We start from the raw sequence: 72089 nt of genomic DNA, 5'->3' as shown, positions 1-72089 counted from the left end.
TGCCAAGACACATAGTAGTCAAACTGACAAAAATTAAAGACAGAGAAAAGTTATTAAAAGCAACAAGGAAAAACGACAAATAACATACAAGGGAACTCCCATCAGGTTAACAGCTGATTTCTCAGCAGAAACTCTGCAAGCCAGAAGGGAGTGGCATGATGTATTTGAAGTGATGAAAGGGAAGAACCTACAACAAAGAATACTCTACCCAGCAAGGATCTCATTCAGATTCGAAGGAGAAATCAAAAGCTTTCCAGACAAGCAGCAGCTAAGAGAATTCAGCACCACCAAACCAGCCTTACAACAAATGCTAAAGGAACTTCTCTAAGCAGGAAACATTAGAGAAGAAAAGGATCTACAAGAACAAAAACAAAATAATTAATAAAATGGTAATAGGAACATACATATTGATAATTACCTTGAATATAAATGGACTAAATGCACCAACCAAAAGACACAGACTGGCTGAATGGATACAAAAACAAGACCCATATATATGCTGTCTACAAGACATCCACTTCAGACCTAAGGACACATACAGACTGAAAGGGAGGGGATGGAAAAAGATATTCTATGCAAATGGAAGTCAAAAGAAAGCTGGAGTAGCAATCCTCATATCAGATGAAATAGACTTTAAAATAAAAAAATGTTACAAGAGACAAGAAAGGACATTACATAAAGATCAAGGGATCCATCCAAGAAGAGGAGATAACAATTATAAATATATATGCACCCAATATAGGAGCACCTCAATACATAAGGCAAATGCTAACAACTATGAAAGAGGAAATCGACTGTAACACAATAATAGTGGGGGACTTGAACACCCTACTTACACCAATGGATAGATCATCCACACAGAAAATTAATAAGGAAACACAAGCTTTAAAAGACACAATAAACCAGCTTGATTTAATAGATATCTATCACACATTACATCCAAAAACAGCAGATTACAAATTCTTCTCAAGTGCACATAGAACATTCTCCAAGATAGATCACATTTTGGGTCACAAATCAAGCCTTGGTAAATTTAAGAAAATTGAAATCATATCAAGTATCTTTTCCAACCACAACGCTATCAGATTAGAAATCAATTACAGAAAAAAAAGTGTAAAAAACATAAACACGTGGAGACTAAACAATATGCTAATAAATAACAAAGAGATCACTGAAGAAATCAAAAAGGAAATCAAAAATATCTAGAGACAAAGGACAATGAAAACACAATGATCCAAAACCTATGGGATGCAGCAAAGGCAGTTCTAAGAGGGCAGTTTATAGCAATACAATCCTACTTCAAGAAACAAGAAAAATCCCAAATAAACAATCTAACCTTACACCTAAAGAAACTCGAGAAAGAAGAGCAAACAAAACCTAAAGTTAGTATATGGAGAGAAATCATAAATATCAGAGCAGAAATAAATGAAATAGAAACAGAGAAAACAATAGCAAAAATCAGTAAAACTAAAAGCTGGTTCTTTGAGAAGATAAATAAAATTGATAAACCTCTAGCAAGACTCATCAAGAAAAAGAGGAAGAGGACCCAAATCAATAAAATTAGAAATGAAACAGGAGAAGTTACAACAGACACTGCCGAAATAAAAAGCATCATAAGAGACTACTACAAGCTACTATATGTCAATAAAATGGACAACCTGGATGAAATGGACAGATTCTTAGAAAGGTATAATCTTCCAAGACTGAATCAGGAAGACATAGAAAATATGAACAGACCAATCCCAAGTAATAAAATTGAAACTGTGATTAAAAATCTTCCAACAAACAAAAGTCCAGGACCAGATGGATTCACAGGTGAATTTTATCAAACATTCAGAGAAGAGCTAACACCCATCCTTCTCAAGCTCTTCCAAAAAATTGCAGAGGAAGGAACACTCCCAAATTCATTTTATGAGGCCACCATCACCCTGATGCCAAAACCAGACAAAGATACTACAAAAAATAGAAAATTACAGACCAATATTATTGATGAATTTAGATGCAAAAAACTTCAATAAAATACTAGCCAACAGAATCCAACAACACATTAAAAGGGTCATACACCAAGATCAAGTGGGATTTATCCCTGGAATGCAAGGATTCTTCAACATATGCAAATCAATCAATGTGATACACAATTAACAATTTGAAGGACAAAAATCACATGATCATCTCAATAGATGCAGAAAAAGCTTTTGACAAAATTCAACACCCATTTATGATAAAAACTTTCCAGAAGGTGGGCATAGAGGTAATCTACCTAAACATAAAAAAGCCATATATGACAAACCTACAACAAACATCATTCTCAAAGGCAAAAAACTGAAAGCATTCCCTCTAAGATCAGGAACAAGACAAGGATGTCCACTCTCACCAATACTATTCAACATAGTTTTGGAAGTCCTTGCCACAGCAATCAGAGAAGAAAAAGAAATAAAAGGAATCCAAATTGGAAAAAAAGTAAAACTGTCACTGTTTGCAGATGAATGATACTATACATGGAAAATCCTAAAGATGCCACCAGAAAACTACTTGAGTTAATCAATGAATTTGGAAAAGTTGCAGGATACAAAATTAACACACAGAAATCTCTTGCATTTCCATGCACCAACAATGAAAGATCAGAAAGAGAAATTAAGGAAACAATTCCATTCACCATTGCAACAAAAAGAATAAAATACCTAGGAATAAACCTAACCAAGGAGGTAAAAGACCTGTACTCAGAAAACTATGAGACACTAATGAAAGAAATCAAAGACAACACAAACAGAGAGATATACCATGTACTTGGATTGGAAGAATCAACATTGTGAAAATGACTATACTACCTAAAGCAATTTACAGATTCATTGCAATCCCTATTAAGTTACCAATAGCATTTTTCACAGAACTAGAACAAGAAATTTTACGATTTGTATGGAAATGCAAAAGACCCCAAATAGCCAAAGCAATCTTGAGAAGGAAAGACGGAGTTGGTGGAATCAGGCTTCCTGACTTCAAACTATACTACAAGGCTACAGTGATCAAGACAGTATGGTACTGACACAAAAACATAAATATAGATCACTGGAATACAATAGAGAGCCCAGAGATAAACTATGGTCAACTAATTTATGACAAAGGAGGCAAGGATATACAATGGAGAAAAGGCAGCCTCTTCCATAAGTGGTGCTGGGAAAACTGGACAGCTACATGTAAAAGAATGAAATTAGAACACTTCCTAACACCATACACAAAAATAAACTCCAAATGGATTCAAGACCTAAATGTAAGGCCAGACACTATAAAACTCCTAGAGGAAAACATAGGAAGAACACTCTTTGACATAAATCACAGTGAGATCTTTTTTGATCCACCCCCTAGAGTAATGGAAATAAAAACAAAAATAAATAAGTGGGACCTAATGAAACGTCAAAGTTTCTGCACAACAAAGGAAAGTATATGCAAGACGAAAAGACAACGCTCAGAATGGGAGAAAATATTTGCCAACGAATCAACAGACAAAGGACTAATCTCCAAAATATATGAACAGTTTATCCAGCTCAATATCAAAAAAACAAACAACCCAATCAAAAAAGTGGGCAGAAGACCCAAATAGGCATTTCTCCAAAGAAGACATATGGATGGCCAAGAGACACATGAAAAGCTGCTCAACATCACTAATTATTAGAGAAATGCAAATCAAAACGACAATGAGGTATCACCTCACACCAGTTAGAATGGGCATCATCAGAAAATCTACAAACAGTAAATGTGGAGAGGGTGTGGAGAAAAGGGAACGCTCTTGCACTGTTGGTGGGAATGTAAATTAATACAGCCACTATGGAGAACAGTATGGACGTTCCTTGCAAAACTAAAAATAGAGTTACCATATGACCCAGCAATCCCACTACTGGGCATATACCCAGAGAACACCATAATTCAAAAAGACACATGCACTCCAATGTTCATTGCAGCACTATTTACAATAGCCAGGACATGGAAGCAACCTAAATGTCCATCAACAGATGAATGGATAAAGAAGATGTGGTACATACATACAATGGAATATTATTCAGCTGTAAAAAGCAATGAAACTGGGACATTTGTAGAGATATGGATGGACCTAGAGACTGTCATACAGAGTGAAGTGAGTCAGAAAGAGAAAAACAAATATCGTATATTAACACATGTATGCAGACTATAGAAAAGTGTTACAAATCAACTGGTTTGCAAGGCAGAAATAGAGACCCAGATGTAGAGAACAAACATATGGACACCAAGTGGGGAAAGTGGGGAGGGTTGGGGGGGAATGAATTGGGAGATTGGGATTGCCATACATACATTACTAATAAGAAAAAAAAAAACCAAATTGTACACTCTAAATATATGCAGTTTATTGTATGTTAACTGTATCTCAATAAAAGTTCTTAAAAAAAAAAGACTATTAAGTCCATGTGTCCAAACTTTACAGTGAATAATCTTTGAAAGAATATAATTAGAAAATGTGCCTAACTCAAATAAGAAACAATGCAATATGAAAGATTAGTTATAGAAACAAAGTACTCCTCATTAATGCTTTGAGTTACATAAATTTGTCAGAACACAACTACAGTAAGTCCCCTACATATGAACCTTCAAGTTGCCATTTCAAAGATGTGACCATGTATTCACATGTCCAATCACATAAGTTAGTTCATGTATCTGGAGTACATGTCAAGTGCGTGTATGCTCTACAAGAGGTTGTACTTTTGTGTACTTTACTGCACAGTACTGTATAGAGTACAGTAGTACAGTATCTTTATTTCAAGCCCAAGATGTCTGAAGGCAAGCATAAAAGCAGCTGTGATGCAGCTGGTACTGCTAAGATGCACCAAGTGATAACGATGGAAACAAAAGTGAACATAATTGAGAAAGTGAAGTGAGGTGAAAAGACAGTGGATGTCGCTCGTTCTTATATCATGAATCATTCAACCATCGGCAACCATCCTGATTCTAAAAAACAAGGACAAGATCATGGAATATGTGAAGTGTGCTGTGCCTATGATGTCGACAATAATATCGAAGAAGGGTCGAAAAGCGATGGAGGAGATGGAGAAACTCCCAAGTGTGTGGATGCAGGATCAGCACCAGTGTCGAGTCCCGCTCAGCTTAATGCTGATTCAAGAGAGAGCTAAATGCCTTTATGAAGACTTGAAGGAGAAACACCGCAAAGAATCAGAGAATTCATCTGCTCAGGAATTTCCTGAAACACTTTGAGAAATTATTGATGAAGACGTATATTTACCCGAGCAGATTTTTAATGTGGAAAAGACAGGACTATACTGGAAGAGGATGCCAGACTGAAGTTACATCGGTAAGGAGGAAAGGTTGATGTCAGCCTATAAAGCAGCAAAGCATAGGCTAATTCTGTTGTTTGATGGCAATGATTCCGACAATATGAAGCTGTAGCCTCTCTTAGTTTATCTTTCAGAGAACCCAAGAGCCCTTAAAAACATAGCCAAGTGTTCTTTTCCTGTTGTGTGTAGAAGAGTAACACCAAAGCCTGGGTTACACAGGCCATTTTCCAGGACTAGTTTTTCCACCACTTTATCTCAGAGATAGAGAAATATTGCTTCTCTCTCGGAACAGAACTCATTCGTATGTGGGGGACTTACTTGTAGACCTTATTTATTATTGACATATTGTACATATATACAAACATGGAATTGAATCTGCAATTTTATTATTGAGAAGTCACTCATCCTCATTAACTTCACCTCAACAGCCTGCGGTGAAGTTTGAGAGCCTGCTGTCTATCTGGAAATACGCATTTGATCAGTTTTGTCTAGGTAAAGCAGATTGTTTCCCTACTGAGAGAAAACATTTTCTGCAGATACCTGTGCAATATTTACATGACTTATCTTAATCGGAAATGCCCTTTCCAATATGGTTGGTTCTTCTTGGCTCTGTTCTGGGAAGAAACATTCCTCAGGTAGGATCTTCCTCTGCCTTTTCCCAGACTCCCCTCCTGGTCTGGGCATATGTTCAGGTGAAAAGGACAATTGTTTAGTTTCTGTAAGTCTCCTATAGTTATTCAGCTCTTGAAATGCAAAACTCTCCTGTCATTTTCCCAGCCACCTAAACCTGCTAATCACTGCTTTCTAACTTGTGAGTTGGGTCTTCGTGGTATATCCCAAAGTTTTCATTTATCTGATCACATGACACCGATTTTCTCATGTTCCTTAGCTGAGTTTTTACTGCGGACATGGACGAGAGAGGAGGACAAATGGCTGGTGTGTATACACATGTATGTGTGTGCCAGTAGCTATGAAAATGACTCAGTGCAAAATTGTAAATGCTGTCAATCTTGCTTGCCTGAAATGTCTTACCCCTTTGTGGCATTTTCTGGGAACTAGATCCCTCGTTCCCCTTGGTTGTTTGGTTTTACCACATGATCACTGTCTCTAGGATAGCCCTCTTTGGATGACAGAGCTGCACACTTTTATAGATATACTTTTGCGTTTGTCTGTTTAGGAATTTTACTAACTGAAGCAGAACAGTAAGGAGATATTTGTACTAGGGAATTTCTTTCCTCAAACATGAAAATTTATTTGCATACGGTTGACTCAATGTGGATACGTGTTGTCTGAGAACAAAGATGTGGTCCAGGGTTTGAATGAACAGGAAGTCAAGTCTTCCATCCTCTCTGTTTCCTCTTGTATCCCAACAAGTTCATCAATGAAGTTCAATCTAACTAAAACTTTTACTGAGCCTATAGTTCTGTCCCCAAGGAGCTCAGTGTCAAAGGACTGGAAAAGACTAGGAAGCACTAGTATGAGCTACCCAGCAGGCATACAGAGACCTCCCCTAAGTGCAAAGAGTAGAAGGAAACTCCGCGCCATTTCCAGATTAGGTATTCAGGAGGAGAGGCAGCCAATTCTCTTCTTCACCTCCAAAGAATTGTGAGGACGTCAAGCACACAGGCTAGACAGAAGCATGAAGTTGAAAATTGCTCTCGGATGACACCAAAGTTAATATAACAGAGGAAAGACAGCACAGGTATGCATATCTGCCACCCAAGGAATTGTAAACCCTCATGAAAGTTTCATGGAGAGGGAGACTCTCGAGAGTTTGTATGTAAAAGCTCGGCATTTAAATACTTTCTATAGAAGAAAATGCAGTGCTAAAATGATTCTTCTCTGTGAAAAACATACTTCAAAAGTAAAATGCTAGGGCATATCAAAGATAGAAATAGAAGTCTGGATAATATTGAAGAACAGGGTCTATTCTTGAGATAATTTTGCAAAGTAGAGGCACCTGAAGAAGGTAGAAATCGTGGTAGTGGGTGTAGAGACAGAACAACAGTCATGGAGACAAGCAACTTACCACCGCTCTACATTAAAAAAGGAGGATAAGAGATAAAGAATTCAAGCCATAAACATTGACGGTGACTGAGAAATGTCAGCAGCAAAAGGGAGCCCCAACTAATTGTGTGGCAAAAGCCAACTGATAGATGCTCCCATGGAAGTGCCAGAATTTGTTGCCCTTTCTCATTCTCCCCCAGAGTTAACATCAAGTCTGCCTTTCCACCCATATCAGTCAGGGTCCAGTCAAGAGACAGAAGCACTCATGTTATTTTTATCAGGGCCAGCTCCATGGACAATGACCAATACACCTGTGCAGAGCCCCCTGCTCAAAAGCACTTGGACTTCAGTGCTCTGTTGTCACTACATTAAAATGCTTAATAATTTTATATTTGAATTTGTGTTTTATAAATGAAGTCCAAAGGGACAACAGAGCAAGTTCCAAGGACTTAGAGTATCAGCTCACACATGGTCCCACCTCCTGTTACCTCCCCAGACGGACTCCCATTCTGACTCCTCACTCTGCTGCCCCAGACCCTGACCAGCCTCTCTCTACCCAGCACCGCCCAGTGACTTTTCCCACCCTCCACTCCCAGCCTGGGCCTGGGCACAGGAGCCAAGAGGTCAGGGTTGCATACATGTATCCCACAGACTCAGGGAACAAGTTACGGTGGCAGCCATCCCCTCCCTAGGCTGGCGAGGCCTGTTTGCATGGAGTAAGCCTCTGACCCACCCCAATCTAGATACTGTGTTCCCAGTACTGAGGTTTAAAATTCCTTGAAGGCCACTCATCTGCCAGAGTGTGCCACATCTGTTCAAGGGCCAGAGAGAGGGGATGTCCAGGAGCCATCAGCCAGCCCTCTGTATGGCGGGGCTGGTCCTGGGCTCCTGTGAGTGTCTACATTCACCCTGAGTATCCCCAGGCCTGAAAGCCCTCCCTTAGCTGGCTCTCTGCCTAGAAATATCACCTCTTCCTCCTCCAGTCTTCCTGAGTGTCACTTGCATCAGTTCCTCTGGCCAGCTCAAGGCGCCCTCCAGGAATGAGCCACAAAATACAAATTGTGCAATGTTGGAGAGCCCATATTTTAATAAATGATCTGATATGTATAGTGAAAGTTGACATTGTACAATATAAAGATACATGGTAAAATTCATACTAACGTTTTCAAATTTGAATTGTATTTTTACTTAGAATGACATTAAATAGAATAAAAACAGCATGGGAAGTTGAGAAAGACAGAGAGAGACCAAAGAGGAAAGAAAAAAAAATTTGTATGTACTTTTTTTTCTTTTTTTTGGCTCAACACACTCTCTGAAAAAAGCTTCAAATCCAAGAGTTTTAATAAGTATAAATAATTGGAACTACTTTTACTCAACGACAGAGTTGGGATAGTTTTTCAACCTCTTTTATGATTATGTAATAGTTGTTCAGAACTTAAGAGATCCTGCATACTTATTAAGAATTACTACTATCAGAAACAAATATGTACTTTTAATGGCATTTTTAGCCTGCTTTTTGAACAAGGGGACCTGCATTTTCTTTCTGCACTAGTCCCCTGATTATGTAACTGGCCTTGATTTTAATAGAGAAAATTTAATATGAAGAATTGTTACCAAGGTATTAGAGAACTGAAAAGGCAACAAGGGAAATAAGACAAAAAAGGAAATAAGGTATGGAGGTAGCGACTGTGGGAGAGAGCTACCACCTTTATGGAGGGAGGAACACAGGGGAGAAGTTGAGATTATCAAAATGTAGCTTGGAGGAGAAGCCACACACAACAGAAACTCAGACCTCAGAAAAGTCAGCACTGCTCACCTGTTGCGGGACCTCATGACTGTTCAACACAACTTTCTGCAGTGGTGGAATGTTTTGTGCTCTCCACGTGAGCGGGCTGAACCCTTGAAATGTGCCTGAGAAACTGAATTTTAATTGTTTCTGATTTTAAGTTTACATTTCACATGTAGCTAGTTGCTACCATATTGGTTAACACAGTGCTAGAGCCTCTGAGTTCAGAGAAGAAATGCTGTGTCTCTGGGATGCAGACCTTGGAGGAAGATGCATTGGCCAACTAGTGCTGGTGGCCCTGGGGGCGGGTGGGGGGGGTGTGTGTTTTTGTGAGTGTTGAGAAAACTGGATAGTAAATCAACAGCTGCTACTGGAGTGAACAGCAGCTGCTGGGGTGAAGCAGCGTTGCTATGGCGATGCTGACACGCACAGGGAGTAACAGAAATGAAATCTCCTCCTCCTCTTGGAGTTTTCCAGTCTCCCTTTAGCGCCCTCTATTGGGAAGAGCCTGAGAGGGCAACAACTGGGAAAGCAGAAAGGAAGTGTGAATAAGATCACAAAGCAGAGCCTGGAAGGGTGGGCTGCTAACACACCAGCTCAGCATCTTCCATGGATTCTGACTTCTGGAACTTCTCTGATAAAACTCTGTTCCCTCTTCATGAATTCCTTCATGTACTCCTGCACCAGCCTCATCCCCAGCTCTGCATCTCCTCTCAGACTGCACCTGTTTCCAGTTGTGCCTTAATGGGCACTGACCTTGCTTAAATTTTAGATATGTCTCTGCTCAGTTCCCAGGATGTGACAAGGTGTGACAAGTAAAGAAAATGAAATAGCGACAAAACAATAGAAAAACGACTAAAACATGAATGAAGATCTTAGATGTAAAGGGGGAGGAAAGAAATAGTTGAGAGTTTAGCCTACAACTACGGAAACTTACTTTTCCATCTCTAACAGTATTTTCCTGAATAACCCAATCTTGATTCAGTACCCATAAATACAGTTTCTTGTAATTTTCAATACTGTAATTGCAGTTTACAACTCGAATATGTTCATTGCTAAAATGCACAAAGCAAAACAGAAGTTCCTTGGAAAATTTTTAAGTAATTGAAGAGCTAGCCCCAGAAACTAGGCCAATGTGATATTTTTTTTTTAACATTTTTTATTGGCGTATAGTTGCTTTACAAAGTTGTCAAAACTACAATGGGGTATCACCCCATATGGTATTGACAAACTATTTCCTACACTTGTGGAACTTGCAATATAGTAAGAAATTTAGAAATAAAAATAGAAAGGGATTTTAATTAGTAGAGACTTGACACTCTACAAAAGGCCAATATTTTAATTTGTCTGCCATCTTGCAGATTCAAAACTAGTCACTTGAAACAAACAAAAAAAAACCATGAGGAAGTCATGTACCTGAACTAAGAAATGCCTGCAACTGGCATTTTAACTTCGAAAATGTATTACTTCAACAGCATCTGCTTCTTAAAACCCTGTGAGATGATACTCAGGTTTGTTCTACTCCATGGTGTCAGTTCTCCTCTGAAACACATATCACTTCCTATCTTCAAAAGTCAACTATACGCACACATTACTTTCCTTTTCCAAAATGTGTCACACCACATGCTGCATCTCAAATGGTTAAATTAAACTCTGTTTCCTGTGTCAGACTGGAGAAGATAAGACAGTGCTCACTGGGAAAAAAAACTACCCTCCTGAGCCACATGTGTAACTTCTGTTGGTGTTGTGGGAACTGCACCAACATAGGAGATGAATCCAAGCCATGCCATTTCTTGAGACATTAGCTTTATTCTAATCCAGACATTCTACCGAGGGTCAAATATAGCAATCAATTTTTCAATGCATTTTTTCATGAAAGAATTCCTCAAAATAATATTTTATTACACCTTATTATTATTTCCAAAGATCTTATATAAATTAAAATCTAGGGTTATAAGTGAGATATCAATTAACATAAGAATCAATTTAATGGTAATTTAAATAGCTAACTGTTATAATTTTTGCATAATGAAGTGGCCTCTGGGCTTGAAGTCCTAATCATGTCTAATTAATTTAAAGGATGTTACTTTTTATTATCACTGAAATTTCTGACAGGTGATAAAACATTTAGGGTTGCCATCACAAACTTTTTACATCAGCTGTACTGTAATTTGGCAAGCTATACATCATCCCTCTGAAAATGACTATTTAGGGGAAAAAAAAACCTCAACTACATTTGTAAAGTTACAACATGAAACTGCTATTTTACCCATGTAAAGGAAAGCAATTCTATTCACTAAGTAATAAAAGAGTTGACATTTTATTTTCATGATCTCAGTAGTTATAATCAACCCTCATGGGAAATAATCAATTTCAAGTTTAGAAAATAATCTTCATAACCTCTTGAGTTTATATTGTACCTATATTGCCAAAAACATTAATATACTTTCCATTGTCAATATTCAAAAAAAAAAAAAGTCTTGCTCTTTTGAGGCTCAGGGAGCAAATAAATCTAACTGCAAACAGATTAGCTAAAGGGTGTGTCATTTCTTTACAATAGAACATTAAAATATTTACCTTTTAAATTAAAATATACTCAGTAATATAAAATACTTTGAAGAAAATTATTTTTCAAAGACTATGGCTTCTATGGTCATAGAAAAACCAAACCCAAGTCACACAAAGCAAATACATAAGTCTAAAGCAGATATAGGGTAACATATAATTCAAATAAAGATGGAAAGTGGAAGACTCCAGCCAGCATAATCCTAAGATCTGTACTACTGGACTGTTCTTTTAAAGGGGAAAGAAAATAATTATTTTAGAAATCCCTAAAAAAGATTTTATGTAAGATAAATAGTCAAAAAACACAGTGACGGCCTTCCTTGGCTGTCCAGTGGTTAAGACTCTGTGCTTCCACTGTAGGGGGCACAGGTTCCACTCCTGGTCGGGGAACTAAGATCCCACATGCCATGGGGATTGGCCAAAAAAAATCAACCAACCAAACAAACAAAAAACTGAAAAACAAAACAAAACAAAACAAAACAAAACAACACACATTGAGCACTAGAAAACTAAAACTAAACTAGAAAAATAGAATAAAGTGATTTAAAAAAAAAACAACAGCGTGAACAGTGAGTAGCTATAATCTGAAGGTCTGTCTGCTGGGCAGCACTTGTCAGGATGAGGGTAAAGGCTGGAGGAGGAGAGATAAAGAAAGCTGTGGATAAAGGCAGCATGGCAAAGTCATTGGGAACATGAACTTGGGCTCTGACTATGGGACCTTGGCAGGTTAGTCAACCTCTTTGTGTCCCTGCTTCTCTGTCTGTAAGAAGTAACTAATGATAGCACCTACTCAAGTGGTTGGTAGAAGAATTAAATAAATGTTTAAAGTAGTTGAGAAGAGTGTCAAGTACATAGTAAGTGCTTCATACATGTTTACTATAATAATATATCTTAGGTTAATCCTTTTACTGTAGCCTAAGAACTTCTGGAGCTCTCAGCTTGAGACCTGTAGTAAGAATACGCTCTAAAACTATAGAGACAACTCTTTTTTAACATCGGGGTCAAATATGATCTGTCAAGATTCAGTCTAAGTCTACTTTCATATTAGAAAGATAAAAGAAGTAACTTGTGATGGTAACAAAGCAAAAATCCTGGACTGCAAGTCACAAAGCTGCTGCTCTCTCTCCCACTTACTATTATTGTAAGCTTTAAGAGATACTAAAAAACAAACAAACAGGGTTTTAAAGTCAAAGTAGTTTGAATCCCATTGTCACCACTTGTGGTTATTTGACATTAGACAAGGTAATTACCTTTCTGATGTTCAGTTTCCTATTCCATAAAATGGGATGATAGTTCCTCATTTATACAGCTTTTGTGAATAATTCTCAACACAATATCCCAGGTAGCCACTACAATTCAACTGTATTTGTCAAGCTAAACAACTCCCCGACCAGGCCATGACCAGAACAGAGGGGACCAAAGTGGGGACTCAAAGTAGACAGTGGGGGTAAGACTAAAACCACATAGCTGGAAACCATCCTATCTCTCCTTCCCTGGGGCTTTATCCACATCCCTGTGACCTCCCAAACGCCTGAAGTTTGCGAGGTTGGGCACTGCACAACGTGACTGCTCAGCAGAAGGTGAAAGTAGGTACTAGAATCAGGACCAGGCTCATGACACAAAGTTACCAGGGCTCCTGTGGAGGAAGAACTCCCTCTTTCTAACCCACCAGAAAAGCTAATCGACTATCAGTGGTGCTGCCAAACCTGCATTAATTCAGGGCTGCAGTGTTTCCCATATAGAATATTGTTAATAGTCTCCTGAACCAGTGGATTTCACAAGTTACTACGTATAAATATTATCTTGGGAACTTAAAAAAATTCCAATGCCCAGGCCACACTCTAGACTGATTAACTCCGAATCTCCAGATGGGACCCAAGCGTGAGTATTTTTTTAAAGGTTTCTAGAGAATTGTTATGTGCAGACAAGTTTGAGAACCAGCATTCTAAATATTTTTTTGCCTCTAATTTAGTAACCCTGTGGCCCATTCTCATCATTATCCAAGAATAATGAAACTCACCTGCAAAATATTCTTTCCAACTCTTCCCATTGCCTACTACAGTGTTCTCAAAGTGTGGACTGCAGACCAAAAGAATAACTTACGGTGCTTATTAAAATACAGATTGCAGCCCCCTCATTTCAGAGTGGGGGATGAGAGTGATAATATCTATTTTCAATAGTCATAACAAATAATGTTCATGAATCTCAAATTTGAGAACCACTGACCTCCAGGACAAAGAGCAAGTCCTTTAGCATAGCAGAAAGGCATTCCATATTATGGTCCTTGCCTATTTTCCAGATTCCACTTTGCCGAATCTTCACCTTGCTCTCTTCCCAGCACCCCATGCTCCAACAATTCCAAATTTACTTCTCTATATGTTGGCCCTCCACCAAGAATAACTTTCAGTAAATCACTTAACCTCTCAGGGCTTGTTTCCTCATCTGTAAAATGGGGATTATACTATGCATCCTTGGGTCTGTTCGAAGATTAATTGAAATAATATATTTGAAAATGTCTAGCTCTGGGTCTGGTCCAAAGTTAATGCTTAATACTCATTCACTCACTAATTCTAGGACTTGTAAATTCAGAGTGTCTGGGCAGAGTTGTGCTTAAATAATGCTAAAAAAAGTATTGACTGCAGAGCCACTGCCTGAACCTAGAAATGACAATCCTACTACACTAGAGTAAGCATATTTGCAATATGAAAAAATGAGGGAGAGAAATTGCCATACTCTTAGGATTTCACAGGCCACCCATCAAATGTACTAAAAAATAAAATAATCCCTCAAAAAATGGGATGCCTGATCTCCTTAGCTCCAAGGCAGCTTATTCAAGAGTGAAGTTTTAAGAACTGAATAAATAAATGCCCATATTAAACACTAGGTTAAATTCAGTCCCTGGCCTTAAGGTCCTTGCAATCTAAAGGAAGCAGCCTACAAAGATGGACACATGCACAAGGAGGAATTTATAGTTGTTTTTAAAGCTGTTATTTTTCTCACTCAATCCAATAATTTTGCCTGATAAATGGAAGAAGGAAAAAATGGCAAAGGGAAATTTTCTCCTGGTCCCTACTGACGCCAGATATTTACTTAGTTTTCATCTGACGCTTGCTAACATTAATTTGTAATTCCATCCATTGTTTTATATGCTCCTAATAAATACCGAGTTTCTCACTACTAATAATGATGCTAGTGCTGATGCTGATGTGATGGCGGACAGTTCTGACCATTTCCTAGGTGCTGGACATTCAGCAAATGCTTTAAATATTGCTATATAATCTACAGAACATCAGTCAGAGATAGATTTTTTTCCATTTTTTTTCCAGATGAGAAAGGGAAATGAAGATAAGCTATTGGACTTGTCTTAGTTCTGTTATCCCTGCACGTCAAAGACCTGAAGTAATATCTCTTTATCTTCAAGCCCCAAGATTTTAATCACAACAAAATCAAAGTCACCTCTAGCAATGCTGGTTTATCTCCTTAACAGCAAAACAAGTTTAAGAAGAGGCAACCACTAATCAACATGAGTAAATTCCTTTCTTAACAAGTGGTGACCCCACATAGATCAGCCCACTAACTTGGCTGGGCATGGTAACTATGGCTCTGGTGTTGGAAGAATCCTAAAAGTCTTCCAAAAGCTCATCACAGTCTGGAAGAAATGCAGTTCCCATTACTCCTTTGGGTGTATTCTCATGTTTTGTTGGGATGTTGGTTTACAGCTGCTCAAGAAGAAGAGTTTGTTGCATCTTGTGGCAACTTAGTTTTTCCCTTGAAAGCTGATGAATGATTATATGTAGGATTTTAAAATTTTGCAGTCCCCTTTATAGCAAGAATATGGAATCTTGCTTATTTTGTCTTGTATTTTATACCGCTTTTCCCTAAGAAGCTCATCATCATAAGAATGGTCATAGAGCTGGGAGATTTTTTTCAAATAAATTAATTTCAAAGTATTTTGGGGAGTTCCCTGGTGGCACAGTGGTTAAGAATCCGCCTGCCAATGCAGGGGACATGGGTTAGAGCCCTGGTCCGGGAAGATCCCACATGCCACAGAGCAACTAAGCCCGTGAGCCACAACTACTGAACCTGTGCTCTAGAGCCTGCAAGCCACAACTACTGAGCCCGCATGCTGCAACTACTGAAGCCCGTGCACCTAGAAGCTCATGCTCCACAACAAGAGAACCTACCACAATAAGAAGCCCACGCACCACAACAGAGTAGCTCCCACTCGACAGAACTAGAGAAAGCCCACATGCAGCAACAAAATCCTAACACAGCCAATAGATAAATAAATAAAATTTATAAAACAAACAAAAACCCAAAGTATTTTGTTTACACATTTAAGGTTTGTTTACGTGTTTAAGGCACTGTGCTGGGAAGTAAAAAGTGACTATGATATGACATCTTAAGTAGGTTAAAATTTTGGTTAATAGCAGAGAAATAAATGTTTATAAAACTAACCATACCTAATGTGATAATTTTTATACTGATGCTTGAGACAATTTCCCATGTTACCAAAAAGAGAGCAATTATTTTTTCCCAGAGAAGGAATGTCTAAAATTATTTGTAATTACAAAGGAACACTTGTGGAACACACATAGAAGAAATAAAATTTGATTTTATTTTAAAATATTGGTATGATTTTGTCTTGTAAAGGCGGGAAAAAACATTCTAAGCAGAAAGAACAGGACACTTTAGGCTTGTTTTGACAGTGCAAGGGATAAGACTAGAAACAATGGTACGTATATGGGAATAGTAAGTGAATTGACAATACCATTACTCGCATTCAGAGGTTGATGGTTTCCACTTGGTAGGAATGTTGCTGTGAAAACACAAACATTAGATGTGTAATTACACCAGATGATTCAGTATATTTTCAAACCTGAAATTTATTAGTGTATGCTACACAAAGGAACACACAAAGTCACAAACTTAAAGGGAACACCCAACTTCATGACTCTTATTAGACCCATAACAAAACATAATAAATTAAACTTGCAGATTTCCCAAATTATCATGCTAAAAAATAACACATAAATTGTACCCTCAGGGATGTGACTTCCCTGGTCTCCTTATTATCCATTTCTTTAGGCAAAAGAAAAGAAATACCAGCAACAGAAAAAATTGAGAATTCCTCAATTAGAACCAGCTTATGTCAAAATAAATAAAACACAAAGGAAAAGGGAAAAGAATGATATAATACCATTCTCAGTCCCTCCTATCTGATTCTTTTAATTTCCTACCTGATTACTTTAAAGTTCACATAATATAAATTCAGACATTTTGTGTGTGGTCCTGTAATACACACCACACACGGGAAAAGTCTTTGCTTTCTTTGTTGTTATGCTACTTAGTAAAATGTCTACTTTCTCTTATCATTTGTAAGCTTATAATTACTTAAAGAAGCTACAGTCTTGATTTATTGTAAGGCTAATTACTGAACATAATAAAGTTTATATTATTTTAGCAAAGTAAAGATCTTGAGTCAATGAGCTTTTAACATGGACTGATGCTGGAGGAGCACATAGGAGAGGGTCCAGATGCCACCACCCTCCATCCATGTCAGAATGTCAACCTCTGTATACAGTTTTCACTATAATTTATAATCTAAATTCTATATTTTTGTAGAAGCCTTTTTAAACTACACATTTATAGTCCATCATTTTTAGTCATCCTTTTTTCCCACTTGTTCTAGAACTATGTGGCTTACTCAAAGTCACACGTATTTTTTTTTTTTTTTTGCCCCGCCATGCAGCACGTGAGATCTTAGTTCACTGACCAGGGACTGAATCTGTGCCCCCTACAGTGGAAGCACAGAGTCCTAACCACTGGACTGCCAGGGAATTCCCTATTTTTTATTTTTTGATCTTTAAAATATGAACTATTATATATGTAGGAATCCATTTAAGTTAGCAACTTTGTCTTTTCAGTATTGCCCTGATATTTAAAAACTATCCTTGTACTTAGTTCCTTCATGAAACCCCACTTAAATGATGCTAAAGGTATCAAAAGGGCAAAAAGTCCACAAGAGAAAAAGAATGGGAGAAATGATGATGTTGACAAAATGTATGAAACTGGGAAGCAAATAGACTCAGTATCTCTTAGAAGCTAAGTCTATGTTTGTAGAGGGTAGAGTAGTGCGAAGCCAAAAAATAAGCCAGTTCATGCCTCACAGTGCTGAAAAACAGGATTTAGAGACCCACTATATTTCAAGAAGATGTTGGTGGAACTACGAGGCAGACTGAAAGCATTTGAAACCATTAGAATCCTAGATACTTTCATCAATGCACCGAGCAGCATTGCCATTCACCTAGTCTTAGACAACTGGCTACAGATCTACTCTCTTAAACAAGAGGAAACATGGGCGCAGAAATTAGAGCTAAAGGAACAGTCATGGAAACAAAAGGCTAAGTGAATGTTTATATCTTGATACATGAGAACACTAGCCTCTTCTCCCTTTGGCCCTGGGAGAGACACTTTTAACCCTCAGGCAGAGGATTAGAGGATTCCTTTCTGAGGAAACCAATCTACCTAAGGGAAAAAACTTATAATAACTGCCCCATAACTTTATAATAAACTCACTGCCTGACACCTTCATATCTGGTTAGTGCCTTTTTGTGCTTCATACTTTAACATGGGCAGATATTGACTGATCACCAGAGTTTTGAGAAAGAGACAAAAACAAACAAATAAGGCAAGGAAAAAAAAAGGAAAGTAGAAGATTCAGAGACAAAAGAAGCAGAAGAAAACTTCAAAAGAAATAATTTAATAGTCTCAAAGATAAGGGAAGATACTGCATTCCTGAATCAAGAATAGGAAGTCTTATAAAAGAAACACTCAGAAATTCTGAAAGAGGTCTTTTAAATTTTAAAAAGGTGATATCAGAAATAAAATATTAATAGAAGAGTTGAAAGATAAAGTTGGAAAAATCTCCTAGAAAGTAGAATAAAAACCCAAAGAGATTTTAAAAAATAAGGAAGAAAAGATTTTTAAAAGAACATCTGAGTAATGAACGTTCAGAAAAAGCAGAAAAACAGGAGGGAAAAAATTATCAAAGAACAGAGAAAAGGATTTCCTAGAACTAAAGACTTTGAGCCACAATATTGTGAAATTTCAAGACACTAAGGATAAAGAGAACTTCTAAGCTTTTAGTAAGAAAAAACTTAAAAATAGTTTCTAATGTAAAAAAAATAATAGAAAAATATTAATTAAAATAACATCAGACATTTAATAGCAGCATTGACAACTAGAAGACAATGCAGAAATACTTTCCCAATTCTGAGGGAATGTTTTTGTATTCTAGCATTCTCTTTCCATCTAGATTCCCAATCCAGTATGAGGATAGAAGTAAAAAAATGTACAGAGGATAAAGATCTAAAATATGCACTACCTGCCACAGGCATCTTTCTTTGGGAAACTATTGGAGGATGTGCTCCACAAAAACAAGGGGGAAAAAGAACAGAGTTATATACAAGATAAGAAATGCACATATAGCATACTACATGTATGTAGTCATATATACATTATTTTATGTTATTATATATATATTATTGAGATATGTATTGTATATAATAACACTGAATATTGTGTTAACTGAAAATTTTATGTGAATGGAGTAAAGAGAGTTAAATCCTAAGCTCCTCTAGCAGGAAGTCTCAACTAACACTCAAAAAATCAAGAAATAGTCACGTTAGCATATTATTCAGAAAAATGGAGGAAATTCTGAAAGGAAGGATGGAGAAAAACAAAATTGGTGATATCTTGGCATAAAAATCAGAGTTAGCAGTGGTACTGCTATTTTCCATTAAAAGTTCTGCATAAAAATTTACAGCTTATTACCAATTTAAAAAATTATTTTAACAGTGAAAGTATAGAAAAAGGAACATCCTTAACCGCATGAAGGGATTTTACTAAAGATATGTTAAACATTTCTCTATATTCTTATTAACATTAAAGAAACTATGTTAGCTTTCTCTTTCCCTTTCCTTAACATTATACTGGAGTTTATATTCAATCATTAAATAGGAAAAAGAAATAATTGACACAGAGTTTGATAAGGAAGCGATACCCTTCCATCATTTATAAATCATGCTATACTTATATGCAGAAATGCAACAGAAACTTTAGGTAAATAATTGAAATAAATAATGGAGTGCATCAGTATTTCAGGATAAAATATCAGTATACTGAGGATTTTTCTGGTTCAGGGCCTTCATATTTGCTATTCCCTTAGCCAGGAAGAGTCTTCCTCCAAGATATTTGAACAACTTTCTTTCTCAACATATTCATGTTCTTTTCCTTTGTACCATTATTTTTATTCATAGTATTTATGAATACCCACAATACAAGACATCATTCCCCTTTGGACTATAAGCTAATATATATGAGAAGCTCTCACATATTTGTACAAAATGTATAAGGATATTATTGTGGCATTATTTTAAATAGTATAAACTTGGAAATAACTTAGTTGTCCATTCATGGGTTAACTAATAATTAAATCTTTTAATATTAGTGTGTTAAATTATTATTCAATGATTAGGTAACTGACATTACTCAACAGAAATCTCAAAACCATAATACTGAGTAGCAAATAGCATAGCATAATGTATGATATGACACGAATGATGTAAATTTAAAAACATACACAGAGTCAGCTCAATGGAATGTATTCGTGGTAAAGGCTAACATCATGTCCTCTGGTGATGGGGAGGGAAGGGGCCTTAAGAGCAGAGTATGAAGGACTTCAACATTGTCTCTGATGTTTTTGTTCCTAAAGATGTTCTGAATCAAATATGACTAAATGTTAATGTTTATTCACTTTGTGTGGCATGTACACAGGTGTTATGTATTATCCGTGCACCTATTTGTTTGGCTTGGATTTTGTTTCATTTACAGAGTTTTTTGATTTGTTTGTTTTTTGCCTTCAAAATTTAAAGAAAAAAGTGGAATAACAAAGACAGAGCCCTAATCTCAAGAACAAGAGTAGAAAAAAAGTACACAAGGCGAAGAAGATGGACATTAAAAAGCAGAACTGGTTTGGCAGATAAAAACCAACAGAGACCTGGAGTAAGATACGAATGTTCAAGAACCATTTCGAGACAATTTCTGCTACAATTACAACTCCCTTGTAATTAGCAGAATCTTATCACTTTATCTCAATCCATCAAAACGTGGCAGAATGGGATGCTCTGGACCCTTAGTTTTTAGGAATTGACCTTGAGATTCTGAACAGAGGGCACACTATAAAAAGTAAAATGCAATTATAAATTGTTTCATGACTAAAAGCATGGGCTTCATAGGCCCAAAGCCCACAGAATGAATCTAAGCTATGCCCCTTCATGGCTGAGCAATGTTGAGATGGCTCTTGCCCTCTCTAAAACTCTGTTTCATCATGTAATAATAATGTTAGTATTGGAGCTCATCATCTTCCTTTTATTATATGGGGATAATAATATTTTCCACTCTACAGTATTATTGTGAAAATTAAATTCGATCATGCTTTTAAAACATTTAGCACAATGCCTTGCTCAAAGGTCATAGCTCAATAACAGCAGCTATTGTTATTATTTCACTGCGTTTAGTGAAACCATTGTCCTTTCTTCTTTGACTATAGCATGTTTGATTTTCATGTAATCTGAGGATGTGACATTAAGCAGGCAGGGTTACTGGAAATATCTTTTGGTGATTTAAATACACCATTGATTTGTATATGCTCATTTGCACATGTGTGTAAGTAGTGGATAGGAATGCCTGCCCAGAATTCCTGTTCCTAGGAATATTGCTTCATAATCACAAATGTCCAATCAATCCACAAGGTCACAGAAGGAGCTGCCCTGTTGGAAAAAGATGGCCTACCCTGTGACCCACCCAGCAGACTGCACTCCGTGGCTACAGCTGACTGGCTAATCAAAGCAGAATAAGGCAGAGTGTGGAGGAGAGAGGAATGAAGCAGAAACTCATATAACAGAGAAAGAACCCACATAAGATTGGCTTCAAGTTCCTGGCTTCAATTCATATATTAGGTTCAGCTGCAGTCTCAGGTTTGAGTTCTACCTGAAACCCCAAATTCCTTACATTAATTCATGTTTTTGCTTATTCAACTTGAGTTGAGTTTCTGTTACTTATCACCCCAAAAGTTCTGGTTGATATAATGCGAATACAACACAAACAAATATAGCTACTTTCCCACTTACCTATGACTGGCAAGTAGTAAAGAGATTTTATTCTTCAGTCAGATTGGTAAAACTATATAATTTGTTTGCAAAGCTATATCATACACACATCTCATCAACTGGAAAATAATCACCACAAAAATCTGAAGGTTGGGAGCTTTAGAAGATTCAGAAAATTAACCTAGTGAGGCATATGTCTGCAGACCTTCACCTCACCCAACTCTGTTTATTTAGACTTCATGAAGGCACTTATATAAAATAAGACAGATTTCTTCTAGGTTGAAAAAAGGTAACAGAGAAATGACACGACTTGGCCTAAATACAGTTAAATAACACAAGGAGACAGAATGCAAATGAATATATTTTGTGTGTGGAATAGATATGCTGCTAATTGCGTTCACTTATTATCATAGAAATGACATGTTTTCAGCTTCAGTTATATGCCGCCACAGTTAATAATTGAAACACAAACACATGAAACAGTAATTTAGTGGCAGACTTTGTAATTACAAAAGTATAGTAAGGGTTTGTTTTGTAAACATATGTGAAACTTCTTTGTACATGGTGTAATTAACGTGAACATAGAAATATAAGAAAACCTTAAAGAAGAAATTCAGCAGTAGTCTAACTAAAGCAGTGGTCAAAATAAACCCGCACGAAGCTTCTTGGGGCCAAAGGTTTTCAAAAGCTCTTTCTTGGGACATAAACTGTTTAAAGCTCTTAGAAATAGAAGGTATGCTTTGAAATATACAAGTAACATTTATTTTAGAAATAAAAGCTACGATTCTATATTGTGAGCAGTGCTAGAGTTGTTTTTTAGATTCTTTAATGCAGGGGTCCCCAACCCATTAGGAACCAGGCCTCACAGCAGGAGGTGAGCAGCTCGTGACTGAGCAAAGCTTCATCTGCAGCTCCCCATCGCTCAGGTTACCATCCATGGAAAAATTGTCTTCCACGAAACTGGTCCCTGGTGCTAAAAAGGTTGGGGACCACTGCTTTAATGGATTGGCAATGGAAGATAGTGGCTCAGTCAGACCCTGGTTTTAAATTCTTGCTCTGCCATTAACTATTTGATCATGAGAAAGGTCTTCGTTGTCTATAAGCCTTGGTTTCCTCATCTATAAAGCAAAGATAGGTGACTAGAGGATTTATTTAAATAATATGTATCTTTTAAAAACCAGTTACATTGGCTCCCACAAATATATTAGGTACTGAATAAATAATTATTACGGGCCATAGTTATTCCTTCTGGATACCTATATTTGCAGGACAGAGGAAATAGATTGTTTGGCATAACTAATTTATAATTGTAATATATTTTGGTACTACATCCAGATGATTTTCTTTGTCCTTGAGAATTCAAATAGTCAAGGGGCACAGACTGTAAAATGTTACTCTACTAGGCTCCATGCTAAGCATCTTTCAGACCATCTCACTGAATTGTAAAAACAACTGTACCAAATAAGCTTTATCTTTCCCCATTTTGTAGACTAAAAAATAAGATTCAGAAACACTAGATATCTTACCCATAATCAAACATAGTAACTCATGAAGCTGGAACTTGAAACCAAGTAAGCCAAAACCCAAACAATTATGAAAATTGATTCTATCCTTTATATGCTAGCTTTAATCACTTCAATAGCTTGTTCATGTGCCAGATCATTCAAAAATATAGATTTATTCTCATATAAAATAATATGATCTGGAATAATGATATTTGCCCTAAAAATAATGATTAAAAAAAAGACAAAAAGAGAGAGATTCAAGGGAATTATAGGAATTTGAATACGAAAAAAAGTAGAATTTAGTATTTGGGGTTGCCTCCTCTGTGGCGCAAAGAATATGGCCTCCAATTTCTAAACAACAAGCCTAAGTAAGCTCTACAGCATCCAGATTTATAGTTAAGAACATAGAGGATGGGATGTAATTCAGGTAGGCCAGCAATTCACTGGTCTGCCCTCACAAAGATTTAGACTCGTTGCTGTCCCTGGTCCAGCTCTGTGATCCCTAAAAAAACAGCCTCAAAAACAACATGTGAATCAAGATAACCCCAGCCTGGGAACCATAAGTGGGTTATCTCATCATAAGAACACAGAGAATAGGAAAACCGTCAAGAAAGGAAGATGATTTTTCAGCTAATCCAAGTAGAGCACATTATTATTTTTTGACGGAGATGAATATTTAGCAAAGGAATATTTGGGGAACCTGAAAAACCCTTCATTTTCTTTGGTGGGCACATGCACACGTCTTAATGCAAAAAGCACAGAAATCCCTCTCTCCCAGCTCTCCATTTCTGAACATGCTCAACAAAGGGTGCACTCAAATGAAACATCAGTTAGCTTTTTCTTTCATTGGGAATGTGCTTATTAACTGTTGTTCAAATAGTTTGTAGACATAACAGCCCCGGGGTGAATGTGGCTTTGTATTTACAAGGTAGTCATTTGTTGTTATTTATAGTTCTTTTAATTTTCACCTTTTTACATTTAAATTTTCTTCCAAAGGTTATGATTAAAATAGGCACTACTTAAGAGAGGAAAAACTCCCTTTAATGTGCATTTTTTTCACAAAGATTTTCAAGCTTCAGAAAGAGTCTAGGGGTGCCCAATTTGTTCCTTTGTCAATTTTATGGACATTTATAATTTGTTTTCCGAGGAAAACAATCATGGTGTCATTATGCAAAACTATGACAGATCCTCTTTTAGCAGAGGTCATCATTCTAAACAGATGTTCTTCCTTTCATCTGTTAGTTAAATTGCTCCAAATAAGAGAAGTAAAAGGAATTAACATTTATTTAAAGTATTAACGGTACAAGACTCTTCTGCTGGCTAATAGATGTTCATTTTCATATGTAATTCTCAAACTACTAATGTCAGTATTATTATCGGTTGCTGCATAGCAGAATGGTTAAGCGGATAACTTTGCTGTTGCACACATTTGAGCTTGCTTTTGAACTTTATGATTTAGCAGCTGTATAACCTTGAACAAATTACTTAAACTCTGTATCTCAAATTCATTTCCTTATTTTTAAACATATAGAAAATACTAGTATACATGGTAAAAGCTTACTATAAAAATTAAATGATGGAATGTAGGCAGAACTCTTAACACAGTGCCTAATATCCTTACTGTTACTACTTTTTACTTCTCAGAGGGACAAAGCGAGGCATAAGATTCCACCCAGCAAGTAAGGGACAGTGTTATTTGAAACTTGGTCTTTTTTACTCCAAAAATTAATGCTTTTTACACTACACTGCAATAGCGTAAGTGGTGACCAAATAAGATTTTGTGAAATGTGATAGAGAAGAAAAATATTTTTCAGACTAGGGAGATGAAACTGGGTCTTTCTTCTAGAAATTACCATGCCAAGTGCACAATAGTCTCATCAGGATAAACACCAAGAATTTATTCATATAGTCATGGCTCTAAAAACAATTGAGTACCCCCCAAAAGGCCCATACCACTTATGGAAGCCCTCTCTGAAGAGTCAAGAACAGAACTAACAGTCCCCACAAAGGCTCCCGCAAAACACTCATCCCATTTTAATGAAGAGAAAATATCTCATCCTTTATCAACTCAGTATCAGTCATGGGAATGACTGATGGTAGTCAATACTCCTGCAATATGCCAACATGCCGAAAAAGGGTCTTAAAAATATCAATCTTAATGGAGAAACCAAACCCGGTAAAGACAGTATTGTCCCTCTGTGCACAATCCATGTCAACGTAACTGTCATGTGTCTCCTTCAGCTCTTCTCAGCCATTATTAGGGCCAAAAAGCATCCAGCAAGAAGAACTGCAATTAGACCAGTGGGAATTAACAGAAGCATGGAAAGCCTAATGTTGCCTATTAATGGCTAAAGAAAAAGAAAATTTAATTTTTAGAATTGAAATACAGACATTTAGGTCTTCCCTGGTAGCACAGTGGTTAAGAATCCGCCTGCCAATTCAGGGGACATGGGTTCTATCCCTGGGCTGGGAAGATCCCACATGCCGCAGAGCAACTAAGCCTGTGGGCCACAGCTACTGAACCTGTGCTCTAGAGCCTGCAAGCCACAACTACTGAGCCTGCATGCCACAACCACTGAAGCCCGCATGCCTGAAGCCCGTGCTCCACAACAAGAGAAGCCACTGCAATGAGAAGCCTATGCACCACAAGGAAGAGTAACCCCCGCTTGCCACAACGAGAGAAAGCCCATGTGCAGCAACAAAAGCCCAATGCAGCCAATAAGTAAATAAATAAACTTATAAATAATAAAATAAATCTTAAAAAAAAGAAATACAGACATTTAGAAACCAATCATGTTAGAAATCATCTGACTATTATTTAAGATGAGAACTGGACCAACCCCATCCCAGCTCGACCTTCAGCATTCAACATAGGTCCACACACACAAACAGCACCCTCTACTGTCCAGCAACACTGTGAAAAGAGCATTGGTCACATTTCTGAAGTCACAAATCATTTACATTTTTCAAGTGAAAAACTTTTTGTCAAACAATGAAATTTGATGATATATGTAGACAAATAGCAATGAAGCAAAATTGTTGTCAGTTGGCAACTAACAACACATTCGAAAGAGAGAGGTTTCAAAATGAGGAGGAGGGAAGTTAAGGGTGAGGGGAGCTGTGGTAGCCAAGCTCCAGGATTACCCCCAATGATCCCTGTCTCCTGGTGTTTACATCCTCATGTCATCTCCTCACACATTGTACCGGGGGGTCTGCGTGATCCATACACCGGGTTATAAATGGCACTGGCTTCATTTTCTTTGTGACCTCCCTCTATCATTCTCTCCTTCTCTCTCTCCCTCTCTCTCACGTGCGTGCACACACACACATGTAAATACACAGACACACACACTCATCCTCCCCACCCCCTCACCACTGGCTCTTAGGAAAGCCATGTGTGGGCAGCCCTGTGGAGGATCCCACACGGTGAAGAGCTGAAGCCTCGTGCCAAGAGCCACATGAATGAGTTGGGAAGGAGACCTTCCAACCCCAGTCAAGCCTTCAGATGACTGCAGCCCCCACAGACCACTTAACTGCAACCTCATGAGACACTCTGAGCCAGAAGTAGGAGGCTAAGACTCTCCCAGAAACTGTGTGAGTTAATAAGCTGTTAAGGAGATCCTCCAAGCTGTTAAGGTTGGGGGTAATTTGTTACATAACAACAATTGACTAATACAAGAGAGGAAAGGTAGGGGAGCAAGGTGAGGAGATACAGTATCAGGATAATCAGGTTAAGTCTGGAGAACATGAGAATTATTTAAGTTTCCCTTTTCATTTTTATACTTTTTTACTTGGGTTTTGCCAACCTCCCTGTCTCCACATTATCTATTCTGATCTAAATGACAATATATGTACTGAGTGCTTTCAGACACAGCCTCTCATTACACCGAGACAAGCAACGGTAAAGAATAATGATAAGAATGTTACTTACCCGAGGGAAGAGATTTGAGAAGTGTGTGCTCATGCTTGCATGTATGTATACACACACACTTATACTCACACATACGCATATATGCAGGCATGTGTGTGTGTTCTTCTCAAGTTTACAAACGTAAGATAAAATTAGTTTCACAACACAAAGCCTTACTGTAAATTGCTCCATAGAACCTAGCAAATTTTAATTGAGCCCAGTTAGAAGTCCCTGCTTAAACATACATTTCGTCTCTGTGAAATGTAAATTTCTTAAATGATTTGAATGTGGGAAAATAAAGAGATGATAATAAGGCGGTGTATGTAGATGGTCAGCTAGAGAGTCATCTTTCCTTAAGGATGAAAAGCCATGAGAACCATGGGCTTGAAGTCTTGAGTCTTGGGCATCAAATCTCAATTACCATCACTACAGTCTTTGGGCTAGCAGTGTACTCATGGTGCAAATGTGCATGTTAAATAAAGTAATCATAAAGAGTCCAAGTCAAGGGTCTATGAATTTTTATGAAGGAGAGGAAAGTAAGGCAACAATATGGAAAATTAAGAAGGAAAATGTAAATATTCCTTATACCTCTGGAAGAAAATTTAATATCTATTGAGGAAAGAAATCCCCCCGTCCCTTTAATGGACTATCTATGGTATAAGAAACAAGGCTACTACTCTTTTCATCTCCTCACTAAGGTGTTTGGTTTAGGGCTTCTCTGTGTGCTCAGCCACCCAATGTCCTATGGTGAATACATAAGAAGTGTAAGGCAAGTTTCCTTTACTCAAGGAAACCTTGATCTCATTTGGAGATCAAGCCTGGAGCCACACCTCCAGGAAATAATCAGAGAACATACCAGATGGTAAATAATTTATTGCCTTAATTCAATAGAAAAGGAGGTCATTGTTAGATCAGTGGTGACAGTATCCTAGAGAAAGGTAACTCAGGTAGCCTCTGAAAAATGAGTTGAACTTGGAAGGGAAAAGGGGAGAGAGGTTATTTCAGGTTAACGTACCTTCACACTACCTTACATTCCTGTCTCTGAGAGACAAAGTCTGTGTGGAGGCAAGATGGTCAAGTTCTTCCGTCGCTTTCTAGAGAGGTGTTAGAGCATCTTCTGAATTGTCAAGCACTGCATCTGATGGCTCTTTACCCCATGGCTTTCCATCGTTCCTGCTTCATCTTTATTTTTATTCCACTCTTTCATTGTTATTAATATTACTACTACTAATAATAGCACCCACCCCCATGTATTATTCACCTACAATATGCTCTGTATGTTTGTTTCATTTTATTCCCCCAAATTCCTATGACGTAAGTTTCTTTATCCTCATTTCACAGATGAGAAAACTGAGATACAAAATCATTAAATAATTTGCCCCAAGTTACACAATCAGTACGTTCACATTATTGTCTGATTCCATAACTCATGCCCTTTCCTCTATGTTAAAACACTTCCCGGTCTTAAGATTTGTTTAACTCTGTCCACTCTCTCTCTCCCAGTCTTCTGTTTCCATCACCAGTCCTGCAGAGCACAAACAAGGAAAAACACAGACTACATAGTAGAGAGGGTTTGAGCAGGGAGACAAACTCTTGCTCAAAACCATCAGAGTTGCTGGCATTAAAATGGCAGCCAGAATAGAAGCCGGTTAGAATGAAATAAAGGAGGGAACCTATCTCCAGGTTTTAAGGTGGAGTTGGAAACAGATATCAGCCTCAGATTTCCTCACAATGGATAATTACAAGAGGGAAATGCTGGCGGAGATGCCAGGGGCCAGAAGACTTTCACCTTCGCCCATGGGGTCCTGGCTCTTCATAGGAGTGAAAGCCGAAAAAAGGCATCTGTGTCAGACACGCTGCATCCTCAGGGATGTGAATGGGGCAGCCTTCCGTAATTGGGATTTCCTTAAAAATATTGAACATTTTTCACTATTAAACACTATCTTCAAAATCCTAGGGCAATGTTCCAAGAGCTTTGATTCACCCTGAAATGATTTGGTTCTCAGAATGTTTCAATTTCTGGATTTAGCAACCCTGAGCTGTGGTGCAGAAAAATATATTTTGAAAAATCCTTGAAGCTAAGGGCTCAGAAGAGCCAAGTAGCCAGCTAGAAATTACAGAATATTTCATTTCATTTTCTGTTTCAGCATCAGGATTTCTGCATGATGGGTATCCAAACAAATATCAGACCAAAAAAAAATTTTACAAATTAGATATTAGGATTTGACCTTTTATCGTATTTATCATTTTTAACAGAAAATGAAGATGCCGCTGCTGTGTGCTATTTCCCCGTTCCTGTGTGATCTATATGATCTGCATTCTCATTGTGCTTATAAGCCAGTCTGGAGCAGTCCCTGGCACATACCAAATGCTCCGTAAACGTTAGTTGTCATTTTTATTATTAAAATAAGGAAATACTTTTATAATCTTTCCTTGCATCAAAGAAACATATATTTGGCTCTAAGAAATGAAGAAATCTGATTTTGAAGAAATCTGATTTGGGGGGTCAGTTTTTAGTTCTATAACTGGCAAATGGGGTAGACCTTTTTCACTGATTCAAATTCCTCTTTTTCACTTTGCCATCAATTTATTATGATTGTGGTAATATCTCTAACAGTTACTAAAACAGCTCTCTTTAAAGGTATCAAAAACTTACTACCTGCAAAATCCACTATGCTATAGAATATAGTACTGAGTCATAGAATATAGGTATTAGAAAATGTCCCATTCGAGCTTCCCTCTCATTTCACTCACAGATAATAAAGATCCATCACTACCATACCACCACCATCTGATTGGTCTGAAATCTCTACTGGTTTTGCCTCAATTCACTTTCTTCAATCTATCTCCTCCTTTCAACCATCACTTCCTCAGCCCTAGCTGGAATTCTCATTAATTCTCACCCAAACTATTAAAGTTGTTGCCTAACCTATACCCAGGCTCTTTCCTTTTCAATACATCTTGAGTATTGCCACCGACATTATTTTCTGAAACGGATCAAACCAATGCCACTCCTTTGCTGGAAAAGCTTCCATTAGGTCTCTTCCACATGCTCCATAATGTTGCACCTGCTCAGCCTGTTATTTAAGTTCCTTTACAAGACAGTCTTTACTCACATTTGTAGATTGAACTCTATCTACAGCAATTTTTCTAACTGTTCTTAGAAATTGACCTTACTTGCTTATCTTAATATCTAGGTTTTGGTTGGTTGGTTGGTTGGTTGGTTGGTTGGTTTTAATTTGTTAGGAAACACTTGTCCTCTCTCCCCAATTCCCCTCCACCCTTTCAGTGTGTGTTAGTTTAGTTTTAATTCCAACCCTTGCTCTTGCAAGACATCTTCCCAAATTTACTCTCTCTCTCTCTTTCTCTCTCCCTCTCTTTCTCCCTCCTTCCCTCCCTGCCTTCCTCCCTCATTCTCTCTCTTGCTCTCTCCCTCCCTTAAGTCTCATAGCACTTCATTTATTACTACAATGTCTTAGTTTCTAGAATAATGCTAAGTATACTTGAATCTGGGATGATCACATTATGATTGCCTGGAAGGGAAGAACCACAATGCATTCATTTCACAGCACTCAATGTTGTATCTAGAACTGCCTATGAGTAGATACCTAATAAATGCTTAAAGAATTGAAATAACCTTATACCATTGTAGCTGAAAGTCAAAAATTACTGTGTGATACAGATCTCCGTTACCACAGTTAAGTTTCATTGCATCAGGTAAACTGTCGTCTCTTCATTGCTTGAATTCCCAGCATCGAGCACAAAACTTACCAAATAATAGACCTTCAAACAATTGTTGAACAAATGACTGATGGAATGAAAAAAACAAATGAATAACTAAAGTGGGAAACTAAAATGAATCATTGAATAATTTTAAGTAAACATGAATTGTCTCAATTGCATAGTTGAATGTACCTCCTGAATCAGGATTCAATAATTTTCCCAAAAAGTCTAATTAAGAAAACGATGCTAAAAGGAGTACTCAGAGTGGTTGTTTGTGCTGGTAATCACACTGGAAAATCCTGAACATCAATTGGCAACTCAACAAATGAAGCAATGAGGTGTATTGTGGTCTTTCCTAGGTAGTTGAAGCCTGGGTTTCTCAGGAAACAAAGGCATGTATCAGGGGGCCAGTTTCAGAAACCAATATTTGGCATCACTTTGCTGAAGGAAGAAGAAGCTCATCCAGACATTCTCCTGAGAAAGAAGACCTTTGAGGATAAGTTGAGAGCAAGAATAGAGTATGCAGCCATTTCAATGCACCATATATACACCTTCTGGCATCCTTCCCCAAAGCACCTAGTGTACTGTTCATCACAGAGAGAGAGAGAGAGGAAAAAAATGCTGCTGATTATTTGCCTAGCCCAGTCCTATGTGGCCAAGAAAGGTGGGTAGCCATTGGAAAGGATTCAAAAATGTCATTCACTGCCTGAAACTGTAGGACTGATTCCCTTGAGAAACACAGATGTTCAGTCCACAGCTGCCCACATTTTACCATGGGGAAGGTATGAATCACTTATCACATTTCTTTTGTTTCTTCCCATTTTTTGCAGCCATTTCAGTCCACACAAATGTTTAAGATTTGGAAGATTAGCAGATATTTCAAAAAGTTACTCCCTTGGTGCCATTCACTTTGGATGCAACTTTGGCAGGAAAGTTTTGAGACAGAAAAAATTTAAGAAAATCATCAAAAAGACATGTCAGTGTGGAATGAATGAAAAAAACTGAAATATTATTAGGAAAACATTTTATCATCATTCTTTTGCACACATAGTCGCTAATATAATACATCATGTAGCTCCCTAAATTAATATTTTATCTTCCCTCATTTTTCAACTACTTGAAAGTAGTAAGTATATGCATGGGTTGGTGCACCATGCCTAAGAGTGAGTAGTTAAATGCGCTTTCTCTAATTCCTCACCATTCAATATTCCAAACAACATTTTATTTAATTTCCCCCTGACAGTAAAGAGTTTGTTTCCTACTCTTTCCTCCTTTTTCTTGCCTTTTTAAAACAGAGCTGCAGCTAAAGTAAGAGGATGATAATAGTCCTGCCAAGTAGTAATACCGCACATGGTCAAGGTCACAGTCATGAATAAATCTTCAACTTAACATACTCACTATTAATATTTATTGATGATAAATAAAGTCAATGAGCTGAGCTAGAAATGCCCCATCACATCCAGCAGATTCCCAAACAAACCTGTCATTTCTTCCTAGGACGTTTCCTTCTTTCTTTATCCTTTCACATGGCTGTTTCCTGGAAAGATTTTTTCCTTTCCTCAAATCAAAATTTTGTCTTTTAGAAATCAGGCAACAGAAGGACTGAGGAGTATTTTAATTTTGATCTGCCCAATTTTATATCCAGATGAGATATACTCAGCTACAGAATTTTGAGATTCTTTGCCTCTCTAAATGAGATGCTAGCTTAGATTACACCTCCAGGGATTTTTCTTTTCTGCTGTCATATTACCGAGACGGATGGTCACTCTAGCAACCAGGGCATATTCACCAGAGAGAAAGATCAATGCGATCCAGAGAAATCTGGGGAAACTTAACGCTTCGTGAAAGAGATAGGATCCAAACCAGATCTGGAGGATAAAATTGGGAGTAACAGGATCTGGTGGTTCAGGTAAGAGTAAGACATGGTGAGGCTGGGTTTCCCAGTGCGGTTTAAGATGGACAGATATGGGAAGATGCCAGGCAGGAGAGTAAGAGCACAAAGATAAAACCATTTACAACAGGGATAGCAAAGTAGATTTCACCTTTTCTGTCAACTCAAATCAGTTCAAATAGCTGCCAAGAGCCAATATCTGGTCTCAATAATGAACTGTGTGCTGTAATCATTTAGCAACGTCGGCGGTGCTTATGGGAAGGGAACACAGCAAGCCACCTGCTACTTACAACATTTGTCATCCATATTGGATGGCTCTATTGAGGTAACCAGGCTTTAATACCCTGGTAAGAATAATCTTAAAAAAAAATAAACGATTTCATATAAGCCTTTCGTTGATTTTATTTGATTATTAAAGGCAAGAATTAGTCAAAGGTATACTTTTGGTAGATAGGAAAGAATCCCTTAACAACAGCCTACACAAAATGACCCACATCGTACTAGAAAAGTTAAACTCTCTTGTAGAACATTCCTAAAAGAAGATGAAAAAGTTTTTGGGAGAGAGGGCACAGACTGGCATACTATGTTAAAATATTAATGTTGATAAACATTCATTTGTTTAGATTTAATATAAAGCATAGAAAATAGATGGTAGAAATACCAAGGAAGCTGTGCCCCTAAGGTAAAATGCCGTTTTATAGTTATGAAAATTTAATTTGACTGCTTTCCCAATAATTGCTCATACTTGTAGCAGCAGCATGCCAGCAAGATAACGGTCAATCCAACGGACATCACCCTGCAAACGCTCTTTAAAAGCCTGCACCGTGTTTCCTGGTGGGAAAATGGCAATGCTTCCAATTGTTAAAAGATGCCCAGTTGAAAAGCAGAACAAGAAACTGGACAGTAGGAAATCTTTGTATATTGCCAGTTTCCTCCCTCTCTCAAATTAAATTCCTGTTGGGAGCTGGAACTATTTTTTTTCTTCCTGAAAATGGAAAATCTGTCACATCATAAACCAAACTGTGACGCAGAGAAAGTGTGAGTGTCTCTTCTTAAAATTCTGTTTGTGGTCCAGAAAAATTAGGATATGTTACACATATGGGCTGGGCAAATATTTCTTTCATAGGTGAGTCAAGGACGGCAATAGGTCCCTCAACGTATGAAAAATTTCCCTGGATCCTGGTTGAAGAACAGCAACAGACACCTTCCTCTCCGTCTCTGTCGCCCTCCCAGCCTCTTCTAATTCCTCTCTTCCTTTTGTTCTCTTCCTCGTTCCCTATTTCCCACACTCTTCATGACCGTTGAGAAAAACGCCATTAATAACTGGTACAAAGAATCGTGCTCGGTGCATGGAGATAAACCGAGGATGACAAAATATCAACTTCCTGCTGCTCAATTGAAAGCCCTATCTGTACAACTGGTAATTACTTTTAATTTAATTAGGACTCCTGGTATTGTTTCTATCTCATAGATTACGTTATAACATGTAATGCGTTAAAGCAACAAGACAAATTGAGGTGAGAAAACACAGAAAATATTACCTTTTTTATCTATAAATAATACCACAGTTTAACTCCTCAAAAAGCCCTCAAGTAGCTTTACTATGGGCTAATTATTATTTTCCATTTTCCTTTGGCTTGAGTAAGCAAAAATCTTATATAATCTAATGAAAAACTACGTCTTGTGAGTCTTTGAAAAGAATTTCTTGAACTCTACACTTTCTCCTTTCCTCTCTCAGGCAGAACAAATAAATGATTTATGCTGTTGCCTGCTAAAACGCAATTCACATGGCTGGAAAGAACAGTTCTTGGTGCTGGAGGGAGACCATGACTTTGACTCTTAAATGTGGGGGTGTGAGAGTGGCTTTGGAAAGGCAGAAACACACTGTGAGAAAGACCAGGAAGCCTAGTTGAGATCTCTGCTGACTCAAAGGACTATGAGGGATCCATTTCCCATTTCTTTGTGAAAGACATACATTCTGAGTTTCTATATGGAATTCACAAATTGTGAACTACCACATGACCTCAAATGACCCTCTAAATAGCTAAATTGTACAATAAGGAGTGTTAATTAGGACTCCGAAGATTCTTCTTTCCAAAGTGCTAAACTACAGAACAAGCAGTGAAGTGAGGTGAGTGAGGCAGACAGACAGAAACACAGAGACACAGAGCGGCTGAGAGAGAAAACATGGAGGCACCAATGCAAGGAGACAGATGCCTCAGTTGGAAGACGATTCCCCTCAGTTGGAAGACGATCCCCCACAGTGAGCTTGCAATTGCTGTCCAATTAAATGAAAAAATCTGAATGAACGGCAAGGTAAAATATGATTGTAAACTCCTCTAAGAATATATTGTCTTTTCATCTTGTAAATTAGAGACGGAGATTTATAAGGTAGATTTACTGGCTTAGCAAAAACTTACCCGCAAATTTCATAGCACACAAAAAACAAACAGACCTTCCCATCAAAACATTGCCCTTTACTAAAATCAGAAGTACCTGATCACAGATAATTTTAGAATCCAAAGGCCTTAAATATCATCTTGTACAATAACCCCACTCTATATATGGTAAAACAAAGTTCTCAGAAAGGCAACTAGGATACATATCCCAGCAAGGCAGAAATACCCTGAGGACCACATTCTCATTTTCAGCACAGAGGGTTTTTTTCCCTATACAACATTGTCATTATGCGTTGTAGTAAATACCATTCAAACTAGTGAACTCCAGAGGCTCAACAAAAGTTACACAAAATTCAATAATATCTATTTTTAGTCCTAATTTTCCTACTATTCCAAGAGATAGAATTTAAGTTCACCTGGATGGCTGAGTGGATTATCATAGTGTCTCAGTTTCTAGAACAGTGCCTCTGGCAACCTCGTACTCACAGTCTGGTACAGAAGGGACAGCTGTTGTCCTATTTGCAGCCCAAGAAAACAGCACTGGCAGCCAGTTCCTGCAAGACAGAAGACTTTTGGTGAAATGGCAGTGTTCTCTTGCAAAAATAGCAAACCATCATCTGGATAAATTCAGGAAAGCTTATAACTTCTGCCAAAGTGAAACCGTGCATTGCTGATGGAAAGTCAATAATGAGTTGGGATAGAAATCTAGATAAAGGTCAATTTAAATTTAAAGAAGATATGGAGAGTGTTGGTCATTCAGAATTGGAAACAATTCCCTAGGCAAGCCATGACATGTCTTTCCTAAAACATTCAAATAATTCTTGTTAAATAGACAACTGTAAAATGGTATCTTTGAAAGTACAATAATATTTTCAAATAAAGCCACATAGCTATACACATACTTCTGGGCAAAGTTATGTACCATTTTAACAAGAGGTAGGATGGGAAGTGGGAGGAAAGGTAATGGATAGGAGTGAGGTTGGGGCTCTGTCATATTATAAATAAATATTGCTTTTGACGTGTATCATAGTATATCGATGCCCTACAGATCTAGGAATAAAATAAATACAGGGTATGCCCCCATGGAGCAAACAGCCAGGCAGCAAAGTTGAGTAAGTAATGCTGGGCAGGGGCAGTGGGGGCAGGGGGATAATGATTAATTTTAAAAATTGTTGCCATAACTGAGAAAGGAGAGTCTCATAGAATATGATTCTAATAAAATCCCACAAAGCTTTATGGAACTAGAACATAATGTTGAAATACATCCTAATTTCTTCCTGTGAGATTGTGTACAAGTCATGCTAAGAATGAAAATGAAACTCTCATAAGTTTCTTGCCAGTAGTTGGGAAGTCAGTGAGCTTTTCACCTCTCATGCACTAGGAAAAGAGGGAAATAAGATTTCCCACCAAGAAATCAAGAGTGACATCAACTACAGAGCAAAGCAGAGATGCGTAAAGTCATTCCAAAGAGAAAAATTGATTCACAAGTTGGCAAGACTGGACTGTGTCCTGCTTGAATAAACAAAAATATCTGAAAAATAAAATATCAACTAATAAAGATTCAGTCAGCCAAGAACACATACAGAAGGAGAATCAGAGAGCAAACATTGGCTGTGCCTACTCTAGCACTGTCCAAAAGAAAGACGTTTTGGATGTCAGTGTGTCCTCTCCTGATGGGATGGAAGACCATCTTGAGCATCAGGATGAGTGCACGGAGTTAAAGATCAAAAGATTCAACAGATTTCAGGTCCCAGTAGCAGTAAACTGCTTACCGTGAAATGGGTGCATCAGAATGTCTTTTCTTGAGTTTTTTAAAGTTCAGTTTATCTAACACTATACCTTCTTCATCTTATTTTTCTATGGTCACTAAGTTACCTTCTGATACACATTAGGTATGTCTGGAGGGATAAAATATCTTGATATACCAAATCAAGTTTTCCCATTTGTGTGACCATTTTATTTCTTCTATTCTCTCCTTGTTCCTTATTGATCTGCTTTCTGTATGAGTGTAGGAACTGCAGGAAAGCTGGACCTATGATGGGAAAATGTGGAAAGGGAAAGACAGTTTGATACACTAAAAATTGTATTTGATGGCTGTAGTCCAATCCTGCCCATATATCTTCACAATAATTTATATTGCTCAAGAGCCTACCATGGTTCCCTATCACCTAATATAGGTGATTAGAATCTTAGTTCTGAAAAACACTTGTAATCATCTAGCAAGAACCCACCAGTCTACGGAGAAAGAAAATGAGGCATGAAGTGAAATCCTTTGTCTAAAACAAAACTCTGCTCAATGTAGAAATACAGATCAGTGTTCTTTCAGCACTGGGTACTGCTGCCTCCAAAGCCTGTTTTCTGGAGAAGAACTTGAGCCACAGTTGTGACAGATGGGAGGGTCCTAAAGAGGAGTCTTTGTGTGAGGTTATAGAGGTTGACTCTGGCTACCAAGTCAGAAGAAAGCATTGATCTTTTCTTCAGCAAACCAAAGATGCCTCTTTCTCGGGATATGTCCAGTCCAAGAAGATGCCCCTCTGATGACAGCCCTTCACTGCAATCTGCATTCATTGGATCAGTCAACTCCAGAGACTGAGTTGGAACTTTACTAAGGAGCCCCTACTCTGACTCAGGCAGGTGAAGCATGACATCTGAAGGTGACCAGTGTATTGCAGAGATAGGGACTGATGGATGCATATGTTGAGAGAGGCTCAGCATCTTTATGGGAAAAATTAGGATCTGGAGGAAAAAATTAATCTGTGGCTTAAGCAAACATTCTAATAAACATGCTACCTGGGACCACTGCCAACCTTCACTTAATGGAGAAGGAATAGGATGAACTCAAAAGTATCACCAACAAGATAAAATGAAGGCCCCTAAGGAGATTCACTATAAGAAACCCACCAACCAAAGGAGGAGGATGTGGCTGAGGCTTTTAAACCAAATTAATAGATTGGTCTTGGGAGAGAGTATCATATAATAGAGCCATAGTGCGTTGCTATTCATGGATTGGCTTTAGGAAGATGACACACTCTAATGAAAACCAAATTTTCAAGCCAGAGGAATATTCAGGAATATATTGTAGATTTACCACAAAAGGACAGCAGTCTGTATGCAGAACTTCCAGGAATATCTGTAGGTGATGTTAAACATTTCAGTTCTGTCTGCACATGTGAACTGAAATGCATATGTCCCAGATTCACTCTTCATTGGGTGAATACTGTTGAGAAAAAACTGCTGGCATTCTCTATTACAAAGAATGACATTGCGTTACGTTGATGCTTCATTGTGGCACAGTTCTAAAAAGCCCTGTAGTGGGGAATGTGGGATCCCTAGCATTGCTGGGCCTCTGCACCTCAGGCCACTCTCTTCTTCCTTCAAAGAATACTCACTCCCCTAATCCACAGCTTCTTCCTCTGACCACAGCTTCTCAACAGAAAGCACCAACTTTCCTGGTAATCCTTATACTTTGTCTGCTATTCACTGGTCTATATTATTTCTTCTTGTTTTTTATTAAATGTAGTTAAATGAAAAAATAAGTTACCCTTACCATTGAATCAGTATCACCATGTTAAATCCAAATTATCTTACTAAGACTTCAGTCTCAAATTCAAGAATGTCTATAGTTATCTCACTACTTGAATCATGTTTATTTTCTATTCCTCTAACCTATCTCATTATCTTCTGAAAAAAGCTGTGATCTAAAGAAATGACCTTTTTTCTCTTTCCACTACAAATCAAAACCACTTCTGAGAGTGGCCTTCTTATATGTAGATGGTGCTCCAGTTCACTAGAGTATCCGGATTTCTAATGAATTACACCCTATTTGCTTCTCTTATTTGTATTACCAGCCAGGCCTCAGGGGCATTTGAGTTTGTGGTCCTTGGTCTCTTAGAGGAATGATTTTTCAAGCTGGGCTCCTTGGAAAGTTTAGCTGATGGACACATTGTCACCTTTACTAGAAAAAAAAAATGACTCAGAATGGTTGCTTTGCTCAAAACTGTCTTATGTGAAGGGAAAGGTGGTTGTTTCTGTTTTAAAAGCCCTATTGAATAATCTATTCTATTTAGGTTAGCAAGGGCAAATAATAACAATAATGAAGTTAATAATAATAAAACAACAATAGTTAATACCTGCGCATCACTTATTTTGTGCAAGATCATGTTCTATGTGTTTTTCTTAAGTTGTTTAATCCTCATGAAACTCATATGAAGTAGAAACTATAATTGTCCACATTTTACACATGAAGAAACTATACATGTTACTGCAATTAAGAGCACTAGCCCATCCTCAAATCAATGTGATACACCACATTAACAAAACAAAGGATAAAAATCATACAATCATTTCAATAAATGCAGAAAAGGCATCTGACAAAATTCAACATCCATTTATAATAAAAGTCTCAACAAAATGGGTATAGAGAGAACATACCTTAACACAACAAACGCCATATATGACAAGTTCACAGCTAACATCATATGCAATGATGAAAAGCTGAAAGCTTTTCCTTAAGATCAGGAACAAGACCAGGATGCCCTTTTGCCACTTTTACTTAACATAGTGTTGGAAGTCCTAGACGGAGCTATTAAGGAAGAAAAAGAAATGAAAACATCCAAATTGGAAAGGAAGAAGTAAGTCTGTCACTATTTGTGGATGACATGATTTTACATGCAGAAAATCCTTAAAACTTCACGGAAAAGTTATTAGAACTAATAAATAAATTCATTAAAGTTGCAGGGTCCAAAATCAATCTATAAAAACTGGTTGCATTTATTTTTTACCATTTTTTAAAATGAAGTACAGGTAATTCACAACATTGAATTAGTTTCAGGTGTACAGCAAAGTGATTCAGCTATATATATGTGTGTGTCTATCTATCTATCTATCTATCTATCTATCTATCTATCTATCTATGTATAAAACTTTTTCAGATTCTTTTCAATTATAGATTATTACAAGATATTAAATATAGTTCCCTGTGCTATACGGTAGGTCCTTGTTTATCTATTTTATATATAGCAGTGTGAAGCTGGTTGTGATCCTATACAATAACAAAGAACTATCAAGAAGAAAAATTAAGACAACAATCCCATTTACAATTACATCAAAAAAAGTAAATACCTGGGATTAAGTTTAACCAAGAAGGTGAAAGATCTGTACACTGAAAACTATAAGACATTGATGAACAAAACTGAAAAATACACAAACAAATGGAAGATATTCCATGCTCATAGATTTGAAGAATTAATATTGTTAAAATGTCCATACTATCCATACTATCCAAGTAATCTAGAAACTCAGTGCAATCTCTATCAAAATTTCAATAGCACTTTTCACAGAAGTAGAAAAAACAATCTTAAAAACTTTATGGAACCACAAATGACCCCAAATAGTAAAAGCACTCTTGAGAAAGAATCTTGAGGGAAAAAAAAGCATACAAAGCTATAGTAACCAAAACAGCATGGTACTGGCATAAAAGCAGACACATAGGTCAATGAAACAGAAGAGAGAGCCCAGAAATAAATACATATATGGCCAACTAATTTATGACAAAGGAGGCAAGAATGTACAAGAGAGAAAGAACAGTCTCTTCAATAAATGGAGCTGGGAAAACTGGACAGTTGCATGCAAAAGAATGAAACTAGACCATTATCTTACACCATACACTAAAATTAACTCAATATGGATTAAGGACTTGAATGTAAGACCTGAAATTATAAAATTCCTAGAAGAAAACCTAGGTGTGAAGCTACTTGACATTGGTCTTGGTAATGATTTTTTAAAATCTGATTCCAAAAACAAAGGCAAAAAAAGCAAAAATAAATAAGTGGTACTATATCAAAATAAAAACCTTTGACAGAGCAAAGGAAACCATCAACACAATGAAAATGCAACCTACTCACTGAGACAACATATTTGCAAATCATATATCCAATAAGGGGCTAATCTCCAAAATATATAAAGAACTCAGACAACTCAACAGCAAAAAAAAAAAAAAAAAAAAAAATCTCATAAAAAATGGGCAGAGGATCTGAATAGGCAATTTTCCAAGGAAGACATGCAGATGGCCGACAGGCACATGAAAAGATGCTCAAGATCACCAGTCATCAGGGAAATGCAAATCAAAATCACAGTGAGATATCTCCTCACACCTGTTAGAATTGGCCATTATCAAAAAGACAACAAATAACAAGTGTTGGCAAGGGTGTGGAGAAAAGAGAACCCTCATGCACCGTTGGTGAGAATGTAAATTGGTACAGTCACTATGGAAAGAAGTATGGAGGTTTCTCAAAAAATTAAAAATAGAACTACTATATGATCCAGCATTTCCATTTCTGAGTATTTTTGGAAGAAAATGAAAACACTAATTTGTAAAGATATATGCACCCTAATGTTCATTGCAGCAACATTTACAATAGCCATGATATGGAAACAACCTAAGTGTCCATCCATGGGTGAAAAGGTGAAGAAGATGTGGTATATATAAAGACAATAGAATGCCACTTAACCATTAAAAAAATGAAATCTTACCATTTGTGACAACCTGGATGGACCTTGAGGGTATCATGCTAATTGAAATGTCAGACAGAAAAAGACAAATACCTAATGAATTAACTTATGTGTGGAATCTGAAAGACAAAATGAATGAACTAAACCAAATCTTCTTTATCTTTGTTTTGTAGACTCTGTACTCTATAGCTAGATTTGTCTTTCAGTACTGCAGAGGAGAGACCAATTCCTGAAGTAGGTCCCTACCCATGTCACTTCATAAATTTAAAGGATCATTCTCAGCTTATCCTCGTGATTAACAAGGATTATTTATTTCTACCCAGGAGAGATAGTCCTGGGAAAGGAGCAAGCCTTTGGGGCCAGAGAGAGCAAAAGCACCAGAAAGAGGGTGACAAACAGCCTATGTCACAATTTTCCAGAACTCCTTGAGAATCTTGCCTTATTCATCTCTATATGTGCTTAAAATAATGCCTCAGTAATGTTTTATGCTCAATTAAAAAAAAATAAATAAAATTGGCCAGTAGCATTATCTTCTCACATGAAGGAGAATGTATTTCCTTCCAAAGAGAATCTTATACTATTTATCCTCTTTTTTTAAAAAATACATTTCAATTTGTAAATTGGAAAAATGCACAGTATCTTAGAGTCTTTTGATTATTTGCTTTTAATGAAAATGAAATGTAAACAAAACCAAACCAAAGGGGGAAGGGACCTTTAAATCATATGGAAAATATATTTTTCTTTTATTCTTTCAATACAGAGATGAATAGAGCATTATTCCTGTCCTTCAGAAACACACAGTCTAATAATGAAGGGGGAAAAAATTAAAAGCAGCCACAACATTAAATATTTTGTACCTTAATTGAGTTGCCCATCATCTCTCACCAGCCAAATAGGAATAATGAGAACTGCTTTACTGAGTGGTTGCCAGCATTAAGGAAAATTACAGATTTGAAAATGTATGTACCTGGCACACAGTAGGTACTCAGAAAATGGATTTTAAATACATTTGTAAAGGTCAAGTGTTTTCTACAATGTGATTCACCAGGGGCAATGCTAGAAGTTAAAAAAGAAATAGGGGTATTTCCAAGTATGTCTTCGAAATTTAACTAGGAAGCTTCTCTTGAATATTCATATTGTCACCTTGTTTATTACAGCTTTCACTAGTCATGAAGTAGTCATGAGATTAGAAATGCACTGCCTTGTCTTAATTCTCTGGAACAGGTTTCATAAATGTAGAGACATATTACTTGGATAATTCTGCTGCCTCACATTTCTACAAGTACATTTATAAAACTTAATTAGGAACAATATATACAGTTTGGCAGGTAGTTACTGAAACAGCTCTATAGTTTTGTGAAATATATTAGATTTGGTACACAAATAATGTAATCATTTAATGGGTCAATTTCAATTACACTCTTCTACTTGGCACCCTGGAAATCGATTTCTTTAACGTAGGGACATTAGTCTTTTTCATATTCCTACATATATTTCAGTCCCATGAATGGAACTGAAACTAAATTTAATAAATCTTTTCTTCATTTTCAGCCAAATGTCCTCCATTTGATGGATATTAATGACAAAGCAGCTTATAGCTCTCACAAATGTTAAAAACTTAGGACAAAATACTTTGTTGCATGTTCACAACATTTTGAAAGGACTTTGAGATCCTTTGTAATACAGTTTGGAGGATGAATCAGCCGCCAACCTATCAAATATTGTGATAACATATCTCAGAGGAGGACCACATAAGCCCGTAAGCGTTACTCATGTTGATTTATGAAATGAGAGCCACATGGGCCACAGCGGGCAGTTTTCATCCTGTTGCAGTGCCCACCCCTCTGGGTGTGGCAGAGTGTTGCTAATGGATACGTGCACAACCGCACAGAGGGTCTTTGGTACAGGGACAAAGACAGCTGTGAGCAAGAGAGAGAGGTTTTATTTTTTTCCATTCAATTTCAACTTTTTCAAAACCAAGACACTATGCTTTCTTTCCTGCCATTTGGGGTGGGCCTTTGGATACAAGTGTAATAGCTTAAAAACAGGCTACTTCATGGGCTAAATATGTGCAGCTTATATAAGTTCCGCCGAGGGGCCACGTTCCCAGTCACCTTTTGCAGAACACACAGGGAAAGATGCATTACTCAAGGTTCCACATGTAACAAAAGAGAAGAAAACAATTGTTTACTTCGGCTTTTCTTTTTATGTTTCATCTGTATGAATGTGTGTGTAAGAAAAAGAAAGACTGTTTTTCCTCTCAGTCATACTCTGACATTGGAGGTAAATGTTCATGAAAGAGGCTTGGTCCAACCCCAGGAAATCATTTGGGGGTAATTACCACTTGGCACTAAAGCGACATTTAACAAGCTTGCCTTTTTCTACTGAGAGATGAAATAGTCAAGCATGGCTTTCATTGAATGCCAAACTGGACTTTCCTTATTCAGGCAGGTTTTTTACGTCGGTCTTGGTTCAGATTAGTTGGGGTGGCAATTCAGGAGATAAGAAAGGAGACTTGGTAATTTAAAAGAGTAGAGAATGTTAATTCGACAATCCCAAACTGTTATTTTGCATACTTGCTGTGCTTGCCATTATATGGGAATGCCTGCCTTCTCTGAAGACGGCTAAATACAACACTGAAAGTAAGAAAATTAACACATATCAGTTAACTACATGTATTGGTGTTTATATATATCACACACACACACACAAATACACGCACATACATCTCCTTTCTTACATGCGTACTGTTCACTAATTTGAATCCTTGGGTGTTTAGACAATTGGGTTTTTCCCCCCAAAATTAGCCTTTCAGGACACTTCTTTTGTTGTTTTGGAGTGTCCTCTTAGGATCGATTGTAATAAAATAAAAGTTGAGTTGAGCATGTGAAAAAAGAGCAGGGAATCCTTAAACATAGCAGGAAAAAGAAGACAGAAGCCAAGAACATAGAGAGGGAGAGTAGATGGAAACCTGCAAAGGAAGGAGAGCTGATGGGAGGTGGCTGGGAGAGAGCTAGCCAAGGTTATATAGTTTCAAATGGACATAAAACTCCAAAGAAATCCTGGAGCTGTGTTTTTCAGCAATTTCAGTCATGACGATGACGGGAGCTGCACCTCTGTAATGTCCAGTATTCAAAATCAGATGCAGTTTAACAAGGACAATACAGCCCTTTGCTTGATATTTATTTACCAGGGAGAGGCTTCATAAACAACCAGGAACAATGTGTAACAAAGAAAGATCTGTGCTTATGTAAGCGCACATGCTTGTGTCTATGAGGAAATTGTTGTATCCTAGAGATTTCCTTCTTTGCATCCGCAGCACCCCTCCCTTCCTATCCACTGGACTCCCAGCCAGATATGTGCCTTTTCCTTTTCCTGCTCTTTGAAAAATGATGTTTGGGCAACATAGCTAGTCAGTAACCATTAATGGGTTAAGAGGGTTGGAAACTCATTTGATTTCATAGTTGACTGTTTGCATGACTACAGGTTAAGCTGTGATTAGATTTCCATTTACAGCTCCCTCATTTTCAGGCATTTAAAAATAACTCAGCCCTAAAAGTTCCCTCTAAATTGACTGAACTGGAGCTTGCCAATGAGTCATAGATAACCCTCAACCTCAAAAACACAAACAAAAAAGCAATACCAAAGTTGGGGGAGGGGAGTGTATCAACCCAAAGCGAATTTTTTTTTTTAAAGCATTCTTATTCTGAAAAAAAAAGAATCATTTTGGGAAGGCAAGCTAATAAATTTATATCACTTCTGTATAACTGTTTTTAAGTCATTTTGCAAGGACCCCCCAAAAAGGTAAAACATTCAACTTCTGCACTTGCAAAAGACTTAACACACACACACACACACACACACACACACACACACACACACAGAGGTGCGTCTGTCTGCATATAAATAGATAAGAATTCAATGGCCTCTTGAATGTTGTGTAAGACATATTCGAAGTCAAAATGGGTGTTTTGTGATGGTCTGGTCTCTGAGGAAAATCCAAATAAGTTTACAAGACCTGATAAAATATCCTTTTTTTCCCTCCTTTTTCAGCCTTAAATTCAAGGTTATTCAGGACTCTTGCCAATTTGCCAATTCACAGCTGTAGAATTACCTAAGAGCACAAGTTTTTTCAAAGCATTCAGAAAGTGACGTGGAAGTTCAGCAGGAGACGCCTGCTGGTGGCATCTCCTTAGACCTCCAGTACAATGCAGCTATTTTTCTTTCTACTCGGGCTGCTTAGAGAAGGAACTGGTCTCTTGACCCATCCTATGACTTCCAGATTCCAATTTCCTAAAACACTACAGCCTCTTTTTATCGCATTTGAAAGATTTAAAGTATTACTTTTCCTCATGCCAAGGAACACAATGGTGCTTTCAATAAAATCTAAGAACAATGTGAGCCACTACTGTTTACAGGCATATTTTTTACATATACTGGTATTTCTGTCATTTGGGAAGGTCATTTGGTAAGTAATTTTCCTTTGTAACGGAGGAGTTCATCCTTACCAAAAATAAGATGAATAAGCCAGGGAATAGTAGAAAAAATAAGATATGGATTAAGTCTGGTAAAACTTTATTAACTGGGCTTACACTAATGCATAACTTGTGATATTGTGTCCTGGGCTAGACTATAGATTAAGAAAAATCTTGCTATGCAAATTGAAAAAGAAACCAGGACTGGGCTGGTGGTGAGGGGTTAGTGGAGTAGGAGACATATTAAGCCTACTTATGAAACTTATGATATCATAAAGCCTCTAAAAGCAGCATTCTTCAAAAACAGTTGTTACCCGTCCCACACTGGCATATGCTTTGGAATCTATTGAAACAAGGGAAGGTGCTGCCTTCAAGGAGGTAGGACCCAGCTGATTCTGGTATAGCATGGATACAAATGGTTCTGATATTCAGATACAGGCAAAACCAACATAGGTGCTGGTTTAAAGGTAGCTATGGTAGAAGTTAGTTTGGGTACTGAATAAGAAACAGTAATATGGGATTTAAATGTATATAATATATACCATTAAATATATGTACATATATGCCTGTGTACATACGCTCACACACACAGACATGAAGTGAATACCCTCAAAGCTATCTAGCAGCTGTAAAAAGTATTAGGTGCTTCCCTGCAGCTGTGGCTTCCCTCAGAGTACAAATAAACCATGCTCACTTTCAGGAGATGCTGCATTTGATCAACTCTTAGTCCAATAAGAACTAAAAACTCATTATAGAAAATAATTCACTTTATAAAAATGTCTGCCTGGTGACTGGTTTCGTCTAACCCTATATATTGACCAAAGAGTAGCATGTCATAGTCAGTAAAATGTGACAGTAAAGGTTCATAGATTCCTTCCAACCTCTCCCAGGTCACTGGTGATTGTTTACATGTAAATCTGAAGACAAGTGTGTCTTACTAAAGAAAGGATCCACCTGCTTTTTTTTTCTTTTTCTTTTTAGAGGTACTGATATTTTTTTAAAGCTCTTTATTGGAATATAATTGCTTTACACTCTTGTACCAGCTTTTGAGGTACACCAAAGTGAATCAGCTGTATTTACACATATATCCCCATATCCCCTCCCTCCCGCGACTCCCTCCCACCCTCCCTGTCCTGGCTCTCTAAGGCATCACCCGTCATCGAGTTGATCTCCCTTTGTTATACAGCAACTTCCCACTGGCTATCTATTTGACAGTTGGTAGTGTATATATGTCTATGCTACTCTCTCACTTCGTCCCAGCTTCCCCTTCGCCCCCCACCCCCCCAACCCCATGTTCTCCAGTCCATTCTCTGCACCTGCATCCCTATTCTTGCCCTATCACTCCACCTGCTTATTTTTACAGTTACACACATCAGGTTCCTTTTCATTTTTAGGTCTAACATTTTAGGCTGCCCAGTTTAACATGTGAAAATATTACTGTGATTACATACTTTATTTCAATGTTTTTTGATACTTTTCCTTAGGTACTATTAATATTATTGCATTATTTAGGCCTCTAACCTTAAAAATTAAACAAACTTCTAACATTCCCATTTTAAAAAATCTCATTCAATCTATACAGCTAACTAGATTAGAAACTCATTGTAAGAAGAGTGACAGCTACAATTTCTTAAACTCTTACATTGTGCCAGTGCAAGAACTTGATAAATTAATCCCAGTTTTATGCCCACTTCATAGATGAGGATGCTAAAGCTCAGAAAACTTTGATGTTCACATTCAAATAACTAGTCATTGACAAGTCCAATGTAAAAGCGCAGATCTGCAACACTCCAGAGGCCATGTTCTTCCCATTGTGACAATTCAGTCACTGTCTTCAAATCACTTCCACTTCTCTTCCTAAAGTGGGGAAAGGTTTGACTTCATAGCTCATTGTCTGTCATCACCTTTTGATAATCCAGGACTTTTTTTCCAATTTCTAAATTATCCATGCCTTTTATTGATCTTTCTCTTCCATACTGTTTGCTTTTTATTTATTCAATGGCTTATTAGTAAGTTTCCTGGGCCGTGAAATAGAGAAAGACTGAAGTTGGAAATCAGTGACTATTCTTATTCAAAATTCTAAAGCAATTCTAATGTAGAAGAAGGATGAAGGTAAGGTCTGAAGCGAGCTCTGAGTGTTACTTGTTCATTCCTGCCCTTGGTTCCTCCTAAGATAAAGAAACACTACTGCCATGTGTAGCTATTCATTTTATTTAGCCCAAATACACACACACAGAAACAGACACACACAGACCCACACAGACACACACACACACACACCCCATGTACTATGTGTTAGGCATTATTCTAAGAGCTTTACAAATATTAACTTATTTAATCCTCATAACAACCCCATATGGTAGGTAACTATTATTACTCTCATTTTACACATGCAGAAACTAAACTCGGAAAAGAATAGGTGGCTTGCCCCATGTTACACAGCCATTAGCTGGCAGTCCTGGAATTCACATGCAGGCATTCTGGTTCCAGCATCAGACTAGCGTTTAACTCAGGCAGAAAACTCTTGGTTGCTAATTCACTGACATCACCTCCTTCTCAGGGTATGTAATTCATGGACCCTCTTGTCTTTGCACTGAGAGTCCATGGGGATGATGTTTTCACCCCCGTCACAGTAATACATTTTGAGTAACATATTTACCTCATGTCTGCTGTTGTTAGAAAGTGGAAAACCACACCAAAAATAATGTCATTTGCTCAGGTGTGCTCATGCCTTTCTTATGACATGCTGCCTAAGAGTAGAGAAACATGCCTGTTTGCCTACTCACAGCTTTACCACATTTTTTTCTGGCTTTAATATTTCTTCACTGTGCTCATGAAAATTCAGGATTAGAGCTTCATCACTGGATGGAGTTTGTCTTGCTCATCTTTTATTTCTAGTACCCAGCACAGTTCTTGGCTCATAGTAGAAGCTCAATAAATATTGGTTTGAAATAATGAACAAAATTATGTGAAAACCCAAGAAAGGTTATCATTCTTAAACCCACTCTTCTTGTTTTTCACATGAAATGAATTAATATCTCTCAGTTACTCATCAGAAATTAAATTCTATAATGTTTAATGAATCAGAAGGTATATCACATCTTGCCAAACTCCTGTACCATTTTTCCCTGTCCCTGAAATTTTCTTCATTATTGCTGACATTTTACCTATGATAATATTCTCAACAAAGAAAATAGAATAGCCAAGCTGCTGTTAATAGCTTTTGAAGTGAATCAATTTATTGTCATAGCAACCAAAATTTACAAAACAGATCAATTAAAAAAAAAGATTTAAATTCAAAGTAGGAAGTGAATGTTCCTAGAAAAAAAAGAGATAAACTATTCCATTTTTTAAAATGTTATGACGATAAGCCTTTCTCTGCCTCTGACAAATTTTCCAAGGTAAAGAATATAACCTACCCAGAGTCAAAATTGCATACAGGACTTGAGGAAAAGTAAAGAAACAATAATGATACCCAAGTTCCAGCAAATTGGTAGATGCAGATCCCTGCCCCGCGCCTATGCCCACTTCACTCGCGTTCATCCTTTAGCTCACAAATCGTCCTACAAGTTCCAGATAAGCCCTCCCTAGCCTCTACGGGGGAGAGCCCCTTGTGAAAGACTGAGCATGTCTTTGGTTTATATCAATTATTTTGTCATCAAACACTTACTTTTTGTGATTACTTGATTAATGATTTGTCCTCTAGAATGCTTTTTATGAGCTCAGCAACTGGGTCTGTCCTCATTCTCGTTGTGTACCCAGAGATTATCACGGGATCTAAAGTATAGAAAGTACTCAAGAAATACGCAGCAATATTTGTACAGCATATGCAGTAAGAACTTGGTGGATTTTTTTTTTTTAATTTTTGGCTGCGTTGGGTCTTTGTTGCTGTGCGTGGGCTTTCTCCAGTTGTGGCAATTGGGGGTTACTCTTCGTTGCAGTGCATGGGCTTCTCAGTGTGGTGGCTTCTCTTGCTGTGGAGCATGGTCTCTAGGCACACGGGCTTCAGTAGCTGTGGTGCATGGGCTCAGTAGTTGTGGCACACGGGCTTAGTTGCTCTGCAGCACGTGGGATCTTCCTGAACCAGGGATCAAACCTGTGTCCCCTGCATTGGCAGGCGGATTTTTAACCACTGTACCACCAGGGAAGTCCAAGAACTTGGTGGAGTTTTTTTCTCATGTTTCCTTAAAATTAGAACCACAGAGGGCAAAATGTTAAAGGGCATGTCTATAGAGGTGATTCCACAACAAGCTGAGGTGCTATGGTCCAGTTACATAGCCTCACGTGTAGGCTGGGAAGCTTTATCCCAGAATGGAATTTAGATTCTTGAAGGTGATATTACCACTCAGCTGGCCTTTTAATAAGAACCGATGGCCTCACTACGCTCCTGAAAGCAGTCCATACACAAGAGATTCCCATGCATGACACCCTCCAATTGGCCTGTACCAGAGCATGAATAATTCTATTGACTACTCCACTTTTCTCTCCCACTTAAGAAAGGCTTTTGAAACTAAGTGAGTGTGAGTGAACTTATTATGGGAGAGAGCCTTGGATCTGATTTAATTTATAAGAAAACATAAACCACTCATAAATATCACTACTTTACAGAAGCAAATCACTCATGGCATCCAACACAATGGATAGTGATAGACAAATGTATCCAAATGATTTGGTGGAGAATGGCAGCCCTGAGGTGGGCTCTCAGGGAACCCATAGGAAAAGCCAAAATGGTCTTCAGAAAGCAGCTTGAAGTCTGTGTCAGTATACGAACAACTACCCGAGTACACTTCTGACAACGTTATGCCACAGTTTTGCACCAAATTTCCTTTGTCCCAGCAGAAAATGGATGGTTACATGATCAACAGGAAGTCAGGAAAACTAGGTTCAGAAAAGTAAGGACTTCAACAGACCTCTTGAGGGACCAAAAATGAAAAAAGAAAGTGATTTACCAGTACTTTATTTTTGCATCTCACCTTGCTTAAAGCTCAAAGTCTGGATAGAGTCCAGTGGCTGGGCTTGGGTCATGTGCTCACACTGGTTAGAGGTGGGCAGGTGGCCTGGTTTGTAGTTCCAGCAAGACTACACAGTGTGTGAGAGAAAATTCCCAAATGGAAATCAGATTAATGCTGTCAAAAGAGAAATACGTGAATGCTGCTATTCATCACTCGAAAGTCCAAGCTTAGGCTCAGCCAAATAAAAGAATGACTGTTCTAGAAGGAAAGATCCAAACATAGTGCTTCCATATATTTACTCTTGTTATATAGTCTCTGGTCAATCCCTGACCCCTTTCTCTTGCATCTACTGAGTCGATTAGCGAAGGAGGTATCTCAGTTTCACTCTGCTATTTTGGCCGTGATCCCAGTTCTAGCACTCCATTCCCATCCATGAGCTCCTAAATGCTGGCTAGTTTTCACTGTGTTTCCTCTTTCTATACTTCCCTCAACAATTCTTTCTATAAGACAGATTTCTCAGAATCGTGAACTGATGCTTTCTTTGGTATTCTAAATATCCACACGAGGGCCAGATTTCTCCAACAGCTATCCTCTACTCTGAGCAGGATGCCCTGGAACTGACTGGAATGAAGATTGCGCCTACAATATTGCACACACACCTGCACCTCCCCCAGAGATGTTATCTAATGGCATGATTTTTAACCTCAACATTTTATAAGGTAGACATTGCCAATTGCATACCACCAATAATAAAATCCCTTAATGGTGCTTCCATGCCTGCTATAAGACTTCTTGTTGAACCAACTTGAATAAATTAGTTTCAAATTAAACTCCCCATAACTGCATGAGTTATATCCAATTAAATCCAATCTTGTTAGATTTCAGTCGAATAGACTTCAGCCTTTTATTCTATTTGGTTATGTTCCCTTTGATCCTGATTCTATCATCCTTTGTACTAAACCTTTCTTCTAGTCTCTTGTCACCTGAAAATTTGATCAGTGCTATTTGATAATAAAGTCAGCTAGGACAAGACAAAGAGGGAACCCCAAATGCACCATTGCAGACCTTTCTCCAGGCTGATATTCATCCTCTGATTCCTCTGCTCTGAATACAGCCCTTCCATCAATGTCAGCTCCTCCAGCCACATTATCATATTTCCTCATTTTGTCCACCAGAATATCATAAGAGATAGGCTAGAATTTCCCTGATCATTTCCTACGTTTCATAATCATATTAGAAAATCACAACAATAAGAGGAAGGATGTGAGGTTGTTTTGGTGTGATTTCTAAATGATCACTGATTTTGTTCCTAAATTATCATAGATAATACATTTAATAATCTATTCCAGTGTTTCCCTAGGCATTGAATCAAACATACTGATCTTTAATATGTAGAATCCCGATTCTCCCCTTTTGGAGACTTGGAACAAGTCCTCTATTATTTCTTCCATTTTTCATTATTTTTTAGTGCTCAACAAGAACTCCTCTTGAAACCCTTAGGATGAATTCATTAAAGCCAGAAGACTTGAAATTTTCAAAAACCTTGGCATACTTTTTGCATTGCATTATTTGTTTAACCTTCTCTTCATTAAGATTACTCTATTATTTTTGGTGCAAAGAGCGCTCACTGTTCTTGACAGAGAGAACAAAAATAGAGTTGAGAAGTGTTTCTCTGTCCATTTCACCAGTTATCCTAACACAAACTGTCTTGCAGGGAAGCTTGCTCCTTCTCATTGCTTTTCCTCTGAATGTAGTGTAGAAACCCCTTAATTTATGTGACTCAGCTATAGTAGTTGATGGATTAAGTGTGTGTGTTTTACTCTGCAAGGGTACATTATTTCATCATTTCTTTCGTACAAGGTGATGAAGGCTTATTCTTTGAGTGTGAATCCCATTTGGAATTCAGCGCTACTTTTTGCATATACCATACCTCTAAAACATAGACTACAATCTTCCACTTTTGTTTCCTTAAAGTGTAATATAGAGTGTAAAGCAATTATATTCCAAAAAAAATGTTAATAGTAAACTATTAATAATTTTAAAAAAAGTGCAATACAAATTTAGAGCACTAGCAAAATCATCTGAATGCAGTAATCTTCCAAATTTTCACATTTCCCAACCTCTTTTAGTTAGAATGTAATTTTAATTATTATTTTCAGCTACTCACATGAATATTCTTTCTGAAACATTTAATTTAGTATTAATTTCTTTAAAAAACCCATTCCCAGTCATTTCATGAGTTTGCATAATATTTAACTACCACAACATATAAAACTGGCATAAACTGAGGAGAAACACAATTGAGCCGTGGGATATATGTAGCTCCAATGGCAGGTTTTGCCTGGTACTCATAGGCATTCTAGAAAGAGCCTTCAGTGGCCTGCAGTCTTTATCAGGAACGTTTTAAAAACAGGATGAAGTGTGTCCGTTAATCTAGCATGCCATTAGGCAGAGGTCAGTTAGGAGAGTTTATTCTATAACTTTTGGAAACTCCTGATGATTCTTAGCCGTTTTCACAAACCTCAGCATCTTAGAGTTTTGTTCTATAGTGTAATGGAATTCTTACAGACTGTTCTCTGTCGTTTTCCTTCTGGGCTACTGTTGCCCCTTTCTCTTTTCTATGAATGCTTAAAGACTCAGAGTTTCCTGTAGCAATTGCCTCATCTTTAAAAGTGTCCTCTTAAATCCTATCATTTGTGGCAACATGGATGAACTGGAAGGCAGTATTATTAGTGAGATAAATGAGACAGAGAAAGACAAATACTGTGTGATCTTACGTACACGTGGCATCTTTAAAAAAATAAAAACTCATAGAAAAAGAGATCAGACATGCGGTTATGAGAGGAGGGGTTGTGGGGAGGGGGTATTGGAGGAAGGTGGTCAAAATGTGCAAACTTCCAGTTATAAGACAAATAAATCCTAGGGAGGTAATGTAAAACGGGATGACTATAGTTAATATTGCTATACGAGATATAGGAAAGTTGTTAAAAGAGTAAATACTTAGAGTTCTCATCACAATGAGAAAAATATTTTTTCTCTCTTTTTTTATATTGTATCTATATGAGATAATGGATATTAACTGATCCTATTGTGATAATCATTTCACAATATATGTAAATTAAATCACCATGTTGTACACATTAAGTTTATACAGCAGTGTATGTCAATTACTTCTCAATAAAATTGGATGGAAAAGGTATCCTTCTTACTATAGCAGCAGATTTCCAATATTGGAAAATTTAACTCTATTCAACAAAAACACTGTTTGTTTGAACGCCTTTGCATGCCTACTATGTGAAAGGCACTGGGCCTCTTTTTGTTTTTGTTTTTGTTTTTTGTTTTTGTTTTTGTTTTGTTTTGAGCAACTTCCCTTTCTGGTCTTTAGACTATGGGAACATGCTTACCTTTCCTGCTACTGATTTATTTATTTTTCTAATTTACTATTCCTAAACCTAATCTATATCTGGCATTCTCTTATTTTCTTTTTTTCTTGGTATAGAGTTCATCTGGTTTCTTTAGCTGGCTTAAATAAAGAAAAGGCGAGTGAGTGTGTGTGTGTGTGTGTGTGCGCGCATGTGTGTGCAAGAAGGCGTCCTTCCTCCTGTAGCTGGAAATCCAGGGAATTTAACCAAACTTTCGTGGTGTCATCAGGCCTCTGGCTCTACCTCCCTGCAGTTCCCTTGGCTTTGACCTCATCTGTGAGTCAGGTTTGTCCTAAGGCTGGCTCCCTTTATGAAACTAAATATCAGTTGAGTATTTAGTCATCTAATATGCCTCTCTCCCTCTAGGTAACTTCCGCAAGCACAGGGGCCGCAACTTGTTATTACACCTCACTATACCTGACATGTAGCATGGGGTCTGGCACAGGGTAGCTATTGAATAAACATGTGTTGAAGGAATAACGATTGCCTGTTATTAGCCATGCACTGAAACATGTATGAATTTAAGACTGAAACATCAGAATTCAAGGGCGTCACTTTTCTTTTTTATTTCTCTGAATCAAATTGTATCTGCTCCAAGCCCCCAACCTCTGGGCTTAGGAGAATTTCAATCTTAGTCATCAGGGTACCCATCACCACTCCGTTCTGTACCCTGCAAATCTACTGAACGTATGCAGTGCCAGAAAACTGGATGAGAAGCAGCTTCTTTTACCCATGGTTACTGCAGACGTGATATTGCTTGGTCCACGTCACATGTCACGCATTTGGCAATGCTCTCTGACTTAATCACCACCATTCTAGATGGACTCTCAAAGATCTGCCTCCCTGACTACTGACTCCATTTCTCACACCATCCTCTGAGGCTCTTTGTACTGCTGGCCTTTGTCATACCATCCCCCATCCCCAGACTGGAGAAACAGATCCCCACCCCGCCCTGCCCCCACCCTCTCCGCAGGTGTCACCACTTCTACTTCCACCACTCAAAGCACTTCCAACATTTCTGGGACAAACCATATAACTCCCCTCAATGAGCCATTCTTGGGTGGAAGTGGTCAAAGGTGATGTTAATACAAGCTATTCCTTTACACTTTGATAACTCAGTCTTATATTTCATGAGTCTGTGTTTTAAATAAGATGGTTCTAAAAATAAAGGGTAACAAGCAAGAAAGTTGGCACCTCTGACCCCGTCCAGCAGGTTCATGGCAGATTCTGTATGTGCGTCCATCAGTCTTGAACACGTTCTCCACATTCTAGGTTAGAACAAAATGTGAAGTGGTCTCCTGACCCCATTTTGTTGGCTTTTATACTTTTTCCTGCTCTTACTAGAGGAAGTAACACTAAGCACACTCACCTAATTAGCTGAGGACAACAAAGCTTCTCAAGAGGACTCTTCATTCAAAATATACGCCAACACTAACACACTTCTAATCCCAGTGGGCAGAATTGGACTGGTACCCTGGCTGCCCCATGTTGTATTTTTCTTCTGGTTCAGTAGTTATGGGAAATTTTATCATTGGTTTTGTTTTGTCCCTCCAATAATGTACTGATATCAACTACCAGTCTGACCTTACCACAGACAACAAAAGAATTCTGCCTGTTCAATCACAGTTCCAGCCACAAAGAGACTGGACCTTTCTTTTCCAGGAAAGACATTGGTGTGATCATTTCTCCCATAGCACTGGTGCCTAAATCCAGTATAAATCCATCTCTTATACCTTTAAGTCAAAATATGTAGTACATATTGGGACTTCCCTGGTGGTCCCAGTGGTAAAGAATCCATCCTGCAATGCAGGGGATGCAGGTTTGATCCCTGGTTGGGGAACTACGATCCCACATGCTGCAGGGCAACCAAGCCTGCATGCCACAACTACTGAGCCTGTGTGCCTCAACTAGAGAGCCCTCATGCCACGACTACAGAGCCCATATGCCCTGCAGCCTGCACACCACAACCAGAGAAGAGAAAAACCTCACGCCACAACGAGAGAGAAGCCTACACATCACAACGAAAGATCTTGCATGCCCAATGAAGATCCGGTGTGCTGTGACTAAGACCCAATACAGCCAAGAAAAACAAACAAACAAAAAAAACCAAAATATGTAGTATAGAAAACCACTGACTAATGATACTGAATATATTTTAAACATGATTAGGGAAATAGTCTTTGTTGTTGTTTTTTTAATGTCTTAAGTTTACAAAGCTAAAGAGACACGGTGTAGTGTGTGCTAATCTGGTCAACCCAGGTCAGTCTAGACAGCTGTGTGAATCATCGAAGCACTCACACTCGAACCACCTACACTACCCAAATGAGCTGGATAATCTATGCAAGCTCAGGTCCAGTTAGGTACAGCCTTGGCTGACTTGCATCCTGGAAACAAAAAAGAAAGGAAAAATAATGATGCTTAAGTTCACAAAATTGGTTTGGACTACTCACAAACACTCTCCGAGAGGTGACTGTTGGCAATGCTTCCTTCCCCTTATGCTGGAGAGGCTCTAAGAAAAGCTTTCTCACATTATCCTGGTCCTTATGGCCTAGAAAAAAATGTGCAGAGGATGACAAAATGGGTAAATAATATTTTTAAGTTCATCCAAATTTTAAAATTCCCAATCAGCCTACTTTAGTGCTGAAGAAATATCTAGTCACTCATACAATTTATTACTGTTTCCTTAGCTCTGGTTCCATGCACATAAATGTGTTTATATTTTTAAACATGGAAAAATCCTTTGGGGTGGATACTAGCAACTTTGGTAATGCTTTGTATCTGAGGTTTCTATTAAACGTTGGCTAGCACCATTGCAAAAGAAAGAGCCTTCCCTGTGTGCTACTGTTAAGAATTGCAGTCCTCTTAGATAAGATGCCTGCCTTCGTTAGCTCCCTTCTTCTGCCTTCTAGGGTTAGAAAGGTATGAACAGTCTTCATCCTCACTTTAAAATCCATTCAAAACTGCCTTGCATAAAGTAAGGCAACTAAATTTGAAGTTTAAAATAAGACAATCCTTGCAGGGAAAATCAGTCAGTTATCAGTAGAGTTCCATGCAGCTCATTGGAAATTCAGAATTTGGAACACAAATTTAGAATATTGAACATTGTATTGTTCATTGCCTGGCACAGAGTCATGCAAGGCAGTTAGCCAAACAAGCTATCTCTCTACTTACAGGTGAAACAACGGTTTGGAGAATCTTAAAAATTTGCAAACATTCATAAATCAAAATAGGAGGTTTTCTAAGAGGGAAGTCAAAGCTCTGCCAAGTTAAGCAAACTGAAGAAGAAAACAAGTTGGCCGTTGAAATGGTTTTCATGACAGATACTTACACTTCCTCAAACAATATCAATTAGTGTGTTTAGTACAGACTTCCCAAAGATGATATTTCAATCAGTATGTTTTCTGAATGTAAAGAGCTTTCTTTCATTGTTTCAGACGGCAGAAAATAGGACAATGGGTAGCACTGCTGATGATGGTAGAGCTGGGGTTTCCTGTGTGTATAAATGCCTGAACTGATATAAAAATTACAGCACTTCTAGAACCTCAAATGAAAACTTTTCCTTACCCATCAACAATAGAACTTGTTCATGTGTGGGTGTTCTCAGCTTACATGTATACATCCCCCTCTATCAAAAATAATTTTGTCTTTTGAGGATCAGCTAAGTTTGCCTTGTTTTCTAAGATCTGGTCTGTTCTTACCACCTTGTTATGAAGCTCCATCAAGAACATGGGTAAAAAGATATGGGATTCTAAAGAAGAGAGAAAATGGAAGGCAAATTCCTTTCTGAGTCTGTTACTGAGTTCTCCTCTGTTACTGAAAACCTAGACAGGGAATTAAGCCAAGGGACTTAAACTGATCTATAGTATAAAGGCTTGAGGAAGAAAAGCAACCAGAGGTGTAACATGAAGAACCTTCCTGGACAGGGTTTGGGGGAGAATTTTCAAAGATTGGTGTTTGAAAAACTCCAGAGCTGCAGAGTTAGGGGAAAGAGAGAACACAATTAAGATGTGTGGGATGCATCATGAATTGAATCCGTTCAATATGTAAAAGATGCAAGTGAAAAGGCAAAGTCCTGTGTTTACTGTATCTGTTTCTTTGATGTCACTCTATGAAAAGTCTATGCGATGCAGTGGTTATACCCACACTGTAAGCTAACTCACTCATGTCCAAAAAGAGTGTGCTCATTCTGAATCCTCAACAAATTGTCCACAGGATAATGCACAAAAATCCTCTTTTAAAGGCAATAACACGAACTATGACCAAGTTGTAAGGCTGAGTTGCATTTGAGTTCATTATGTGAACACACCACTTGATAAGTTTTGACTGACAGTGGCTGTCGCAGTTAGATTTGTGTCAGTAAGCGTCCAGGGCTGCTGTTGAAAAGCCTAAAGTCATTTCTATCCCTGCTGTTTTCCTTATATGTGACCATGTGACCTATCTATTTGGATATTTCTCTCTGGAATCTGTTAGGATTTGCTTTTTATCTCTGCTATTCTGACTGTCATAAATGGTCTTGGACATTTTATATTTTTATGGGTCCCTGACATGGTGGGCATTTCACTTGATAGGACTTTTAGGTCTAGAAATTATCCTCCTTTGGTTCTAGAAAAGTTCCTCTTACATTTATTTGATAATTTCTTTCCCACTACTTCCTTTGTTATCTTCTGCAGTATCTTCTGTTTTGTGTTGTTGTTGTTTGTTTGTTTTGGATATTGGAACTGCTAGAATGATCTAACTTTCTTGTCCTTTTTTCCTATATATTTATATATTCTACTTTTTGTTACTTCTCCTGGAAGGTTTGCTCAAGTATATTAATCAACTCTTACATTGAATTTTAATATCTATTTTGTATCTGTTTTAATTTCCAAAAACTTTTTTGTACTCTAATACTGAATTGCTTTTTATACTTTTTTATACTTTATACTTTATACTGCTTATAGTATCCTGATTTCATTTTCATGAGTATAGCATCTTCTCTTATCTCTCTTGGGATAATAAACATAGTTTCTTGGAGATTTCTTTAGCTCCCTGTATGGTCTCTTTATCCCCTGGCTTCCTTTTTCCTGTTTGTTTTGGTTGCTGTCCTTTACATTAGAGTCTTATCTCAAAAATCATGTAATCTTTTGGGTCCACTTCAACTTCAGCAAAGTAGTACAATGCTGGTTGGATTAGATCTGTGTTCATGGGTGGGATTTGTCAAATAGTGGGCTTTGGTAAAGGAAATTGGGTGGAGGGCATTCACCAGACCACCAGTGTTCCAGGGAAATCTTAAATGTCCATTCTTGTAAACCTTGAGTGGGTCAGTTTCCTCAGAAATTCTCCCCTTTCCTGTGTCAGGGGGAAAAAAGAGACTTCCTGTGCTCTGGGAGGTAAAATGGAATAGAGGCATGGGGGCTTCTTCATTTAGTATGAAATTTCACTTAATCCCCGTTTGCATGCAGCACCTACCGCTTCCTCTGCTTTACCTGTTGGTACAGACACCAGATCCTCTATTGTGCATCTCCTGAAACCAAAGCTCCAGTCTTCTGCTTGAGTGGAGGAGGGAGTATAAAGTCTCATCACCTCAGTTAGAAGCAAGCAATCACACCAGTACTGGACTCATACCTCTCCTCTTCCCTTGAGAGTACATATTACCTATAACTCCTGACTCTCAGGGGCTTATAAAGTGAGCAGTATGTTGTCCCTTTTGGGTGTTCCATGCTACCCCTCCAAACACTTAGCTGTCAACTTTTTCTATTCAACACGGTGTCTTACTATTTACTTAACTGCTTTCCAACTTCCAACTTTTTTGACATGAACCATCTACTCTCATCTCCTCTCACAATCTCTTTCCCTTGTGTTTTTATGGCTTTCCTGCCATTTAGTGAGGTTTGTAGAGGAAGTGTGAATACACACGTGGTCAGTCTTCCGTGTTAAACTGGAAATCTCTGGTAGCTTTTAAACAAGTGTGCCCTCTAACAATGTAATGGCTGCAAAGAGACATGAGGGTTCAGAGTCAAGGGTAGCCTTGTGTGTGAGAGAAGTCCAGGTGTGGTCAAATTATTTTCTGCAGCTCTAATTGATATTGATATTAATAACAATGACCTTTAGAGATGCTGATGAAGATGTGGATGAGGAAATGTCTGTAGAGATGTTATATAAACTATAAAGTCATCACCCTCATGGGTAGAAACTAAACTCGTATCAACTCACTGGCAATTCTGTGCTAAAATATTTTTCTGGCTTTTGTCATCAAAGCAGCAAACTATCCAGTGGCAAAGGTAAAAGCATTTATAGAGTCAAGAAAAAGAACTGCCTGACTACAAACGGGGTCAAAATATATAGTCCAGATATCTGAATTTGATTCTATGCTTTGCTTCACTTCTGGACCTTCATACATGCCATTTCCTCTCTAAGAACACTCTTTGCCACCTCATTTCACTTTGCTTGACCTATTATCAACTTCCTTTTTTCATGTTATTAATAACAATTATAATAAGAATATTACTAAGTACTTACAGTGGCTAGATGTATTATATTATTGACTTCACATACATTATCTCATTTAGTGTTTGGAGCAAACCTAGGAGGTAGAAATCCCCTTTGTCTCCTTTTTGCAGATAGAAAACTGAGGCATAATTTATATGCACTTTCTTAAAGAATTTCCTAGTCTCTTAGTTGTTTCTCTTACAACGCAGTGGTCAGGATATACGCTCTGGAGCCAGAGTTCTTTAGGAAAATTGCTAAACCTCTCTGTTCTTTGGAATCCCTGTCAGAAAAAAAATGTGGATAATATCAGTTTTCATCTTATATGGTTGCCCTGAAGATTAAATAAGCTAATACAAGAGAAGCCACTTGAACAGAACCTGGCATGTGGTAAAGCAGGGAATAACACATGCTAGCTATTACTGTGTGCTTCCTGGGGCCCCAGAAAATTTCCTACCTTAACACATCACACTATGTCAGAATATGAGGTTTTTTTTTTAACTACATCTGTTTAATATGGTAAATACACACACAAACACGTACTATTCCCATTACACAAACAATTTAGAAGCAAATTATTTCGCAGTTGAAATGAAAGTTCCTCAGGTCATTACTTAGCAACTGAAATGACGGTTTCAGAGTCCTAGGCACACTGTGGCAGCCAAAAACGTTTAGGTCATGGTCTAGGCATCCCCTACTCCTCTGTGACAGGTTTCAGTGGAACTGCAGGGGTTGCTTCTGCAGCGCATGCGCGGAACCCGAGTTTTTAATTATCTGTATCCCACTCCTCACCTCCCAGCGGACTGTGTGCCCCGAGGGGCTGTGATCGTGTCTGTGCTTTTTAGCGTTGTATCTTACCACTTTGCACAGTGCCTAGAATGTAAAATGTACTTAATAAATAGTTGTTGAAAATGAGAATCAATGAATGGGGGCTTGTAGGAATTCAACTCCTTTGGGTGAGTTTTACACGTGCAGAAAATAAGTGAGAGTAGAATGCTCAATTAGCTTCCGGCAGAAACATAGTCACCATGAGGCGCAAAGGCAGATCTTCTAACAGCTCTAACTTGGAATCAGAAGGGCAGGCTGTAAGGGCCACGTTCTTGATTTCCTGACTATATGATCCTACTTTCATTATCAAATGAGAATAACATACATGCAAGCATTCTGTAAACTGGATAGCCCTGGAAAGGGTTACTATAAAAGATTTCTCCCCAGACCATATCAATCTGGAAGTACAGTTAAGATATTAGTTTAATAAGCCTGTCATTCTCCAGGGTGTTTCATGAACTGTTGCCATCTCCACCATCCCAAGTGCCTGTTAGATTCCTTGTTGATGATGGAATATCTGTAGATTGTGTGGTGGGGAAAGTGGGGTGTGGCTAATTGCTCTCACCAGTTAAATAAATAAGGCACATTTCCAAGCCCACACATAACACACAATCGCCCACACAAACACGCACACATTACACACACGCATGCCTGCAAAGCACAGACATGCACACACAGACCAGTGAGGGTATACACACATATACATATTCACACACACGTGCACACATATATTCTTCACACATGTGAATTCCCACACTCCCCATTTCTCTCCTCAAGCAGTGTTAGATGTTACCTGAATAATCTTCTACTTGTATGTTTGCGTAGCTATCTATTCCTTTCTAGAACTGCATCTATTTGGACACCTGGTTTACATATTTTTGTGAGGAAGAAAAATAGCAATTTACAAAACTAGAGGGCACGGCTGAATACTTGTATTCTCATTGCCTTTGTGGTCTCTGTTTCCTCTTTTTTGCCTCCTGGAAGTAAGTCAGAAATGGAAAGGGTGTCACTTAAGGAAAGAGAGAACGCGCATCTTTTTCGCTTCTCTATCTTCTTTTCTTCTTATTCTTTAAACACTTTCTTCTGTGGGTCTCCACAAACTCTCCTCAGGTGGGTTCAGAAGGTCCTGAGAGCTGCCAACACTTCTCCTCCAGTAAGAAACTTGTGCAAAAGGCCGGCTGCTTCCCAGAGGGATGTGACAGATGGCAGGATCACCGTGCCGGGCTCGGATGGCTCACCCAGGTGGAGAGGCATCAGGGAGCTGGAAGCAGAGCTCTGGAAATTATTCCTGGCCTGCTTCAGCCCCTCATATTAACAATTCCACAGCCTTCTAAGCTGTGAATTTTGGAGGCTGCAGAGCCCAGAGGCATGCTTCTTTTTTTCCTGAAAGAGCAAATATGAGTTCTCCAAAGCCACCATGTCATTGGGGATATGGTCTTATTGCATTGTACACTATTTTCTAGCATTCATTGATGCCTAACTCAGTCTAATTTTCTCATCTGGGTGTGATGCTGACTTACGAATGGTAACCCCAGAGTAACCTCAGCCAGCTTATGAAGGGGGCTCTTCAACAACCACAGTGCAGCTAAAAGCCAAGACATGCTTTTATGTGTGGCCTGGTGTGTGGCTTGATGTGATAGTTTACGCTTTGCAACTGGCGTTATGGAGGAGTGGCAAGTGTGGAGTGCTCAGAAATCATAGCTTGGTTAGAAACAGACACATTGTTTGTGGTTCTTCCTTCCTCTCCAAAGCCATGAGGCAATGCCAGGCAGGCAGCTTTACTCTCAGATACCATCACTGGATGGGAAAACCTGACAAGGAAGAGGTTGAAGCTCCACATCTAACCTTTACCTTCAAATAACAGAAAAAGTAGCAAATATCAACCCCCTTATCACCATAGGGTTAATTAGGCTAACATTAGCATCCACACAAGTTACTAGATTGAAGATGTTTACTGCCAGAAAGCAGGAATTCTGTTTATCTGTTGCTTTCTTGTTAGTGAGATGCTGACTACCATAGTTTTGCTGTGTCCAGTAGCTCTACCCAGTCTCTTTGTTGCCAAAGGAACATCAGCAGAAAACCAAGTGACTAACAACCCCCAGGGTAGCATCTGGAAACTTGTGTCAAGTTGATGAGCATCTGTGTTAAATTTCAGACCCTTGGCATTTGAAGAAACTCCACAACAGAGCCTTGATGTGCTTTTCCCCTCAAAAGTTGAGGTGACATTGAACTTGAACAGTGTAGTGTATACATGTGAGTAGATTTTAGTTATGTTCCAAGACACCTGGCAAGGTTAGAGTACAATTCATGGACTTGGAAAAGTTCTGTTTGTATGAGATATTGTAATGTTCAGCTAAGTGGCCTCCGAGTGGATCAAACCCACAATTTTGGCAACAGTATAACTACATTCTACCTAAAAGATTTTCATATCCTTTTCTACATAGAAGCATTTGGGGAATTTGATAGACTGCAGATTCCAGGGCCTCTCTCTAGAGTGTCTGATTCAGCAAGTCTGAAATGGGGCCCAAGAGTATCCATCTTAATAAACCTCCCAGGAAATTCTGATACAATAGTCTTGAAACCAAACACAGAAATACTGTTAATTGATGCAAATGCCAATTTGAAAGTTTGAACTCTTCTTTGAGGTTATAGAGAGGGCTAGATGGTATTGTCATCATGGCTTAATCTTATTTGCCATGATGAAAGTGGAAAAGAGAGAGTGAAAGTAGGAAAATGGCAAAGAGAGAAAGTGGGATGTTTTAAGCTGGGTTCCCAAGAGGCTGATGCCGAGACAGGAATTCTTGTGCAAGTGAAAGGGGTGATGGAGGCAGGCTAGCAGAGGAAAAGGAGCTAATCAGAGAGGGGGTCTCCACTGGAGTCTAGCTTCAGCCTGACCCCACAGGGAGCTCTATAGCATGAATCACACACACATTTTGAGGCCAGGTCTCACTTTTTGTAACCCCATATCAGTTTGTCTTTGACTGTGGGCCACCGCTGGAGGTGAGCTCAAGCTTCCAGGCATCTCTGTTTGGTGTGGTTCCTTCCAGCAGGGAACAATATTCTGGAGGAGGAGGTAGCTGTGAGCTTACCCAGCAAATACTTCCAGCCGGTGGGGGAAGGATGCACCAGACCAATAAAGGACATTTTGGTGGAGCACCAACAGCATCAGATAGAAGAAAGAATGGAAATAGGGGAAAGAGAAAAAGAATGATAAATAAACACTTCTCAGCTAAGGATGAGCCAAACAAACAAAAGTTCTACTCCAGTTCTACTGCTCCAGTCAACAACCTGAATGGCACTAAAAAGCCAACATCACTTTCTATGGAACATTCCACTGAGTGTTCACAAATTGTAGCATTCTTGAGCATCTGCAGATTTGAGGCTAGTGTCTAGATGGCTGACTCCAGAGTAATCTATATTTATAAGACTCAGGGCACAAAGGTACAGGAGGAGATGGAACCACCCACCAAATCATAGAATCTTAAAGCAGAACAACTGAGCAGCCCAACCATTCCTCTCCAAAGCACAGGCCATTATACTCAACTTCATGCCATCTGCAAATCTAGTAAACACATATTTTCACCACAGTTAAACTAAAATGCAGTATATCAATCAAGACCACTGATGTAATCAAAATTTCAAAACCCTTTGTGTAAGATAAAGCAGCACTAGGATAAACCAAGTCACATTTTCCATCTTACCCAAAATTCCATGAATTATTTCAACCAATAAATGCCTTCTGAAATCAAAGATGCCATTACTATGCCATTCCTCTATCACTCCAATTGCTTCACTTTAGAAGGAAATTAATAGGATAGTACACAGTCAACACTTGCTTCAAGTATCAATACTTTTTAAAAAAATAAGTGTTAACAATAGGATCAAGATGGCGGAGTAGGAGGATATGCGATCACTCCCTCTTGCAGGACACCAGAGTTACAACTGATTGCTGAACAATCATTGACAGAGGGACACTGAAACTCACCAAAAAAGACACCCCACATCCAGAGACAAGGGAGAAGCCACAATGAGAAGGTAGGAGGGGTGCAATCGTGTTAAAATCAAATCCCATAAATGCTGGGTGGGTAACTCAAAAATTGGAGAACAGTTATACTGCAGAAGTCCACCCACTAAAGTGAGGGTTCTGAGCCCCACGTCAGGCTTCCCAACCTGGGAGTCCAGTAATGGGAGGAGGAATCCCCAGAGAATCAGACTTTGAAAGCTAGTGGGATTTGATTGCAGGACCTCCACAGCACTGGGGGAAACAGAGACTCCACTCTTGGCGGGCACACAAAAAAGTGTGCTCACCAGGACCCGGGGGAAGGAGCTGTGACCCCATAGGAGACTGAACAAGACCTACCTACTGTGTTGGAGGGTTGCCTGCAGAGGTGGGGGGCAGCTGTAGCTCACCGAGGAGACAGGGGCACTGGCGGCAAGGGTTCTGGGAAGTGCTCATTGGTGGGAGCCCTCCCAGAGTCCACCATTAGCCCCACCAAAGAGCCTGTAAGCTCTAGTGCTAGGTAGCCTCAGGCCAAACAACCAACAAGGTGGGAACACAGTCCCACCCATTGGCAGACAAGCAGATTAAAGTCTTACTGAGCTCCGCCCACCCAGCCCAATCCACCATCAGTCCCTCCCATCAGGAAGCATGCATGAGCCTCCTAGATAGCTTCCTCCACAAGAGGGCAGACAGCAGTATCAAGCAGTATTAGCATTATTTCATCTTGTGGAACTGAAAACCACAGCCACAGAAAGATAGAGAAAATGAAAAAGCAGAGGACTTTGTACCAGATGAAGGGACAGGATAAAACCCCAGAAAAACAACTAACTGAAGAGGAGATAGGCACCCTTCCAGGAAAAGAATTCAGAATAATGATGGGAAGATGATCCAGGACTTTGAAAAAAGACTGGATGCAAAGATCGAAAAGTTTACCAAAGATGTAGAAGAATTAAAGAGCAAACAAACAGAGATATGCAACACAATAACTGAAATGAAAAATACACTAGAAGGAGCCAATAGCAGATTAACTGAGGCAGAAGGGTGAATAAGTGACCTGGAAGACAGAATGGTGATAATCACTGATGTGGAAAAGAATAAAGAAAAAAGAATGAAAAGAGCTGAAGACAGCCTAAGAGACCTCTGGGACAACGTAAACGTGCCAACATTTGCATTATAGGGGTCCCAGAAGGAGAAGAGAGAGAGAAAGGACCTGAGAAAATACTGGAAGAGATTCTAGTTGAAAACTTCCCTAACATGGGAAAGGAAATAGCTACCCAAGGAAGCACAGAGAGTCCCAGGCAGGATAAACCCAAGGAGAGACACGCCAAGACATATAGTAGTCAAATTGACAAAAATTAAAGGAAGAGAAAAGTTATTAAAAGCTACAAGGGAAAAACGACAAATAACATACAAGGGAACTCCCATCAGGTTAACAGCTGATTTCTCAGCAGAAACTCTGCAAGCCAGAAGGGAGTGGCATGATGTATTTGAAGTGATGAAAGGGAAGAACCTACAACAAAGAATACTCTACCCAGCAAGGATCTCATTCAGATTCAATGGAGAAATCAAAAGCTTTACGGACAAGCAACAGCTAAGAGAATTCAGCACCATCAAACCAGCCCTACAACAAATGCTAAAGGAACTTCTCTAAGTGGGAAATATAAGAGAAGAAAAGGACCTACAAAAACAAAAACAAAACAATTAAGAAAATGGTAATAGGAAAATACATATCGATAATTACCTTGAATGTAAATGGACTAAATGCACCAACCAAAGGACAGAGACTGGCTGAATGGATACAAAAACAAGACCCATATATATGCTGTCTCCAAGAGACCCAGTTCAGACCTAGGGACACATACAGACTGAAAGGGAGGGGATGGAAAAAGATATTCCATGCAAATGGAAATCAAAAGAAAGCTGGAGTAGCAATATTCATATTAGATAAAATAGACTTTAAAATAAAAAATGTTACAAGAGACAAGAAAGGACATTACATAAAGATCAAGGGATCAATCCAAGAAGAGGTGATAACAATTGTAAATATATATTCATCCAATATAGGAGCACCTCAATACATAAGGCAAATGCTAACAACTATGAAAGAGGAAATGCAAGGCAGAAAGAGAGACACAGCTGTAGAGAACAAAGATATGGACACCACGTGGGGAAAGCAGGGAGGGTTGGGGGGGAATGAATTGGGAGATTGGGATACCAACTTGTACAGTCTAAATATATGCTGTTTATTGTCTGTTAACTGTATCTCAATAACAGTTCTTTAAAAAAATAAAAAAATGTGTTAATAAACCACAGATGTGAACATTTATTCCAAAAACATTGCCAGGGTTTGATAGTATTTTATTGAATAAAAAAATTTAGAACTTCTACCATTTGCCCCTTTTTTAAAAGCATATCATATACCCATCTACAGTGCTTTGGTAAGTCTCTCCATCACCACGATTTCTAAAAGGGCACCAGGAGTAACACTATGGTGTTCTCTGTGTGATCTTCCAGTAACCTACAATTTAATTCATCTGAGGCTTTACTCACATAAAGCTAATAGATGTTTCTTTACAATTTATTTGCTCATCTAACCTGGGCCTCTATATCCTCATAATGATCTTTGTTCTGACTTGTCAAGCTTGAAGATGGTCTTCCTTGCTGCTAAACATATAATCAAAGTAGGGTCTAAATAATTTTTCTATTACCTTGGGCATATATCTATTGGAGAATTTACAGATGCACTTATCTTTTTCTAATTCTCCTTGCTCTACAGAGAGCAACAAGGCCTTTGGGTTGTATGCAACTATTATTGAAACACTTTTCACGCTGGACTTTAGCCTTCCTGATATTCTTCTCCAGATCCAGATCCATTTCCTGCTCCTTTCAGGGCCAAGGCCTCCCTCCATTTTTGTAGATGTCCTTCTACTAGATGACTTTATCAGAGGGCTTCTTTTTGGTTGCATTGTTAACTTTAGGTATCACATTTCTGTTCATTAATTATGCTCATTCGTGTTAAGTTGTTACATTCTACTTTTCAAAGATTCCTCTCTAGCCACATGAACTTTTGACTTTTCTGACCATGGAATGAGGTTTGCCCTTGTTATAAACTCTAGGCAATGTATTTCCTAAAGCCTACGATATAGTATTGAGTGTCTCCTATGATTTTTTTATATAGTATCTGAAATGAGTTGACTACTTCCTACAAAATTCCCTATCACATCTCTATCACAAACAGTTCTTTCATAATTTGGTCCAGAATATTGTTTTCTTTCCTTGCTTCTTCATCTTTCTGAGTTGTCAGCAAGTCTAGAATTTATCAGATGCCCTGTCTTTGGTAGAATAAGACTTCAGCAGACATTCCGACGGGTGTATTTTCCCTTCTCTTCAAGGCCAGTTTTGTAATCTGTGATCGGAAACCTTTATCCATATCCTCTGTCTGGTCTGTTGGTCTGCAGAATACTTCAAGAATAATATCACTTCTAATTCTTTTTTATCTTATCCACCCTGAGAGGAAAATTTGCAATGTCCATTCTTTGTGCAGAAGGGAAAAGAACTTTTTAAGTCATAGCTGTCACCTGGGTTTCCATGTGCTGCTGAACATTTGAATGCTCAGAAGAGAGGGAACTCAAAGGCCAATAAAATATATTTTATTGAACATAGAAGCAAAAAGCTCACTTGTCATTTTCTCTTGAAAGTTCCCCATACCAAAGACAACTTCTGTCCCAGGTTGTACTAAAACATACACTTATCTACTAAAAGTAGAATTAATTGAAGTATTATGTATAGGAAAACAGAGAGTTATTAAGAATAGGAGCTTTGAAGCCCTGAGCTGACTCGACATTGATTCCCAGCTGCAGTGCCTATGCTGTGTGACACTGATAATTTTTCTAAGCCTTAGATGTTATCTATAAAATAGATTTATTAGTAGTACCTATCTCATAGGATGGCTGTGAAAATTATTTTTAAAAGGCTGACCCCAGTACCTGGATTTCAATAAATGTATTTTTTTAATAAAAACAATTAACAATTGCCTAGTATGTGCCAAGAAATATTCTATATGTTGTTATTACAACAGTGAACAAGTATTATAAAATTCCTGGCCTCACTAGGAGGGAGTTGTATGCAAATTATAAAGTCATCCACACATAAAACATATACAAATTATATCCAAAAGCAAATGCAATAAAATAAATAAAAATACATAAAACGAGAATCAGAAATAAACTGTGTATGTGGCAGGAGGAGGCTGCAGTGGGGTGGAGTACTACTTTAGCTAGAATGATCAGGAAAGGCTTAAGACTTCTTTAAAGAGGTGACACTTCGATTGAGCTGGAATGATAAGAAGGCACCAGCAATACAAAAATCTGGGAGAAAAGTATTCTAGACAAAGGGAGGAGCAAGTGTAGATAATAGTAAAGTACTTCTCAGTACATGTGTTTCCCTTAAATAGATTTTGGCCGTTTGATGTGATTTTATATTATCTGTTTGGGCATTATCAATTTCCATTTAAAAATGAGCAGATTCCTCTTGATCATCCTCTGTAATGCCATTCAATCAATCATCAATATTTCAAGCTTTTGCAAAGTGCAAGTTGATGTTTTACACACCCATGTTTTATCACTGAGAGACCGTGGTTGAATGCCATGTAGATGAATTTGACTCTGGAAAGCACGTCCCTTCAATTATCTGTTAAATGCCTCTTTTTACACCCAACCTGCTGACAAAAATGAGAAAGGAAACAAATGAGATGAGTTGCAGTGAGGACACAGGAAGCCAAGAGAGCAGAGTATCTAATTGGAAGAGCACAGGAGAATGTTTAAAATAAGTTTCAGAATAGCGATAAGGATGAAGATGATGTTATCTCTTGGATAGAAGAAGCTATTAAAATACACCAGAGTGTTTTCAATCACTTAATCAGAAAGCCCTTTTCCTCAGAACTGTCTTTTGTCCGTGTGCCATGAACAAACATAAATATTTTGGATTTCCGGCATCCTTCACCCTGATAATGGGCTCTTAACTATAAGCTCTTCCTACCTCAAAGAAAAAGCTAAAAACAATGATAAAACATGAAAGATAGATATAATGTCTTTTCCAGATGAATTATTGAATCCCACAAATAGTTTTTAGTGTTATTCCTTTTCTAGCTCTTGCTTATTTTAAGTGGGAGATTTTACATTTTTATATATAATACATGATGTGTCCTGGATTTAAAGCATAACATATAAGGTAAACATGTACACAAGAGCTGAATTTAGGTAAAAGAAATAAGCTTTTTGAAAATTTCATGTGAATTTCTTTTAAAATGCCACATAATTGTAACTTTTCATTTCTATATAAATTTTCATCTCACGTTTAATACTTGAAAAATTTTTAAAGAAATAATTGCATAAGATGTTATCAAATGTTCGTTTAACACTTTTAAATTCTTAATATCAATATGAGTAACTGTGTCTACATGTTTTTTAACAAGATAATTTATGCTGAAATCGAAATACCGAAAAAACTCTTATGGCTTATTTAGGAAAAAATTTAAACTATGAATTTTTAAAAATGATAATTAAGACAAACAGTTTGACAGAAAGTTCTTTTGTTGTTATGAGAATAAAGTTTCATGAAAAGTTTACGTACTTATGAGATTTTAAATAACATTTTCTGGATCCAAATAGAGATGTGTCAATCATTTGAATCATAATAAACCAGAAGTCCTCTTTTGTGTTAAACAAATAAACCAGAATGAAATTCTACTTGGGTAAAGGGTGAAATTAAGTTGAAGTGACCATACTCATGAATAAAATCACTATGAGGCACAATTAAATGCATTTTTGCTGCTATTATAAATGACAAATTTTCCCATTATACCTATATTTTAATTTATAATTGGAAATTGAAATCCTAGTACTCCAATTGATCCCATCCAGAGTTTTACTTTGAAGTTTGACCTCAGAATTTGCGCAATAATATCGAGTAGATGATAAAATTTCAGGGGAAATTGTGTAATAATAGCACTCCTGTAGAACTCTTTACTTGCACAGCCCTGAGTCTTGTATACCAACCCGGCTTTGCTTTCCACAAGGATATAATATCCCTATCTATTTGAACCTCATGTTACCAAGGCACTAAAATACAAATCTGGTTTAATTAAATGGCCAAGACCAACA

This window comes from Hippopotamus amphibius, chromosome 5 (genome assembly GCF_030028045.1).
Source record: "Hippopotamus amphibius kiboko isolate mHipAmp2 chromosome 5, mHipAmp2.hap2, whole genome shotgun sequence".
NCBI classification, from domain to species: Eukaryota; Metazoa; Chordata; class Mammalia; order Artiodactyla; family Hippopotamidae; genus Hippopotamus; species Hippopotamus amphibius.
Note: the sequence above shows the minus strand (reverse complement) of the source record.